This window comes from Neolamprologus brichardi, chromosome 6, assembly GCF_056152115.1.
Source record: "Neolamprologus brichardi isolate AB-2024 chromosome 6, ASM5615211v1, whole genome shotgun sequence".
Taxonomy (NCBI): domain Eukaryota; kingdom Metazoa; phylum Chordata; class Actinopteri; order Cichliformes; family Cichlidae; genus Neolamprologus; species Neolamprologus brichardi.
Window position 1 is genome coordinate 14,435,001 of NC_142109.1, and position 55,814 is coordinate 14,490,814.

Here is a 55,814-nt window from a genome sequence, read left to right on the forward strand (position 1 = left end):
CTGTGTGTGTGTGTGTGTGTGTGTGTGTGTGTGTGTGTGTGTGTGTGTGTGTATGTGTGTGTGTGTGTGTGTGTGTGTGCAAAAACCCTTGTGATTTTGCATATTTACCTGCAACCTCTTGTGCGGTCTGCTTTTCATTTTTTTTTTTTTTTCCGACTGAAACATTCAGCGTGGGGTTGGCTTCTTCACAGCCTTTCTGTGGACGAATACAGTCATCCAGAATCCGGAGTAAAACGCAGCTTCTGGAAGGCCCCAGCTCAGCCATCCTACCTGCTCATTAGCTCAGACCGAGGTCAGGGGGTCAGGCAGGGGAGAGCTGTGGCATGCTGGCACTGAGGTGCACAGGGGCCGACACACAGGCATACCTGCAGGCTCCGCTCCTGTGTTATTAGCTCACAGACTGCTGCCAAGTGCCTGCGCAGGTCGCACACTATGGTCTACTACAGGTCCTATGAGGATCCTGTGCACACACAAAAACACACACTCTAAACTATGAACAGTAGAATACAAAACAGAAATGGCTTAAGGAAAGTATTTCCCAGAAAGGGGGGGTGGACTTTCCCAAAACACACACACACACACACACACACACACACACACCCACACACACACACACACACACACACACACACACACACACACACACACATATTGTGAGACAACATAAAATGGAAAGGCTGAATGGTATTAAGATCCATATTGACAGAGTAGAATCCCATAAGCACCTCAGTTCTCTCTGTATGTCAAATATTCCTCTAGGTGCGGATAATTCAGTTTTACTACCTTTCCTTAAAATTCAATTGCACAAGGATTCAAGTCCTTTGATAGGATAAAACACACACACACACACACACACAAACTGGTGAGGTAAAATACTGTTTATGAGATATATTATTTTTTAGACCTATTAAATTTTTCACAAAATCTGTTCAGGGCGTTTTGATTGACAGATGTGTGTGTGTGTGTGTGTGGGGGGGGGGGGGGGGGGGGGGGGGGGAGATCACAGAACATAACATTTATATATATGTTTTCCAGCAGTAAGCACATGATTTTTATTTCACAGTGCTTCATGTCGCAGCAATAAGGGTCCTGGTTTGAACCTCCTGCTCTGCTGGAGGGTCCCTTCAGATGTTCTCCCTAAAGACGTGCACGTTAGGTTAACGGGTTAAGTCGTTTGTCCCGTGTTTCGCTGGTGACCTGTCCTGACTGTACCCTAGATTTTGCTCAGTGATAGCTTAGAAGGCCTCCAGCTTCTTGTCAAACTTGGATAAGTGGTTAGGAAGGGAATGGATGGACAAATTATCCTCTCCTCCCTTACACCATACAGGAAAAATTTACTTATGAATCTATGATACTTATCTACTAGATAGTCACGTAAAAAATAAAGATTTTATGTATAAAACATCCCCTGCTGGCATAATATGATCATTTTTTAGATATTACACTACTTCCAAACACCTAATATTAAAGCTTGTTGATTGCTTTTCCACTGCTGTCTCTTCGGCTTTTATATGGGAAACCTAGGCCAAGGACTTGAACACAGAACTGTCGGCAGGCTTTTCTTTTTTTCAGAAGTGTTCTGTTAACACGCACTACAGATTGATTCAGTATAAGGTGATTTATAAGTTGTATTACTATTCTTTTCAGTGCGACAAATGTTGCTTGGCTGAGGAGATGCTCGCACATCTTTTTTTGGTTTTACCCGACCTTATGTCAACATTGGATTGAAACCCTCTCCGGAGACATTAAATATAACCACTTGGCGATTTCATGAATGCTCTGTGAAAATCTTCAAACTTCCTGATGTCCAGATTGCTCTGCATTTAGGAATGGTGGTAGCCAAGAAACAGAATTTTTTTTCTTTTTTTAAATTTGGAAGTGTACCTCTCAACCTATCTTTGCACTCTGGACTAAGAAGAAAAAATGTGAAAAAAAACTGCCTTTTTTTTCTTTTTTACACATTTGGCATCAGTATTAATGACTCAAAACTGTGCTAGAATTTATCTTTCCAGTTTAATGTTTATATTTGTAAAAAATATCTGGGTTTGTGTTACTTGATGATCATAATGATTATTATTATTGTTATTACCACCCTTTTTTTTTTTTTAACATTGCAATCAAATCTAACATCACTGCAACATCAACTCCATACAGTCTCACCACCAAACCAAGTTCTGTGATCTTAAACATATAACTGAAGCTTTATCAGGCAATGGAATGTGTGGAGTTGTCATTGTCATCCAACAGAGACACCCTCTTGAACTATAGCGTGTGGCTTTAATGCCAAATCAGTATACATGACCTGTGCATTTTCTGTTGTGCATTTCTAAATTATTGATGCTGTGGTTGAAAAGTGGTGTGAAAAGACTTCTTTATAATATTTTTTTCTTTAAATAATCCAGTCTTTGTGCAACCTGAATAGAAGGCCCTCCATTTCCACAGTTGAAATGTTATGGTTCTTTAACTTATGTAATTTCATTTGATCTTGCACTGAGTGTTGCGGCACTCGTGATGCATTCCAGAAAAATAAAACCATTTCACAACCAGCGTAATACATAATTTATGCATCTCAGGCAACAAGGGAATAAATATGCCTTTTGAACACACATTACAGAGGCATGGCCTGACAAGAAGTAGTTTTATTTTTCCTTTTACATAGCGTGTAAGGAACATAATAAAACTCCCCCTCAAGACATTTAAATTGATAATCACCACATAGCTTTAATATCATACAGACAATAAATAATTAAGACAAATGTCCATTCGGCGTATTTCATTAACTCTCTTTTAAACCTCTCCTTATTTTCAATCTTTCTGACCTTGAAACACTTTAATCCACTGATGTTAAATGAGATAAAATCATAATTATGGCAGCTGAGTCTGTTATTTAAACCAGATCAAGGACAAGAAGGACTTTGGGGATCGTGGGATGTAGTACAGATAGCCATGTAGTTGGAGTAAGAGAGGGCTGTAAATGGGCCAAATCCTCCTAGACCCTTGTTACTTTGTTAAGGTGTATTTTAAACCCATAGACCATGAATGTCTTTATGAACTAATATAGAATCTTTTATACTCAGGACAGGAAGTGTGTGAAAATAAGTAGATTTATAGCAATCCACTCAAGTGAGATGAAACAGACAGCCAATGGTGTTGATGAAAACTCTCAAATCGTGGCTGTTCTTAGAGTCAAAAGGGTCCTTATGCAGACGATTCATAGTGTCAAACAATGAGGATGTTTGAATATACTGTATTATTATTATTATTATTATTATTATTATTATTATTATTATTATTATTATTATTATTATTATTATTATTATTATTATTAACACAATTTATGTGTCGTACCAATGGAGCTGAACGCAACCCAATGCAACACTATTTACCATCTGTGCTCTGGCACCGGTCATGCATTGGGGCATTTTATGCAACTCTTGCATCAGTGAACTGTGAATAAAAAAACAGTATTTGTCTTCTCGGTGACTTGATACAAGTGCAAGAAAGAAGTAAATACGGTTTTTGTTATGACTTGACAAAGTGCACCTGTCTGGTGCGGATGGTGTGCAGAGGTGTGTTCTCTGTGTGTGTTTGTGTGCGGTAATGGTGCTGGTGGTGGTGGATGGTGGCCTGGCCGGCATCACAGCCACACACTTCAGTGCTCCCCCCATAAGTAGCCACCTTAGCTTGGCTGCAGAAGTACAGGAAAACCACTGCAGGAATAACAAGTCCAAGATGTTGGATAAAATCAGGTCTCTATCCACAAAAGTCAAGAATCAACATGAAAAATGTCAATGTTTGCGCAAAGAGAAAAAAAAAAGACATCTTAAAATATACATTTATTCAGAGCCTGTGCAAGATCAAACAGCAAAATTGATCTGCTCTTCCTTCAACCCTTCCTCTGCTCCCTCCCTTCAATTCCACTCCTCACCTATCGACTTTCTACACAGGCCATCGCCATGACGACTCCAGCTTGGCCTGCTGTCACCTCTCCTTGGGCCAGAACCCTGACTATTATGGGATAGGGTTCATTTGACTGCCGTGGGCAATGAAGTGTCTGGCGAAGTGCACGGATCCCATTTCACACACACACACGCACACACACACACACACAGAGAAAGGTACACACAATCATAAACTTCTCACCTGGCCCCTCTTGGGTGAGATACTGTTTCCCTAGGGGTCTCTTGGACCACAGACTATGGCCTAATCAAGGCTGTAAATGCCTAATGCTTCAATTCTCCTGGATCTGCTCAAATTGATCCAACAGGAAATCAGATTACTCACTGTGCCCCTTTAAATTTAATTATCAGTCTGTGTCTTTAAATTGTTTCTTTGCACTAAAGACGTTTCAGGAAAAATAAAATGAACGAAATGAACATTTTTATGATTGACATGAACCCGAAGTCAACGTCCTGTCCTTAAACAATAGCTTACTTAAGTGCTTTCTGCTTGCTATTTTGCTTTTTGTTTTTTATTCCTTCTTTCCTGTTTTCACTGGCCATCAAGACCATTAGTCCTAACACTTGGCACTTCAGGGATGGAATTTTTGATGTTTAATATAATGAGGAACAATGGTTACAGAATTGTATCAGATATAATGTATCACATGATTGCTGCTTTAAGAATTGGAAAATAATAAATCTACACTTTAAAAGTGGCACTTCATTTTTTAGTAGGAGGTCATTTATATTGGCTTCAATTGTTTGAACAGTTTCAAAACATTATTGCAAAGGAAAACTTGCTACTGTTGATAAATACATGCCATGAAGACAAAACCACAGATTTGACATAGTTTGGAAGTGATAAAAGCAAACATATGTGATAATGAATCACGGAAAGCATGGATAATATATTTATTCAATTCAATATATTTTCACAATAAAAGCTAAAAATGTGTTATTTCTCTCAAGCCGATTTAACTGAAATTATTTTTTTAAGCATGTCAGTAATGTTAAAATGTATGTATAAAAAATCAAATCTCTCAAATCCCTCTGGGCTGCCATTCCTGTTCTCTGAAAAATTATTAAATAAAAAATTATTAAATTATTAAAAAATAGAAACACTTCCATGGTGTATTTTAGTGAATTCGACATCATCTGATGTAAATTTTTTTAGCAACACCCATGGGGCCTTCACAGAGGCTCATGTTACTTGTGCAATGTGCGTGAATACACTCAATACATTTTTCCAAAGTGGTGAATCTTTACTTTTGAAGGCCTATCTGATTTCCAACCATCCATCCGTCCATCCAGTGAGTGCTGGACCCAGTTCCAGCTGACTGGGCGAGAGGCAGGTTACACCCTGGACAGTACATCATAGTGCTTACAAAGAGACAAAGTGAACCATTCATGCTAACATTCACATCTATGGCCAGCTTAGAATCATCAAATAAGTTAGCATGCATGCATTTGCACCCTGTTACCTGCAGAAAGCCCTGAGACAGATTCAAACTCACAATCATCCTGCTTCAAGGCAAGTACCATGCGTCTCTCCTTTCCCGAGATGCTCTTTTTCCTTGAAGTCCTTAAAGCAAGACTTACCACACAGGAACCATGCTGAAAAACCTCTGGGTGATTCTGTAGGCAGCTATTTCAAACATTATTTAAATTAACTTTAGTTTCTTTGGTCACTTGGATTTAAACACTACATATATAGATTAGTAAAATCTTACAATAAATAATAAAAATAAAAATGCTAAAAAGGTTTTTCTGTAAAACAAACTCTCATGAGTTCTTTCACCCATATCTGTAGCTGCAAGTGATTAAACCTAATTTTCTTAAGCTTTCTGAAAGTTCAAATGTAATGCTGGCATTCAATCTAAATCATATTACAACAGGTGGACAAACAACAAAGGAATATTTAGACTCTTGATATGCTGTAGATAAATCAGTTGATTAATTAATTCTGTTTATATTTGCACTGTACACCATCTCCCACCTTTTTGAGCAACCTTCATTTTCATTGAATTTTGAAATGTAGTCTAGTTTAGAGAGTGGAAATCCAAAATTCACTTCATCTGATAAGCGCTGTTGTCACTGGACGAGCACTGGGTTTGGTCCAGTGGTGCAGATATGGATGCAACAGCTCCCGTGGAGGCAGATCTCAAATTGGTCAGAGAGGAGGATCGATACCACCAGAAAGAGATCGAGAGAATGATGGGCATCCCAGGATACTCAGGGAAGTAAATTACATTAGAAAGTTAGACATTGATTCATGATGAAAACAGTAGAGAGGAGGGATAAAAACAGCCAAAGGGAGCCTTTCCCCCCCAAGATGAGTCAAATCTTACATTTATGAACCCTCAAATTTGGAAACATGAAATTATTGTTTGGGTTTTTTGTTTTTTATATAAACGATGTGTAGTTTTTCAGTCAAGGAATTTTAAATGGTAAGGGTCCTTTGGTTGTGACAAGTTGTGACAATTATAATTTGACTCAAAAGTCGCTAAAACACAGCACATGATTAAATATGTAACAACAATATTTGATAACTTTTTCTTTGATATTATAGGAAGGTAGAAAAATTATGTGCATTATCCAAATTATTCACTTCAGTATTTGTTTTGTTGAGGTTTTGTTTGTTTGTTGAGGTTTTGTGTATAATTTTAATATCTGGAAAAACATTTATTGGGCTCTTCTTATGATTTCTTTACAAAATCTTGTTGTCTAAGGTTAAGGTTAAAAAAATAAAAAATAATAGTATGTCAGAACAGTATGTTGTAGTTATGTACATGTACTTCAATAAGTTAATAATTTAATATCATCAAGTCTGTCAAACCACCTTGAGGGCCACATTTTTCAACTCCAGAGTAAGTCTATCTGTGCTCCAGTTCCTTGACCCAAAGCTCCTCCTCTGGTCAGATCTCACTGATAATGCATTTCTTTTTTAGAACAGTCTGCTGATGATCTTGATCTGCCTCCCTGTAGTCCACCATGAATACTATTCGCTGCCCACTTATTGTGTAATGTGACAGTGTAGATGTAGGTGACCAGTGGGTGGGCCCCGTGAGATCCAGCCCAGAGGTCAGCCGGTCACTGTCCCTACGAGGCAGCCCTGCCGTGGGTCACCTGCTGCCCGCTTTCCCCTCATTATTTATCTCTCCCTGGCAGTTCATTCCTCTTCCTGTCAAAGCCCCTCCTCTTCCATCTCCCCATTTTCTTCTCTCCTCTGCTGAGTTTGGCACCAGTCCTCCAATCCTTTCGCCAATACCAGCTACCCAGGCCAAGGTCCACTGAATCACCAACCACTGTCTGGGTCATATGACATCGAGGTTCAGGGACCTTTCTTGTGATGATGGCCAGGCCACGGTCCTATATGTGAAAGTCCACTGTGCAAGTTGCTCTGTTTGGATGGCAGGGCTCCTCTCAGCGGCCCACGAGAGGGGTAATTACTTCCCCGCACTGGGCTTGGAACTGGACTCTTTGCCCCCTTGAGTCTCCGAGGACTGGCTGGGACGCGGCACCCCCTTTCATTAGGAGAACAGCTTATAGAGGGAAAGTCTCTGAAACAGACAAAGTGAAGGCCCTCCTTTGGCCGGTGATAAATTGGTTTGCCTCACAGGCGAGGTGTTGGGGGGGGGTTGGCGAATGACACTCAGAGGACATGAAAAGGATGAGGAAGTCACAAATACAGTGCAGGAGAGGAGGGACTGTGCAGATAAAAATATCTTAGTTTGAAGGTAGAGAAGGAAAGACATGCAAGAGCTGCTATTTTAGCAAAGCAGGTCTGCTCTGGGCAGCGCTCATCGAGCTGGGAAGCACACATCAAGGTCAGAACCCAAGTGGTGGGCATTAATATCAGTGTGGCGCATTAAAAAAAACTTCACAAGGAAAATAACTGTTGTCATCTTCTCTTGGGCACTTTTCTCAACTCCGGTTAGAGCATTTTATACCTTCCCCTACCTCCCAGTGATCATAGGCAGTATGAAGTGACATGGTGAGCTGAAAGAGGAGAGGAGTGAACGCGTAATTAGCAAGTGGTTTTATAAGAGTGCTCTTTGATTTATAATTCAGCATAGCAAGAACCCCTGCTACCCAGGGCTAGTGCTCCTCTGAATTAGCCCTGCGACTGGGAGACGCAGCAGCGAGGAGTGAGGAAGAACCTCACTAATTTGTGTTCTGTTGAGCTGGGTTTGAAAAAAGAAGAAGACGTGAGGTCCATACCTGGACATCGCATCGTAAGATACACCATAGAGGGGTTTAAGGATGAACTGCTATGTAGGCCTCTCACTCCCTGAGAGAGTGAGACTTGCAGAAAAGTTTAACATCCCGAGCACTGCTAAATTGTGATGTGAATCTTACCCCACTGATCTGTCAGTGGCAGCGTATTAATAAGGGCGATGCTACAGTTTTCAGGTAAAACTTGTGTATGAAGTTATTTTCTATGGGAATTGAGCAACATTATTCCCACTCTAACTGCGTCTTTGATAAGGGAGGCTTTTTTTGTCAGCAGTGGCCTCGTTTTTTCCTCAGCTTTGCATGCTACATACTGGATTCTCTTTAGTTCCCCATGGGTCCAATGATCCCCAGATCATCTATATTCTGATGCCCTTATAAAGCTAATGTGCTGATTTTACGTTTTCAACCTGCCATGATCCCCCCCCAATCCCCTCTGTTCCCTCCGTTTCCTCTTTCACACTCAAGCGAGGATCCGCTGCCGCTTTGATCACAGTCCCCCGTTAAAGGTTTAAAACGTCTCAATTCCTGACGATTGTTGGGGCCTCTGTGGTTTACTTTAAGCATTTCCCTATGCCCCCTGTCCAAATTCACTACTCCTAAATGAGGTACCCTTTCTCCCAAGCTTCCCATCCCTGCGCTGCTTTCAAGTTCCCCCGATTGGGTGCCGCAGCTGTAAGCCCTAGATTTTGTCTCCTCCATCTTTGTCAAGCCCATTTGCCAAATACAAAAAAGACCCAATAAGCTAGGTCTTCATTGCTGCTCTCCAAAGTAATCCCCAGATCTCCCACTCTCTCAAAAATCAATGCAAAGGTTGAGATGAGGTGAATCTCCCTTCTTTAACTCATCGTGCTGGGAAGACTCTTATGATCACTTTTTTTTTTGTAATCGTCGTGCCTCCATGATGAAACTAATTGTCCTATTTCGTGCACTCCTCAGATTTGCAGCCTTGCGAATGTCCTTTATCGCCACGCTTAAAAAAGCAGAGCAGCTGAAGACGCTGGCGTTAGTCGTAGATTAAGTCGGAGTCGAACTAAGTTTATTCGTTTGCGAGAAACTTTGAACAGCAAAGTGCTAACGACTGATGTGACAGAAAAGAATCGCTTAACTTAGCAAAGGAAAAACATTAAAGCGTTAGCTTCCCTGTTGAATGGCTGTCCTGTATTCACTCACGCTGTACCTGAAAACACACACAACTTTTCTTATATGGGATATATGTGAGAAACAGCAGGGTTGGATGTATCTCTGTAAATTAAATTAAGACATTTAAAAGTGGTTGAAAATTTTAATGTTGAATTTTTGTGGGATTGGATGAATGTAACAACAAAAATTTTATTTTAACTGAGACATTTGAATAACTAACATTCAGATCATGTTTAACCCCGGTTCTGACATATTATCACCTATATAAGTCACCGTGTTCTGAGTGTGCAGCCCTGCTTCTGAATCTCAGTGCAGATTTCACTCTTCTTTTACCTCCAACCTTGCCCATCCGTCATTTGGTGTTGACTGGCACCGTCAATGGGTTCATCAAAGCCCCTAACTGCCTGCTGCACGTGATGATGAGGACTGCAAAAGTGAACCAAACAAGTAAAGGCATATGGCTAATTTATGGTTGAGGGCACTGATAATCTGTCAAGCTGAGGGAAAATTCACAGTCATTCCCTTTGGATTGCTTAGTATAAATAATCATTTTAGCATTCTGTTTGATTTATTATTAACACAAATGATCTGTACAGTGTCACCTGCCAATATTTTTACTGTTACTAATTAAGCTGTTTACTACCAAATACATTTTGCCTTAAATAAAGTTCAAATCCAGCAGTTAATTAATTATATTAATTATATTGATAATACAGAGAGTATGTTAGAAACTTAATGCAACAAGTGTTAGTACATCTTTCCATACTGACATTAATATCTTTCTGTCGTTCATTGCTTTGTGTGTCAGCCTTTATTTTCCAATGAGGATTGTGCTGTTACACAAATTGTTGAGAGATGTTCTGCCGTTCTTTGGAGTCTGTTTTATAGCTGCTCTTTGCTGGAGGGGTTGTGTTGCTCCATCCTTATCTTTCAAATACTCCAAATGTGTTTTATTGGATTCAGGTCTTGTCCAGGTCATATTTATTTTTCTTTTATCATCTATAGAAAGTCCCTTGTTTTTGCCAGTATGATTTGGATAGCTACCAGGCTTGAATATTTCGCTTTTGCTGAGCTTCACCATTTGGGGGGGTTGTCTTTTCAGTCCCTATTTTTATTTATCCCCATAATTTATATTGCCAACTATAAATGCTATCTCCCGCCTCTGTGCTTAACTGCTGGAGTTATGCATTTATTGTATTAGACAGGTTCATGCAAAGCATTCTGGACCCATATGACCACAGGAAGAGTGTGTTTCTTTCACGCTCTTCTAGAATGGCTACTTGTACTTGTAATATTGTGGTAATAAAAAAACAATGTTTTATTTTCTATAGGAGGCTGTCATTAGATGTTTTCCTCTGATAACCCCTGAATTTAATGCCACAGTTGTGCAGTGACGTTAACATGTTCTCCCTGTGAATCTGTATATTGTACCTTCCTCTAACAGTCCACAGACATGCATGTTTGGCTGTTTGACTATTTGGTATTTTATAAAGTGCTTAAAGTGTTTTGGAAAAAAAGGCTTTAGGAATGCATGGCTAAATGTTAAACGTGGCTTATAGTTTAACATGCTTTGGCTGGTCAATAGGAATAGAAAGGCAGAAAGGAAAGTGTTGGTCCATTTGCATTTACACTGTAGGTCATTCTCATTTTATACTGCCTGGCTGGAGGGTCCATATGCACAACACATGGAGACAGAATGAAAGCCCAAAAATGGCTCTTTAATCTGAGTCAAATGCAGAAATGCTGGCAGTGAATGATGCAAGTGTGGGGCAGGCACCCCAGAAGGTCGTACACGAAAATTAAAAATGAGGAATAAAACAAACCACAAATTGGCAACACTAGAAAACAAGGTACACAAGAAAATGTGCAGAAAGCTGGACTAGTGCAAAAAGGGTAGTGAATTGAGAGTGAAGCAGGTTTGGACAACTTATTTCCCTTAATAAATGAAATAATCACTTAAAAACTGCATTATGTCTTTACTCTGGTTATCTTTGTTTATCTTTAAAATTTGTTTGATGACCTGAAGCATGTAAGTGTGTCAAATGCAAAAGGAGACTGAATGAGTGAATGAACACAGCTGTGGCACAAGAAGGGCGACAAACAGAATGAAGGCTAGAAGAAGACCGGAGTGACGTTCAAGATAATCAGGAGAAACAGGAAGTGACTAAACTCAACAAAATTATACTCATCACTGCTGAAGCCACGTTTCTAGGAAAGACAGACAATCAGACTTTTTTCTGTTCTTCTAGCAGTCTTATTTTCAACGTGGAGCCAACTGGTCCATAACTGGTCATTTTAGTCATGTTCCTGTAAAATCAGCTTACTGGAAATCACGGGCGCGATTAACCACAATTTTTTTAAAATCTTGTGTCGGTGACCACAGGTAAATTCACTTTTGCTTAAAGTTTCTACTTTGTGGCTGTATTTTCCAAAAACATACCTTCAAAGTATTTCTTGTCAAAACCATGCCTTTATTGAGCAATTTTCAATCAGTTAGGCGATCTTGCTCATCGGTGTGGCCGCTTCTGTTACAGAGCAACACTAACATGTAATACTCTGTTTGGATAACACCTCAGCTCAGACACAAGCAGTCGTGGTTACACCAATCCAAACTGCTGCCTCTGCATCCGTGCGGTTTGGTTGAAAAAGAGGGGCTAGTGCTGGGACAGCAGAAATTCTGCCAGCTAGTCTTGGCTAATGTCAGCCTGATGGAGGCTCCAAACCAGTGGGGTGGGATGTACCACTACAACCCTCTGCCCTATGGTCTACCATTATAATTAATATGTTGTTGTATCAAAGTTGAAGCATTTGCCTCCAAAATGTCCTGCGCCCAGCCCCCTTATTAAAGACCTGACCTCCAAGCATCTGAAGGTTGCTCTGCAAACTTGGCACACCCCCGAGCGAAAACATCTGCTTTCCTCACAGGCAGGACTGCCATGGACCCCACGTCTCAGCTGGTTCCCACAGCCCAGCGAGAGAGCCCTTCCCCTGTCCTCGCGCACTGACCCCCACATTTATAACCACACCCCCACCGCCACTGAGACCTCCTTAAGCCTTGGGCGCAGGCCTGGACCTCTCCATCACCTCACCCCTCCCCTGTCCACATGTAGCACTGTGCCAGTGTGGTCACTTTACTGCTGAGAGGACTGCTCCTGTCTTGTTATCCCCGCATCAGAGCCTGTCGAGAGGAAGGGAGGGATGGAGGGATGAGAAGGAGGGCAGTCGTGGAGGGAGGGGGGAAGAAGGCATCTGCGCTGCTCCCACAAAGCGGCGACTGTTGGAACGCTGACAGAAGCATCTGTCATCCCCTGCCTTCACACATCCACCTGCTGTCCTAGTCCCTCACTCTTTCCATCTTCCTCCTTTGTTTCCTCCCACTTCCTCTCCACCTTCCTGCCTTTTTGAATGTTTTGGTGATTGTGTGGAGCTCTTGGGCGTCTCCTTTAGAAGTCCCATACTCTGAACACCCACTCATTCTCACTTTTAATGAATTAGAGCTCCAAGTGCGGGTCCACACTGCATTAAATATGGCACCTGTGCTGGGAACTTTTCTTTCGTCTGGTGACTGCTTTCCACTGTACTTCTTCATCTCTAATCATCATAGGCTTTCTTTGCCAAGTCAGTGCCAAATTAAGCCATATTTATTAACAAATATTGCCACGGTGTTAATGAATGTACTGACCTGTCTTGTGACTACTTTATCATTCTCCAGTGGCACCCCGGCCGTTCCCCTAACATGCTGAAGGGTTGCCAGCAGTAAGGGGAAAGATGCCAATCCATGTGTATGACACACATACATACACATAGACACACACGCACACACACATAAAAAGAAAGCACAAGCTCAAGGACACCATCATTCATTCAAGTCAGGAGAAGGTGCCCTTCAGATGATGCCACAGAGGAGTGTGCAAAAACCCAAATCGATGATTTCATCAAAGTTTGACGGGGAAAAAACCTTTGTACATTTTCAACATTACTCGTACTTACACTGAGAGACAGAAGATAGTCTTGCTTGGCATTAAATTCTGCTCATTTTACTCCACACTATGGATTTGGGGGGTATTTGTTTTTGTTACAAAGGCTTTAAGAAGTGTGTGTGTGTGTGTGTGTGTGGGGGGGGGGGGGGGGGGGATGCATCTTGTACAGATTTGGCAATCTGGAGCTACAAACCTGACAGATGTGGACTCTAATTTTTGTCTTAGCAGCTTATCTGTATATTAGGCATAGGTTTAGTCAAACAACCAATGTGCACTCGCCTTCAGATACAAGCACAAAAAGCTTGATTGCACATGAAATATGCACAAGCTTAAACAACTTGCACAGAACAGAAGTTTTATTGTGTAGATTTAAACTTTTTTAATTAATGTAATTTTAAATCTAAATGCAAACTATTCCGATGTTTTATGATACTCTACTGGAACACGTTGTTTGCTTAAAGCTATTTTTTTAAAACCACCATAAGAGGATTTTGTGGCTCTGCTCCCACTTTTGTCCTCTGATTTCAGCTACACAGCCACTGAATAATTATTCAGATCTTTCAATTGAGTAAAAGTGGAAACACCACAGTATGAAATCACTTCATTAGAAGTAAAAGTCCTCCTCGGAAAATGGAACTCAAGTAAAAGCTGATTTTTTTTTTTTCGCAAAATGTGCTCAGATAAATAAGAGATATAGTGCAGTTACAGAGCATGCACACACCTATGAGAGACAGCACTAAGACGATAAAAGCTGGACTGGTTAAGTAGTGGTGTGGCTAATGGGGTGAAGAGAACAGGTGTATTGGCAAGTGTGACTGAAAGTAGTGGAAAAGTCTGAGGCCATCTAGTGGCTGGCTAAAAAAACAGGTCTAGAAAGTGTTGGAGGGGTGCATGAACGGGGGGGGGGGGGGGGGGGGGGGGGGGGGGCAGAGCAGTTGGAGGCAGGGACAGGGACAGGAATCCTGTCTGAGCTACGTCAGCTGTTTCATACGGTGCTGGCTTCATGTTTTTCAAATGACATTTTAAGTATAAAATATTAAAACATTTTTTTCAAATACAAAACCTTATTGCCAGCATACATTTTTATGGCATGTGTGATTGTATTATTTTTTGCCTTCCATGGATTTTGCATTATGTTTTTTCCAACACAGTTGGAAACACAGTTAACTCATAATTGAACAAAGTGTTCTTTTTTCCATGGTTGTGATTGCACTGCTTAATATAAGGTAAGGCTTCATGGACTTTGTTTTTCCTTGCAGGGAACCTTTCTGAACACCTGCTTCCTTTATTTGGAAAACTAACATAAAGTGCCCTAAAAATGTACTCATGCGTTTTACTTGAGTCAATATTTTAAGTTTCTTTAGGTTTTTTGAGTTTTATGATGCTATTAAAACAGTACACTCTTATTTATAGTTTTTATTCAGCTCATAAGCTATCAGATTAACATCAGAGCTCACCTGAGAGTCGGACTTTCACCTTTTTGGTGTCTGTGTGTGCTAGTTAAGCAGCTCCATTTGTCTGTGGCAGCTCTGTGGCTCTAAATGCTGCACAGCTTCCATGAAGTCCAGCTGTCTCCTTTCTAGGCTGTCTCATTGTCATGGCGGTCCAGAGGACGGCACTAATGTAGGGAGGTGATTTTGAATGGCAGTGGTCATATATAAAGTAGCTTCCCTCAGCATGAGCGAGGACGCCGCGAAGAAGAGAGGCAGGTTAACAAATGAGTGAGGAAGGATTGCAGGACTTTGTGGCCCTCAGAGACAAAGTGGGTTGGGATGTTCTGCCAACTCCTCGTCTGGCAGGGTGAAGGATACACATTCACGTCCATGCACATGCACACATACTGTCATCTCTCTATACCTTCATCCCCGGGCCTCTGCCATAGCCGTGTGTCTAAGCAGGAACCCCACTAAGCTGGCTGGGATCCAACTCTAAGGTCTCTCACCTCACAGGCTGGGCAGGGGGCCTGGTAGCTCCTGTGAGTTATTCCTGGGCATGGACCTGGGTTCCACCTCGTTCTCTTCTCCTTTTGTCTCATCCACCCTCCTCTGGCCCACACTGGCCTCCTCTTCTCACTTATCCCCCTCTCTGGGACTAAGTGGCTGGTGCATCTGTCCTTCAACTATCAGCATCGTCTATTGTCTTGATAATACACACAAGCACACACACACACTTAGATTTATGTACACTTGTGTATCTGTATGGCCACAAGTGCTAAGGTCACCTTCATTTACCTACAACATTTGAGGTCTTATAGTAGTATAAAGTGCTTCAGAGCCTTGTGGATGACTTATGGAAAGATATTTTTATTAGTTTGATAACTTTTCCTACAGTACATTTCAGCCTGTATATAAAAAAATGGAGGAACAAAGAAGAGAATATTTAAATTTGTGAGAAAAGCTGATGCAATAATACATTTATATAGTCATATGAGTGTGTTTTATATATGTCTGTGTCTGTGAATATTGCCTGTAGCCAATTTTAGAAATAGGTAAATACGCTACTCTCCAGTCTTTTATCACTCTTAATTAAACTGCCTTTGTATAATAGTGAGGTCCAAAAACTAATTTCAGAAGCTTTTGGTCAGACAGAGCACATCTGAAGACTTGCATTAAGATCCACGAAATTAATAAGGAGATTTAAGCAGCTAACTGATCAATTAAGAAAACAATCTGGGCATCAACTGATAAGAAAATAGCAGTTTTAACTCTAAGATTAGTCAGTAAAACAGATAAGCTTGAAACTCTAAAAAAGAGATTCCAGTGTCCATTGGTAGTTTGCAATATGCACTGTAGTATTGAACTCCTCATAGTACCAGGAACCGAAATTTTTTTTCATGGGAATGTAATAAAATGAAGACCACACATAAGTATTTTACTGTAATAATTACAAACTCAGGACTGCTTTCAGTCAATATGTTATACCTAGATTTGTCCACTAGATGTCACTAAATGCAAACCAAATTGAGTCGGGACGTCAGCCATCATATTCCAAGTGATTACCACATCAAGCACATGCTTTTGCACCTCGTGATGCTGGTTTACAATAAAATGAGAAAATTAAAGGCCTTTTTTGTCTCTCAGGTAATATTGCCTTAAAATAAGATTAAAATATACCATCCCTGTATGAAAGATAGATGGCATCCGCAGCATCAGGACCAGCTGCCGACCTCCCACTCTGACTCTCACGACCCAGGAATATGTACTGAGCGATCTGTTGGATCAGAATTAACGCTGAATGTAAATGTTTAGAATTCTTGTATCTTTCCTTAATCCGACCCTTATAAGTTTCCATAGTTACAACTTTGAGCGTCAACGCTTATCGGTTTAAGCTTTTATATAAAAGCGCATGCGCAGACGTTAACGCCCACTAAAGCTGCATCCATCCCAACTGGGTACTAGCGTTATTACCCCTCAAATACATGTCGCACAAGACTCCAGGTAATCATCACAAGCATTTGGCATTTATTTAATTATCGTAATGGGTTGAGCTCGATTTGATACACAGAGAAAAAACCAGGTAGTGGCTTTTAATTAAAATCGACTCCCCCCGATCTGCACTGTATTGGTACAGTCTATTGACGTCCTGCGCGGGAGCGGAAAACGTGCATCCGAGTGTGCGGAAAAGGAAAGGAGCAGTGTGTTTTCTTATTAACAATTCTGATATACTATCGATTTTTCGAACCGCAGCAAATAGCCTGCTTCCCCGTGGAAGTCTCTAAACGCTAGAGGTCAGTGGAAGAAGCTGTTTTGTTTGCAATTAATGGCTAAACGCTAGCTAGCGTGTGTGTTTGTTGACGAAGCGTTTCGCTTTGCTTGCATCGCTCGCGCGTGTTAATACACCCTGCTTTCACTTGTTTTTAGCCAGCGATGAGATTAGCATGAACACATTAAACAAATCCATATAATGTATGGCTGTTTTATCACAGCAAACGTGACTGTCATATTTGAATGAACTCCGGACTCCAGAGGATGTTGGTTGTGGTTAGGGGAGGGGCATTGAATGAGGGTTTCCCATTGGTGAGAAGACGCATCACAATGTGGTACATTATATTGAAGTTTAAATTTACTGATTTTTCCAGCTTGGTGATACGTCCAACATGACTCGAGATTGGAAACCTGGCGATCTGATTTTTGCCAAGATGAAGGGTTATCCACACTGGCCTGCAAGAGTAAGTGCGATGCTTGTATTGTGGACAGACATACAAGCACCCAAGCAAATAAGCCACTACCATTTACAACTGTAAGCAAACATCTGCTTTTTCTTATGTCTTTGCCAGATCGATGAAGTACCCGATGGTGCAGTGAAGCCATCCAACGTCAAGTTTCCAATTTTCTTCTTTGGCACCCATGAAACGTTAGTAACAGGCAGCTTGACACCTCCTTCAGTTTGATGTACTTACGGTGTTCTGCATGTTTCATTTGGTCTGAGTGATCTGAAGAGATTCGACTGGGTAAACTTGTTGAAGATCTTTACAGAGGTGTCACATGACGCAGACTCAAAACTGTAGAAGGATACATGTGACCTTTTCATTGTATTTATGAGTCATTGGAATGACCGGGAAGTGACTTCAGTGGTTATGAAAGTACATTTTGTTATTGTTTTAAAAATTTTAGAGCCCTGTCAGTCCTAGCAGTGCATGTACTCACCGGACTTTATACTACACAGCAAAAAAAAGTATTAAATATACAAACATATTTTTCTGCAGTGCATTTCTTGGCCCCAAAGACATTTTTCCATACCTCCCTAACAAAGAGAAGTATGCCAAGCCTAACAAGAGAAAAGGATTCAATGAAGGATTGTGGGAGATTGAGAACAACCCAAAAGTAGAGCTTACTGCACCCAAGGTATATCCTCCTCTTTTCTTTTCTTTTCTTTTTTGTCTTCTCCAAAACCTGTCCCAGTATTTGTCCTGCAGACATCAGGGCATTGGGATTGAATATACATCATAAAACGTGTTGCCCGGCTTTCTGTTTTGCTGACAAACATAAGTGGGCACCAGTTTGCATTCAGAGCATTTAGCCTTTAGCTACCTAAAAACTCAAGTATGGTTTGTTTACAGGAATAGTTTGGGTCATATTTGTTTAACTTCAAAGAAATTCCCTGTTTCCTGCTGCCCTGTTCGGATCATCTGACATTACTGAATGTGCACAGCTACTTCTGAGCCCTGTTCTTGTGTTTTTTTGCCCAGTTTAATTTAACCAAATTCCTTTTTGTTTGTATTTGAAGCCGGTTCCCCCTCAGTCTTTTGGTGAGAAGGATTCAGACAGCAGTCCAGAAGGAGAAGAGGATGCAGATGACAAGGTGATCAAAGCCAAAGTAAGTTTTTCTCTTCAGATCCCCTTCTGCAGACTGTATTTCACTTCACTGCACTCACCTTCTGCTCGTTTGTCCATGTGTCACCAGCTTCTATCCTTTTGTTTATTTATTTGGTTTTTTGCTAGCCCTCAAGTCTTCCTCTTGCCTTCTTTATGATGAAAACCATATGACTGCAGCCAAAGCTTCACAGATTATTTGCTATTCTTTTATAACTGCTTCAGAGGCTTTTATGCCAACAGTTGTGTGTGTGTGCAGCAGAAGAATACTCGCTAACTTTTCTCCCTTTCAAGACTCGTTCACCCCACCACGCTGCGTCCTATGCTGTGTCTTGGGTGCATTCAGGTTCCAGGAAGTGAGGCTGAGCAGGAGAATGAGAATGAGGAGGAGGAGGAGGAGGAGGAAGGGTCTCTGATCTCTGAGCAGGGTCATCAGGACCAGGATGTACGTACTTTGCATGTTGTAACGCCCTAAAGCGGTGCAGGTTATTCTGTTCTCCTTGGGAAAAGCATGTGACACCTGGTGCTTTTATTTAATTGGTCGAGTTTTTGGTTTGTTTGTTTTCCTGTTTGACTCAAAATTCTTGTCGTTGGCCACAAAACGTCCCCGGTGCTGGACGTTTCGTTTGGAGAGCCTGGTGTGGGTTTTGCTGTTTTTAATGCTTTTGAGGTGATCGCTGATTTAGAAACTGATAGGTTTCTAAGAAAGCAGTCTGTTTGTTTTCACTAGATGAAATAATAATAATAAGCTCAGGTAAGGTCAAAGCTACCAGTGGAAATGGCTGTAGATCTAATCTGTCTTCATTCAAGACCCAGTTAGAGACCCGGCTATAAAGAAAACACAAAAAGTGTAATTTCTTCTTCTCTTTCCACCTCTTTGGGATTAATCTGACGTCCTGCTGCAGCGCTTTGCATTTCCTGCTTTTTCCTATCCATATAATGCACAAGTACTGTTTTCAATCAGTTAATAGTATTTTATTTTGCATGGCTTTCTGTGTACCTTGGAGAAAGGTAAGTCGGGACTCATAATTCAATTAAATTAAAATACATTATTTTACTATGACATTCTTCTTGCTGTGACTGCAGTAATTTAATGACTCACATGTCGTGTCCTATTTCTTTAATAAATACTGATTCATACTCAAGCTTTAATACCCCAAAATCTTTGTACTCATACTTATAAAGTCTATTTGTGTGTATGTGTGTATATAGCTGCAAACAAACTAACTAACAGGCCAAAAAAAACCAAACTTGTAGTGAATAAAGGATTGATATATTTAATGATTCACAGAGTGTAGTATTTCAGGTATACACTAGATGGTGCCACTGACACCCCCTCCCCCACTACCATCAGCACCACCACCAAAGTCAAAGACAGATTGATGCTTTTTTTTTTTTAAATCGGGGAGGACATTTACCTGCTCATTCTCTTACTGCTACAGCTTTCCTTCTTATATATAAAATTGAATTGAATTGAATTGAAATTATATTAATGAGATAACAAAGAAAGCTAAAATTTGATGTGCGTTCTGATTAAAATAACTGGATGTGTCAATAATTTTAGGACTCTGCTCAGAAAGAATCACCAGATGTACCTAAACCCAAGCGAGGAAGAAAGAAAAAGGTTGGCACCGGCTATTAATTTGTTTAGTTTAAAAGAAAAAGTGTAATAATAATAGATTATAGTTTTGGGTTTTTTTTGTTTATTAATTGGTCTTCAGTACTTTGTTTTTAAATTCTTTTATTTCTTCCTAAATTTCAGAACAATGCTGACCAGGAGAATGACAAAGATGATGTACCAGCAAGTCCTGTTAGTCCCACCGGTAGGCTGTTTGTTTTGTGGTGCTGGTATGATAATCATGTAGGAGCAATGAGAAGTTAATAAATCAGAAGCTCATATTCATGACAATACATCTAATACACAGGAACGAGGTGGGAATATACCCATTACAGCTTGTAGCCTGTATGATATATACATTAAACTTACTGGCAACTGTTAACAATGCATTATTATAGGACTGGACAGCTGTCCTTCATAACTTCTGCATATGATCAAAATGAATCGTGTGTCTGTGTGTCTCCATTCATGTGATTAGGTGGAGAAGGCCCTAAACGAAGAGGCAGGAAGCCCAAGAGCGAGAAGTTGCTTTTGCTTCAGCAGCAGGAACAGCAAGGCTCCGGCAGTGAAATGTAACTACATGATTATTAACAGACACCGTACAAAATTCATGCAGACACAGAAGCTCCATGCTTTCTTTGCACAGTTTCTGCAGTGGCCAGATCCTGAAACCCCAATTTCACTGGAATGTTAAAAGCTAAATCAGCCCAGCAGTATAAAAACAGATGCATTTTTCTCTTTCTTTTTTATTTAGGGAGATTGGAGAGTCAGACAAGAAGCGAAAGAGGACAACAGAGGACAAGACCCAAAGTGGAGAGGAAGAGAAGAGGAGGAAGAAGGAAGGAAAGGACACAGAAGTAAAGGAGCCCGAAGCTAAGAAGAAGAAGTCCAAGGATGATAGTTCCTCTGGTTCTGACGATGAAGAGGCAAGTATCTATGCAATTCGTCTCTCCCATTGCCATCATTGTTTCTGAAAGAGGTGTCATAAAAAACATGCTTTTACCTTAATCTCTCTTAATCTCAGAAAAATAAAGGCAGAAAGAAACAGCAAAATGCAGATGTGGACAAAGATGTGCGGCGGCGGAAAGCTGATGAATTGAGAGAGTACGTTTATACACAGCAAATGATAAAATGTAATCATGTGTGTCTTAATCCTGGATAGAGTTATGACATGTTGTATTTATTGCTATCTCGTAGACCAGGTAGAGATGAAGAGAAGAAAAATGAAGAGAGGACAGGAGCCAAGAAAAAAGGTAATTTTGCCGGTCAAAACAAAAAACCTATATATTCATATTTTTGTGGCAAGCTAAAAGTCAATTGTAGGTACAAAAAGATTTTAGTGACCAATCAAAATATCTATTTTTTATTTATACTTCAGTAAAGTTTTTTAAAAGTAGTTATTTAAGAATAATCATGTTTTCTTCCCTTTTCTTTCTTCACTTAGAAATGTCAACTGACTTGAAACTGCAGAGACTGCACAGTGAAATCAAAATTTCACTGAAAATTGACAACCCTGTAAGTTCACATTTCTCTTCTGGCAACTTTATGAATCAGTGTTCTCCTGCACTGAGCTGATGAAGACAAAACCTGTCAATGCTTCATCTAAAAGATCCATCAAAGACTAAAATAGTATTTACCCATAGACGCATACTTTTCTCATTGTGGTTTTATTGCACTGTTTAAATTATGCCAGAATGCTTGGACTCTTATGTGGGTATCTTAAGGTTAAGAATAAGCCTGCTACTCCATCCTTGTTAATGCGCTCCTTGCATTATTCAGTCTGTCGGGGCTCAGATCTGCGCATGAGCTTCTACTTTAGTTCACTCAGTTTTAACTGGGCTGTGGGAAAACATAACTGGCATTTTTCCTCTTATTTTTACCCCTCAACCATATAATGCTGATGTGGTATTGGCATCACCTCAAATTGATACCATAGGTGTATCTTCTAAAAATCTGTATTTTGGACTGTTTTTTTCCATGCCATCTGTATTATTCCCTGTCTCTTGTCACTAGGATGTGAAGAAGTGTCTGGATGCATTAGATGAGATTGGTGCCCTTCAGGTCACAACCCAGCATCTGCAGAAACACAGCGAACTCATCGCCACGCTCAAAAAGGTAACAGCGTGAAGGAGTCTTATTTTGGATGCATTCTGCATCAGCGTTATTTCATGAGTGGTAATGCCTTCCTTATTTGTTCATGTCCTAGATTCGCAGATTCAAAGCAAGCCAGGATATCATGGACAAGGCCACCATGTTGTACAATAAGTTTAAGAGCATGTTTCTGGTTGGAGAGGGTGACTGTGTGCTCAGCCAGGTGCTGAACAAATCTTTAGCTGAGCAACGGCAGCACGAAGAAGCAAAGAAAGGAGCGCTGAAGAGGGTTGAACAAGCCAAAGAAAATAATTCGGGTACAGATCATCACATTCTTTCTTTCTTTCTAGCCTACCTTTACATTAGCCGTTTAGCATGCATGGGCCTATATATTTTTGGACACTTGCAAAATGTATTTTGCAAAAATATTGCATCAAAGCAGAGACAATCTTATTATGTTGTGATTGCAGCCATTCCTGGACTTTGTGAATGGTACCATGGTTGTGTGTGTTTCATTTTTGTATTTTAGCCTTGTTGTGCTGGGTGGGAGATAAGCACAGCTTTTTAAGATAGACCACAAACATTATCAATACATGATCTAACATTCCACTAACTCTGTCATTCTTCCCTTGGAGCATATTTCTCTTACTTTTGTGCTCTGTTTAAGAACTACCATTTTATCTAAGAGCTTTCATAAGGGGTATGTGTTTTGAGAATAACTTTGATCTTTATCAGATTATAATCTTAATCTTGAGGGATTCTGTTAAAATATAAATCTAAGAACCTTGACACCAACAGCTCCTTGTACTTGGAAGCTTTATATATGGTCCTTGGAGCTTGTGTATTTTTCCTGTATTATGCCACTGACATTGTATTAGAAAATCTGCCTGAGGTGTCACTTATTTAGGGTTCTGTCTTTGTAGTTCAGGGGAGCCGATCAAAGGTTTATGAGTGAGTCAAAGAGTCAACGACTCACTGTGGTTTAACAGCTCCTCACCACATTAACTGTCAATGCAGACATTGGTATTAAAGCTGGTATAATTGCAGCATGTGAGCTCAGTGAGAGAGGTTTTCCACTTGACTGGTGCCAATAAAAGTTTACCTTAATTGGAGGTCTTATCCATGCACGCCTCGACTTGGTTTTTCGGGGCGTTTTCCATTAGGTGATAGTACCTGCTACCTGGCACTTTTTTAGTACCTACTCAGCCAGGGTTCTCAGTGATCTAAAAATGTGATGTCAACAGACTGCACACCACTGATTGGCTAGTCAACTCAATAAATCACAAGAGTTTCTTCCACATGAAAATCAAAACAAGGGGAAATGGTGTCATAAAAAACGCCACTGTGGTCCTCGAGTCTGACAAAAAGCCATAAACTGAGCGCCGGTATACCATCGCCTTGATGTCCCGCTTTGTTTTGGCGTTCGTGTCGCTTGCAAATGACATCACGGGACTGTCAGCTGCTATAACAACCCCACGGATATTAGGTGGTGCTCGGTTGTCACCGACCAAAACCAAGTCAAGTCGAGCCAAATAGGTACTAGTGGAAAAGGGCTATTGGTGTTGAATTCAGCCCGATATGATGGCTGCTCTCCATCCAGTGATTTGCAGGATTGTAATGATTCTTTAGGACTGATGATGCAGGTTTGTGTCCCTGCTGTGGAGCACTACACACAGCTCCTGGATGGAACATTTCACAATAAATCAAGACCATCACTGATTCCTAAATAGAGGTGCAGTGCATACAATGATAAAGTTACAGAGTGATATGAAGATATTTTGACCTGTTTTAATTTACCAAAATATGCCAGACTGGCAAACAGGCACGGATGCTAAAAAGCATGTTTCTACAGAAAGTAATGCACATTTATTATGGGTTGATACAGATGGTATGTAAAAGGTCTGCATAACCTCTAGGTCTAAAAAGTGAAGTCTCTGTGCAGGTGCCTTAAACCTGCATTTGCTGCCCACCAGGAGCCGACTCCTCTGGCTTCAAGGAAAACAACCCTCGCCTCCCATTCTCAATGACTAATGACTGCCCTGATGAGATGATTTTAGTCCCTGGTTTGGAATCTTTTTTATTACAATGTGACAGTCATTTAGGAAATTATGGTCCCCCACTGGACTTTAGAACAAGGATGAAACAAGATTGCTAGTTGGAGAGTGTGCTGTGTCCCTCAGATACTTGTGACATATGCTTTTAAAACACTAAGATGGCAAAGGCTAAAATGCTCAGATCAGGGTTTCCCAAGAGAATGTCACTAACCAGTAGGTGTAGTCATGGTAGCTGCATCCATCCTTTATATATATATGTTGTCTGATGGATTTTATTCTTATAATGGTGAGTAGGAGAAAGTTTTTATCAAATAGTGTGGAAATGGCAGAAATAACAGAAAATGTCAGTTAAGGTAACACAGATCTCTTTCCATTACGTTAAACAGAAGGTTTGCGCTTACTATGTATTCAGCCTTTAAGGGCGTGACTGAGCCCCGGGCACAAGCTAGTGATGATGGTAACTGGTATATGGAAATAAGATAACTATAAGCTATTTTGATGACTGCAAGGGAAAACAGTAACAGAAATGGGATAAAGCTGCATCTAGGACGTTCTGCTCATTATTTTAAATTCATTATGAACTTCTAACACACTTAAAAATACCAGTAAACAGAAACAGTGTTCCTCTGCTATCAGCTTCTTCTCCCCTTCCCAGGGGGACGTCACAGGATCAGTGCGGTTTGCATCCTTTCCAGAAAAACTAACCTTAATTACCTTATCCTTGCTTGAAAATACAGTACTACTATCAAAATGTGTGCTTTTTATGAAAGGTATTTTTTTTAAGTGCATAGCATGTCAAATGGATAGAAAATCGTATTTATTTTTGTAAGATCCGGACCGGTCATATGCCATCACATGCTCCTGTCATGGCTCAGGTTGTGCAGCGATGACTCTGTTTGACTCAGCCTGTGCGTCTCTGCCGAACAGACAAAGTGACAAATGGTGATGTCGGCCCCGACGAGAAGAAGCAGGAGATGGAGAGAGAGAGGCTTCCCGAAGATGCTTCAGCAGGAGAGAATCAAAGGTAGCTTTGAGAACACAAGCTTGATTGTGATCCTCCTGCATGCTTGATGGCCTAAACGGAAACTCAGTGTAAATCAGTTGAACCCATTAGTGCTGGTTATATAACTCCAATTCATAATGTATGCATAGTTTTCAGGGCAGTGCCACACATGTGGGTTGTTAACTTTTTCCCCTCTTGGTCTATTATACAAAAGGTCATCCTGGAAGGTGCTGTGTGATACCTGCCCACTTCCACCTCGGCTTTGAGGTTCATACAAGTCACAAAGTCAATGAAGGAAATAAAGCCTTTAGAGCTTATTTTGTTATGTGCTGATTTGATCAAGTTTTCTTACTTCCATTAACAGAATCAAGGCCCTTGCCTCCTGCTCATGACTTAAAGTAGGCATTTGAAAATGCATTCAAATATATGGTTTCATTTTTTTATAAAAGAAGTCTTTGTTGGGGAATATTTAAGATATTTGATGTTAAAGGGGATGAGAACTTCTGTTCCTATGTTTCTGTTTTGTTTTTGTTTTTTTAAATAAAGAGCATTGAACATTGAAATTCAGTTTCTCAAATACACTGTAGCTCTTGATCATCACAGTCTAACACAGTCAGTTAAACTGCAGGGATTTCAGTCTGTCCAGTTAGGAAGGATCAAGCACTGTGAATGCATTTCATCTGCTTTGGTGCAAATTAAATTCAGGTGCACTGGAGAAACAACAACAAAGAGCATGCTCAGGCACGTGTATGCTTGTGATTAACATTTTTGGTATGATTTTGAATCTAGCCTTCACAAGGGTTGATGATTTTAGTTTCCATTGATTGTGCACAAGTGCTACATGTGCCATACATGTTAGAAGGATAACGTTTGGTCTTCCAAGGATTTTTACTAAAAATAAATGAGTAAATATAAAATATCAAGACTTTATCCTCATTATTTTTTAATGAACTGTTTTAACCTTTATCCCTTTATTATTTATTTTGGACTGTAGTGCCCCAAAAGCTCAGGAGGAGTCCACTTGAGTGTCTTGCAGGCCTGAAGAAAGGAGATTTGCTGCTGTAAAACTGGGCTGATCACATGAGATCTCACGCCCAGTTTGTGACTGATGACATCCGCTGGTTTCCAGTTTAATTGATTTTTTTTTGTTGTTGTTTTTTCTGCATTGCTGCTGCTGAAAGCTTTCATCAGCCCAACCCCAGGATCGCGACTGATTGCATATATTTTAATTTCATGCTGTCTGTAATCTTTAACTTCTAGACACCTTATGCTTAGATGCATCTGTTTGAGTAGCGACACGACTTGTAAATCTGCAACCTTGAGTTTGTCAAACTTTAACGAGGATGGGAGAGTGTTAGTGCGGGAACCCGGGGGGGGGACGGTGATTGTTGGAGCATTTACTGATTCGACAGATGGATCTTAGCCTCAATTATGGGAAGTACAGACGATTATCTGTAGGTAGAAGCACCTTGAAAATGTCTAATAGCAGTAGATGTGTTAAGTCTGTAAAGCGTGTTTCATACATGTCCACTTCAGATGCACGAAAACATAACTGTGGAGATTGCCAAAGTTTCTAGCCAAGAAAATGCTTTAATTTCTAGTCAGCGCCTGTTTTAGGTTTTTCTTTATTTGTTTTTTTACATAGATGTAAATAAGAGTATTTTTGTGCCTGTCTGATGACCTGTTTCAGCATCCAATAACAAAGTGGTAGCTGTAGTACAACTTTAGTTTTTAAAGCTGATAGCACAGATATTGTGTGATAATATTAAACAAAGATTAGTCCACTTTCTGTCATCTAGAATTTTCTTAGGTTATTTTTTTTTTTTGCCTGTTTAACCATAGCGGTTATTGTTGTTCTGTTGCTGCCATTAAAAAAAGAAAAATCAAATAAACATGTTGAACTTGGATTGTGCCTTTTTTTTCTGGGTAAACCAATGGATGTATTAGCTGATTGTGTTTGACTGTGTTTGTGTTTGTAAGAGTCACTCAAAGCCAAAAGGCTTCATCAAAAGCTTAGAAGTACTGTGCAAAAATTGATTGATTGATTGAACATTGATTCAACTTTCAACTTCAACTTTATTTATTTGTATAGCACATTTAAAAGACATCAAGTGCCGGCCAAAGTGCTGAACAGAGGAATAAAATAATAAAAGAATTAAAATAGAAAGAAAACTTTGTAAGACATGTAATATCAGCGAGATCCAAAAGCCTTGGAAAATAAGTGGGTCTTGAGATTTGATTTAAAGATTTCCAGGGATGGAGAGAATTTTATGAAGGGGGGGAGACTATTCCAGAGTCTCGGGGCGGCAATGGAGAAAGCCCTGTCACCTCTAGATTTGAGCTGGGAGCGTGGAACTGATAAAACCATCTGACTGGAGGAGCGCAGAGATCGAGTGGGCAAGTGCAGGCTAAGAAGATCTAAAATGACAATACCTAAATAGAGAGAGTTACAGTAGTCAAGACGTGATTCTGTTCATCTGGGCTTTAATCAATGGTCATGAGAATTTGTATATTAAGGATCAAGGAACTGACCTCCCATCCCATTGTTGACTTATTTGAGCAGTGTGTTTGGGATCATTGTCATACTGAAAGACTTACCTCCGTACATGATACATACATGACACAATTTGAACCAAAACTTTAACCACTCCATAAATCCTGTTGACACTGAATTTCAGTCCAGTTATTGTGCAGTTTAGCATACCTCTACCTTTTTCTCTTAAGGATGCCTTCTTGACAGCTGCTTTTCCACTGAGGCCATTTCTGATGGTTTCAGTGAACAATAGATTAGCCTTAATCCAGATGCATCACTCGGGTTCTGTATCAGGTATGTGGTGGAGTTTTTGTCTGTTTTCTAAGGACTTACGACAGGGTTCATACACCTTTTTCAGCACCTTTTTTAGCATCAAATGTTTGAGCACTTTCAATGTCCATTTTCAAGCTTTTCCAGCACATTAGCAAAAAAAAAGAATGCATGTTTCACTTTGCATCACCTCAGTAACGTCATGTGAAAATTAAAACAAATCATCCTAGGTTGATTTAAATACCTTTGTTCCTCTTTTTTGCTAAAACATAGAAAAATGCAGCACACAAAAATAATGCAAAAGGAAGTTACCTTATTTGCATATAGTGTATAAACTCAAAAAAAACCCATTTCACTTAAAAATTTAAAAATTAAGATGTGGAAATGTGAACAAATTAACTTGTTAGAGATGTCATATTCAGTGAAATTCAAGACTTTAAGAATGCACAAGCATCTACCTAAAATCTATTTAATCAATCTATCATCTATGATATTATTATATACAATTATGATGTATTGTTCCTCTCCCTTAAATAAACAGGCAGCCTTAAAGTATGAAATACTCATATACATAAATGTGTCTATTGTCTCAGTGGCTGATAGTGCCCCACAGGCCCCAGTGTGAGCTTTTAGCCATTTATAATGTTTAAGTTGTTTAATGTGTAGGTGCCCATGATAAACAGATTTTGAATGAAAGCCGGGGAACTTTGGTAGCACAAAAAAAGTGTCTATTCTTTGTGCCCATATGGATCAGTCCCTCATATTACCATTATTCCCCCTAAGGTGTTGCCAAACACACCAAGTTAATACTTGAAAAGCTGCAGCAAAACACAAAAATATGAACAGTATTCTAATTACTTGGTGACAACTTTGCTTTTAGCCTTTAATTGGCTAGTTATGTAGTTCACAGCATATTCCATAAATTACCATGCCATAACTAACTGCTATAGTAGCGCTGCCGTATTGCATCACACTCAGTGCATTTCAATAATAGTTTGCAAGCTAGCAAAAAAATAATAACTTTAAAAATTAGCATGTGTAACGTACACATACTCAAAAATGATTTACTAGGACTAGGAAAGCCCCCCCATTGTGAAAAGGCGCAAATCCTTCATGCAGACTACTCAGGTGGGGGGGTGGGTCTAGTCTGTACAAAGACTAGCCCAGAGAACACTGAATCACTTTCAGAAAGCCTGGACGAAGCTTTGCTCAAGACCACTTGAAAAATAAAAAAAAGTGGAAACAAAATACAAAATAGAAATGAGAAAGAAAAGAGGGGCGGCTCAAGACTTTTGCACAGTACAGTATAAAGGTGACAAATAAGACAGCCTTTTAAAATTGTCATCTCACTAAGGTCGAGTTTCTGTTCTGTGTCACCCTCATTGATTTGAAATACATCAAAATGAGTTAAACAAGCTGTATAAATGTCCACCAATCAAACATAATAACTCGGTTACTTTTAATGAATTCAATCAATCAAAATCAATCAAAAAGCTGTTTTGTGCATTTAAAAATCAATAACTTTACACAAAAAAAACCCCCACACACAAGTATGCTAAACATTAAACTGACCGTGCTGCTGTCAACTGAACTGTTTATCAGTAAATGTTACTGTTTAGCTCAAAGAGGAAACTCAAAACCTAAAAAAACAGTTTTGATGACGTTGCAAGTATCAGAACATTTCTTTCTGAAATATAAACCATGTAACTGTATTATACAGCAATAGGTCATGAGAACCATTAATTAAAGGCACCCCGGTCCACATAGGGATAGGCCAAGAATTCTCCCAGTTTATTGCCTTGAGCGTCGTAGTGCATCACACGAAAGCATTTGTCACAGAAGAGACATGGGTCACTCGGAGCAAACTGGTCGTTGGTGGTATACCATCTAGAAAGACCAAATACATGATCAGCCTTTAAAAAAATAAAAATAATAACACAAAGCTTCCGTTGTTTATGCAGCGCCTGATGTCTCCTCACCTTCCAATGAAAACATGGCAGACAGCACACTTCTGGGTGAGGACTCTGTGCTTGTGCGTTAGCAGTGGGTACAGATTCTTGTCTAGACAGTCGTTCTTGTGGGCCAGTCTGTAATGGGTAAAGAGCAGGGAAGAAGACGACATTCTCAGAGGCACTGAGCGGTAGGAACACAGATTTGTCTCACATTCATGATATCAGGAGCTGCTTTCATGTGCGGTCGGCCTGCTTACGCCAACGCTACATAAGCTCGAAGATAACTACGCATCTGTTAGTCTTGTGAGACATGTTAAATCCGTCTGACAATGCGTCTCATTGTCAGACGGGATTGCTGCAGCTGACAAATCCACCTCCTGTACTACAGTAGTAATCAGTTTATTACTTTATGGTTTATTGATGTAAAATCAAACCAGATAGGCATGAGTATTTCTTATTCATACCAAGCATCTTATTCATGAGGAGCTGAGATAAGCTAAAATGACCCCGTTTGGCTGCATGCTTATTTGGTTGTGTGATTATCTGGATGTACTTTACTGTGAACTCCACCAAAAAAGAGCTGGAAACTATTAATACATTACCGGACTAACAGAATATAAACATTTTGATGATTTTAGCTCGAACTTTTCAACTTTGACTTGGCCGTATTATCGACAGCTGAAATGTTCAGGTTTTAAGTTGCTCACTGGACACAAATAGAAAACTCGAGTTTATTGCAAGTGTGTTTCATGTTTGCACAACAGCAATAAAAAGAAATTAAAATGACTTTGTTGTAATGAAAAAGCATCCATTAAAGCAAGTAAAGAATAGTTCCTGGTTGAACCTGGAATCTTGGTGTGCACTAAGGCGTGTATTGTTAGGTGAACTGTTTATTCTAAATTGGCTAAAGGTGTCAACAGTTATCTGCCTCTCTGCGTCTGCCTGTGATTGCCATTCACACTTTCACTTTAATGCATGGGGTTCAACAAAAATCTTGCACTAAGTGTTTAGGAGCTGTAGCCTTTTTTTATATATAGGGTCTCCTGTTGGTTGAAATTTTTGCTGATAGCCAATAAATATTACTAATTCCTGTTATCCCTTGTTACAGAGCGAGACGTTAGAAAAGAACCAGGTAAATGTTAATAATCAAACTCTTTCACCTTGAGCTATTCAGCTGATATCTATCCATTTAATGTTCACAGGACACAGTCAGCTAAATCCTTCTTGATTTTATGTAGTGGTTCAGTAAGCTTCCTAAGCCTCCTTCCTGGTAGAGCCAACAGTACTGCTGGAAGCATGAAATTAAACCAGTTAATCAGTTATTTAAACTTCAGGGGGGCTAGTTTCATTATTACTGTACCAATTCATCTTAAAGACAGCTGTTATTCAACTGTTGCTGAACAGAGGTGCAGGTGTATAACGCAGTCTCTCTGTAATTTGTTTTAATTGACAGCAACACACAGAATATGACATAAATGTTATTTGAGGTTGTAATAGTTATAGCAATAGTAATATATAGTAATAGCAAGAGTTGGAGTGGGCTCTGTAAAGAAGTTGAAGTTGACTAGACAATGAGTAGCACTAACCTAACATCTGTGATGATGACCAGATGTTCGCAGTCGCCCTGGTGACAGTAGAGATACGGGAATCCCACTTTGACTTTCAGATCCTCCAAAAGTGTGTCCTCCATCTTGGCCTGGCTGTAGGATGGGAAGTTATGGGACTTAGCCCATTCAATTGTAGTCCTGCATCATAAAGCAAGAGGAGATAAGATGAGAAAAGATGTCTGTTATTCACCCAGAAGTTGGCAAATCCCCTTTTTATAATAGTTAAAGATTAAGTTAAACACAGCAAATGTTTAACAAACAGTATCTATGCAAAGAATAGTTTGTAGCTTAAAAAAAGAAAACGCAACAAAACAATTGTATTAGGGTAGAAACAAAGCTGAAATCAGAGTAAATATAATAAAGTAAAATATGTGAAATAGAAAATAATGATAATAATAAAAATAATTATAATAATAGAAATATTTTAAAAAGTGAGCTGAGTTGAAAATTAAAAGATAAAATAATATTTGGCGTATATTTTTTACATGAGTTTCATGGTTAATTCACAGAATGATACATAATTTTGCACAAGAGCGCTTATGTCAGTGATGGATTTATTAAAAGCACAGCAAATATCAGATGACGAGTCCTTTCAGTTCATTAAAAGACTCGCTACCTCACCACAACAGATGAGGTAAAATACCAGGGGAAAGACACTTCTTAATATAAATTATGCAAAACTTTGTGGATTTTTAATGGATTTCTAACAGAAAACAAAAAACATTTGGAAAATCTCAGTCCAATTCTACTCTAACTGTAAAACTGTGCTTTTTACAGGCCCCTAAATCTGCTGTCAGCAAGCCAACATTCAAATATCTTCAAGCATCCTTTATTCGATGTTAACTTGAACTACACTAAATATTCACAGAGCCATAGCAACAAACAAAACTGAAGGACCAAGCTTAAAAAGATTTCTAGAAAATGGAATTTAAAAATTATACCAGAAAAAATGTTCCCGATTGGATCTTGGCCACAAATCAAGAAGGACCTATTAAGTAGAACTTTCCTCTGTCAGATCTGAGATGATCAGCTGGGAAGTTGTTGTTGGGCAATGCGATAAAGTGCTTAGTGTGTGCTGAGGTGTAGATCACAACGCTTTGTGACCTTAAACTAAAGTAGATCTACAGTTAGCTTCTGCTCTTTAACAAGCTTCATGAGAATGCTACACAACAGACCAACATACACTTTAAAGGGCTGAGCATTTCTGGAGATTACGTCCTCATCGATTACTTCAACTGGATTTTTGTTTCTAGGAAACAGATAACTGCATCAATACGACTGTAGGTTGCAATCCAATGAATAAAGACACAAAAAATATCAAATCCGCTAAAGCTGTTGTCTTTATTTACTGTGACCGGTCTACGTTTTATAAATGTGAACAGTTTGCAACGGTCAGACTAAGTACACTCTTCAAGCTTCTATCTTTATCTGCTTTCATAAGCTGCAGATATCACAGTGATTATTTGAGCGTTTCAAGTTATTTAACAAATCATTAAATAGAACTCTTGAATAGACCCGGTATTCATAGAAATCCTGCCCAAAGCCAACATTTAGATATTTTATTCCATTTCATTTTACTAACCTTTCCACGGCTCTCAGCTCCAAGCCCAGGTCACTCCTTAGACACAGTTTGCAAACTGCTGAGCACTGTAGAGTTATTAAACCTTACTTAAACAGATCTAATAATTTTATTGTTTGGAATTCTTTCCAGACATGTAGGTCCATATGTTTTTGGGCAGTAACCTAATTTTTGATATTTTTGCCTCTGCACCAATGCACAATGCAGATGTGAACGAAGTGCAGACTTTCAGCTTTAACTCAAGGAGCTGAATAAATATATTCTATTAACTATTTAGAAATTACAGTAATTTTTATACAAAGTCTCCCATTTTCAAAGGCTCAAGAGTAATTTTGAATTTTGGACCTAAAACTGTACTTTAAGACTTTTTAACCATTTTTACAATTTACTCAAATAAAAACTGAGAACAAATTTAAGGTGGCACAGAAGACGTTAGCATTGATTCCCGCCGTGTGTGGCGGTTTTACTTCTGCCTGTGCAGGTTCTTTGGCTTCCTCCCGCAGTCCAAATAGAGGCATGTTAGGTTAAAATGGCTATTCTGGTTAAGTGTCAGTGGTCGTTTGTGTCTCTGTCTTAGTGACAGACTGTCAACCCTGTCCTCTCACCCTATGACAGCTGGGACAGGCTGCCAACCTCCCGCAACCTCGATTTGGACAAGAAAATGGATGACTGGACATACAGACGAATGAATAATTGGAAAAAACAATCCAATCTAACGATTGCTTGCATATATGCCTGCAAGTGTTTTGAAATGAAAGCCTTGTTAAGAAGTTAAGGGTTTTCAGCCACTGTGGAGTCAGGACTGTTAATATGAAATGACTGCGCTAAATTTGTTCAAGTTAAGCACCTTGAGGGGGCCATGTCAGGAAAGCTTGCATGTTAAACTACGATACATTTTTTCCTAGGTCAGCTTTATTACGTTTGCAATTCATTCACTCATGTCATTTTCAGAGGAGACACATGAGTGCAGTTGATAACCGTTTTGATTGGCAGCCCTGTGCAGGTGAAATAAAAAGATGTTCTACTCTCTAAATAAGAGCAGATTGCAATAAATAATAAACTGAATGATCTCTCTTTAAACTGCCTAGTAAGTGAGTTATTGCTTGCTTTGTTACAATCAACCCAAGACAAAAGTCAAAGCAACATGAACAAATGAAAATGTCAGTGCATCCACCCATTCACACACACATTCACACACTGGTGATGGCAAGCTACATCGTAGCCACAGCCACCCTGGGGCGCACTGGCAGAGGCGAGGCTGCCGGACACAGGTGCCACCGGGCCCTCTGACCACCACCAGTAGGCAACGGGTGAAGTGTCTCGCCCAAGGACACAACGACCGAGACTGTCCGAGCCGGGGCTCAAACCGGCAATCTTCCGATTACCAGGCGACCTCCCAACTCTTGAGCCACGATTGCCCGAATAAATAAAATAAGAGGCCCGTTTTTAATAGCAACCTTCTACAGATTTAGGCCTGCTGCCTTCAACTGTTGTAAAGGTCCTGGTTAAGAAATGCATAATCTTTAAAGCTTCCTAAAGCAGGAGGTACTTACGAGCTGATGTCCTGGCACTCGGGAAACCGCATGTCATTGTAGAAAACTCCTTCAAAGAAGAAGAAAGCTGACTTGTAATGATCCTGAAAAAGAGCACATAAAATATTTTTCTCTAGCTTACAACAGATGCATTTTTAAATACATACATACACGTATGAGAGTCCAGTCACACTAAATGTACAGAAACAGTTACATTTAGATAAGGAGCACAGCAATATTATCCTGTTCGGGTCCTGTATTTACCTTGCTGATGAATTCTGGAGCTACGTCAGGCGTGTTGCTGAACTCTCCACACACTTGCAAGTCACTGACACAGCAAACAGCATCCCTGAGCTCTGCCAAGCTGTGGGAACCCGTCATCAGGAGAGTCATGTGGGGTCTGATGTAGTTAAACTGCAGGAAATGCACCATTAAATATAGTATTCAACTACAACACACAACACTGTGGCTTTTTTTTTTTTTTTTTTTTTTTTTAAAACAGTTTTATGACAAAACAAACAAACAAACAAAAAATGTAACCCTTACTTTGTCAAACACAGCTGGGTAGTAGACATTGATGGTTAGAATGATCTCTCCTTCAGGAACCATGTCAGTCACCGTTTCTGGTTTCCTGCCAATGGTTAGGCGCTCCTGAAAAATAAGAGAGAGAACCAAGCCTCACGTTTAGATACAAGATGAAAGAGAAAACTAAAAATGTCTGGGAACCTGTCAAGAAGCCCCAGGGGATAATAATAAACACCTACTTTAGAGCGAACAGTAAATGCAAAGGTTAATTATGTAATCTCAGTCCCTAACTAAATTCACCCACCAGTTCATCTGCATAGAGGTCATGTCTGTTCTTTTTAATCTTTTTAAGAGAAGCTCTGTGGTCTTGCCTCTTCTTTCTTTGCCTGTATTAAAAAGAAAAGAAAAAGCAAATCACATTTAAAATTGCATTACGATACTGATCAATCGCATTTTTCATTTGTATGAACTGAAGTAAGATCATACACTAGTGTTCTTAATGTGGGATCTGGAGGTACAACTTCTGTGTCAGGCTGCTGATCTTCAGGGTGACATCGAAGCGAATCAACACTTCAAAAGAAAGAATAAAAACAAAGTCATTTGACTATCTTTGGTAACAAGAACAGATCATCTTCACGGAGTTATCAGGTGAGAGTCATGCGACATCGACAGGACTTTTTTTCTTTGACATTTTGTTTCATAACGGCCATCGTTTTACTTGCAGCTCAATTCTTGTTCTGGAGTTTGCACTAATTCAGGGGTCCCCAATCCCAGTCCACAAGGGCCTGTGTCCCTGCAGGTTTTAGATGTGTCCTTGATCCATCACAGCTGATTTAAATGGATAAATTACCTCCTTAACATGTCTTGAAGTTCTCCAGAGGCATGGTAATAAACTAATCATGTGATTCAGGTGTGCTGACCCAGGGTGAAATCTAAAACCTGCAGGGACACTGGCCCTCGTGGACTGGGATTGGGGACCCCTGCACTAATTGATGAGCCTACTGTGAAACTCCTGGACTGAAATCAACGTTTGAAATAATCATTTATTTTAAAAGCAACCTTCCAGTGACCACAAACTTGATGAGACACAAAAAATAAACATCCCCCACTGTCATTAATGAATGTCATTTTAGTCAGCAAAAAAAGGATAGCAGCTGATAAATCGGCCCATCTCTGTTTAGTTTACAGACTGTGGAAGGAGTTTATATTTTTACACTGTTAAAGCTGGCATTCATTTCTTTAAAGAAAAATTAATAACGTTTTGTTATCTGGATAAAAACCAAAAAATAAAACATCATTTAGTTTTTATGGAAAATATAATAAAGATTTTACAAACTATACAACTAATCAGGGAAACATTGATCTATTTATAATTACAACTGACTTAACCCCATAACCTAAAAAGCTTTAGTTTTAATTGACATTTTTACACGACTTACTTGAACGCAACATGTACGTCGTTTTATATTTCAGTGTCTTTACGCCAACCTCTGCAGTTGTTTTCCCTCTATGTTTGACCACGTGGTGGATTTTGTTGTATTTTACGGTACTTTATGTTTCTGCCGCACATTGGGACACTCTGTAACTCTTAATTCATAGTTATATAAGTAAATGTTACACACCTCTTCCACGTTTGGTGTGTTTACTATCACCTGTTTTGGGACAAACTAGATTCAGCTATCAGCTATTACACCTCATTATGTAATTTAACTAGTATTCTTAATATCAGTTTACCATTACAATTACTGCAACTGAACTTAATTACCATTAACATATTATTATGGTGCACATTGATCTCGACTACCTGCACACAGTCTTAAGATCAGCCATGGTTTCCGCACCGACTCCCATCTCTTCAGCAAAGTTAGCAAGAAATGCGTCCTCATCCGCCTCCTCATACGAGTAGTCGCTTGGTTTCAGTCTGTTCAGCCACTCCTTTTTAAAAGAGCCGATATGAAATGGTTTTGTATTAACATCGGGATATTCGTACTCCGGGACGTTCACGTTTGCATCTGTCGTCTGCTCGGACGCCGCCATGTTTCCCAGAACCCAAAAGTGCGCCGAGAATCTTGGGATATGTAGTTTTAGCGCTACAGTGCCGTTTAGACCTTGTAGGATTAGGCAAACGGGAAAATATTGGACAAAAGAAAACCAACAAACGGCTTTCAGTTTTTGTCTCATATACTGTATTTCCATGTGTTTGTGCATGTTTCAGCAAATTGCTGCACCTCTGTCCTACATCACAATATAAAGCCCCAAGGTGTAGCTCAAGACAAATAAAATTTGAATTTGATTTGAAGACTTCTGCACCCTTCTGTATCTACATCTATTGTACTTGCTTTTTTCCCCTCTGTTTTTTGTTTTTTTTTTACATGGTATTACAGTCCTGTTGTGGACAAGAATGTCAGTACAACAAAAAATTGAGGAAAGGCTAAAGCTAAATTTGTATTAAAACAGACTATTTATGTTAAATGACAATAGTGAATGAGGCTATTTAGGCCTCTTTTCTTTCTTTCTTACTAAATCATCCATGAACTGCTCTTCTAGTATGCTGTAATACCTCATTAGATTGATTCGCTGAAGCTTGAATGAATGTGTGTGAAGTAGTCTGGCTTAAGAGTCAAGGAAGGTGGTTGGTACGCAGACTCAGCAAACATTTTAAGTTCCCAAAGATAAGCAGTTTATTTACAGTTACCTCCATAACGTGAAACTTAAACCAAACCATCCCAAGCTAACTCACAATAACTAAAAACCAAAAATGACATGAACTGTGCAACAGAGCTCACCTTTCCTCCCTCATCTGAACCAACCTGAGACTGACTATATATAGAACTGTCAATGCACCTTCAGTTTGTCTAGCCCATGCAGGGGTGGGCAATTTCAGACCTCGATGGCTGGTGTCCTGCAGGTTTTAGATCTCACCACACCTGAATTGCATGATTAGTTTGTTACCAGGCCTCTGGAGAACTTCAGGACATGTTGAGGAGCTAATTTAGCCATTTAAATCAGCTGTGTTGGTTCGAGGACACATCTAAAACCTGCAGGGACACCGAGGCCTGGAGTTGCCCACTGTACCACTAGCTTAAGCTGCTGAATCTAAAACACAACACAAATAGCAGAGAATCACAAAAGGCTCACTGCTCTCCTGATTAACCCATTTAAACAGTGAAATGGGTGTGACACGTGACATCATCAGCACTTTAAAAGTCAGGACTGCTGGGCAGACCCTTTTCCCACACCTTTCCTATAATGTAAGACTTTCTGGTAACGCAGAACAAAGAAAGAATGGTAAGTATGAACAAATGGGTTAAATTTGCTACATAATAAAATATAAAGCAACATATTATTGAATATTTGTTTTAATCTGCTGACTGTTTGATTCTGACTGCAACGTAATGCTGGGGGGGGGGAACAAACACAGTATAGTAAGTAAAGCAATGTTACTTTGGCCATAGCAAATGTACATGTAGAGAATAATGTGCTTTGGTATAAAATGTTGACACTTATTAGAAAAGTGGTGAGTAGAAAAGTCTCCTGACAGCTCACTCACTTTGTCACAGTGGGGTGTAGCGCAGCATGAGAAATTAGGAGAAAAAAAAGGAAGTGATTTAGTCATGCAGGGACGTCACATGCATGCAGATAATCAGAAACTGTAACCTGTTCCAAGTAAAACACCCTGCGTACTGCCACAGCGCATTTACGCCACATCAGCTGCATGGGGAACAGCTGGAGGGATGTACCCCTCGATGACATAATAGTCTTTTGTATGGGAAAAAGTTTTCCTCGGGTTCTCCATTCCCATGCACTTGGTACAGTTTTGAGATAAGTTGTACTTGATTATCTCCTTTTCATCTTTTCTTTCGGTTACCTTTTTCGCTCAGATTCATTTATCTATTGTTGCATCTTCAAAAAATAAAAATGAAATAACTGACACTTACAATGGAGTATCGTTGCACTGGTTTACTGAACCTTTCTTTCAGGGCATGTACAGAACATCAGCATCCATTTTCTACTGCCTCCTACAGGACATACACTTCTTCCACTTCCTTACAACATTAATGTAACATAGAACCACTACTGCCTCTCCTGGCATTACCATTGTAACAACACACTCATTCTGTTTCTTTCAGATGAATAACAGGAACTTAGGATGTGGGTATCTATGAATAATAACTATTATGCATACTCATATATTTATATAACTACTAATTTCTTGCGATACCACATCTATTATTGCTCATCTGTTGTTATATAACAAAGTCAAACTGGGGCTGATTGTCAGGGCAAAAGTTGACATTAATTCGCTGAATGTCCAGGAAAATGTAGCGGTACATTTAATGTAAAATGTCTAATGTCACGCCTTTCAGTGTAGGAAGAGGCGTGCATTTAAGGAGAAAAATTAAAGATCTCGGCATTGCAATGCTTTGAGGCAAATTTGTGGGCTGATCCTAAAAATCCAGGCCACACCCAACTTCTTACCTTATAAATGGCAAACTACCGTTAGTCTGCCGTTAGTCACTGTCAAGACTTGTTGACTTGTTGCTACAGGGAAAAATATCAGACCTTTTATTTTTCAGTGACTTGGTTTAACTGCTTTTTATTTAACTCAAGCATCAAATGGAGGGTGAAGACAATTCACTACAACAGGTAGGTTCCCTCAGTTTCTCTAAAGTAATGTAATGAAAGAGGCGAGTTTTTAAAGGTGAGTGAATTTTAATGGTTGTTTCTGGCTTAAGTGCTTTTATTATAACTTTTATTTTGCATGTTACTTTGAAATATTAAAGTTACATGAATTCAAAATAATAACACCCAGTAAACCCAGTACCAAAAAGCCTTGGAGAAAACTGCATAGTTTCATTTGTTTAGGATGCTGTGGCAAAGGGCTTTACTGTGCAGTTTAATCAACACACTGAACATCAGCTCAGTGTGAACTGAACTGAAATGAATAAAAAAGCTAACTTACACATTTTGGCAGCTTTGATTTTAAGTGTCTCTGCTTGTTTTCAGGTGGGTTTGAAGCAGCCCAATGAGGATGCAATGTAAGTGACATCATGCGATGAATATGCTTATTGTAAGAGTTCTAATGCATTTATCCTTCATATTTCAGAGTTATGCAACAAAATTCTTTAGACTGGGTCCATCATTTGATTTGAATATCAATATGATATGATTTTGAATATTCATTTTTGAGTCTTTGAAAAAAAATGTATTCTTATTATTATTCAGATTGCCTGAAGAACTGCCTAAAATGGGTTTGGAGACAGCATTGAAAGAATGCTTCACTGCCCTCAATCTCTTCCTGAACAACAGGTTTGCCGATGCACTGGCTCTTTTAAAACCCTGGTAAGTCACTGTTGCTCTAACAACCTGACTATGTCCCCTTTAATTTGTTCATGTATTGGAGCTTTATGACGGTATTTGGATACAGGTTGTATTTTTACTGGGGATTTGCAAAAAAATCCCCAAATTTTGCTGCCTTCCTATCCTCTAGGAAGAGTGAAAGTATGTATCATGCGGTGGGCTACAGTAGCATTCTGGTGATGCAGGCCGCCATGACTTTTGATGCAAAGGACATTGATGCTGCCATGACATCACTGAGAGAAGCCTTGCAGGTCTGCCAGAGGTATCCCAATAATTAGAATGACCATTTGATAAGGTGTAAAGTTTTAGGATCTCTTTGGGTTGTTAAAAATCAGTTTCTTAACTTCTTTAGATTTCGGAAGAAAACGGGACTAATGGAAAGCTTGGCTAACCTTTGGTACAGACAACCAGCTGACAATTTGACAGAAGGCGAGTGAATTACTCTATCTGCTGACTTTACAGCTTTGGGAATTAATGAATTTGATCAACATGGTGAAACATGACATTTTAATGGCTGTGTCACCTTATCTGCCATTTATTAAACACCCAAACAAAACAAGACATTTGTAATTTTTTTTTTTTTTCCACACATAACATGATGTTGCATTTTTCATTATCAGAAGAGATGCATGCAGAGCTGTGCTATGCTGAAGTCCTGCTGCAGAAAGCTGCCCTCACGTTCTTGGATGAAAGCATAATAGGCTTCATCAAAGGAGGGATGAAAATTCGACACAGTTATCAGCTTTACAAGTAAGAGGTTTGGAGGCGGTGTTTATAATAGAAATGGCCACCAAAAACATATTTTATTATTTGAATTAATGTAAATATGTTTTTCCAAACCAGGGATTGCCTGGCCATGGAAAAAGTCACAAAGGATGAGGAAAAACAGAGAAGCACACACATTCATTTTAGGGGTGGGGTCAGCATGGGAATTGGATCATTCAATCTGGTGAAAAAATAAAAGATTTGTTCCAAAATATTACAAATAGTTTTATTTAATATATTTAGTAACAATGTTATATTATTTTTGGTTTATATTTTGTTACCAGATGCTGTCTTTGCTTCCGTCCAGAGTCCTTAGACTGATGGAGTTTTTGGGCTTCTCTGGAGACAGGGTAGGTGAGACCACATACATACCAACAGAACTCAATAGGTGTGGACAGCAAGTGGAAGTGGGTCTGGAGAAGTAGAGTTATGCCATAGAGAAAAGAGGAATGAAAGATGGTAGAGACAGAATACATGTGTGAATGAGAGGGAGGCAGGCGGAAAGGTGAAGCTGTAGTGAAGGTAGACGAGTTTAATGGATGTAGTGAAGGAGGACATGCAGAGGGTTGGTGTGACAGAAGAAGCTGGGGATGGGGTGAGACGGAGGCCAGTGATCTGTGTTGACGAGTCTAAATGGGAGCGCCCCAAAGAAGTTGTCCTGTCCTTAATATTTTGTCAGTTAAAAGAACTGAACTGTCTCACAGGAAGTGGGTTTGTCAGAGTTGAGAGAGGGAGCAACTACCAACAACCTGCGCTCCATCCTCAGCACCCTCACTCTGCTGATGTTTCAGCTCTACATCACAGTGATACTTGGTGAGCACGCTGTAGGCTGGGGCTGTGCTTCTCCTAAATTCAAAAATCGTGTCTAATCTTGAATAATACCAAAGTTATCATTCATTTGACTTTAATTAATGTGAAACTGATTCTTTAAGGGACTGCTGATGTAAACCTAAGTGAATGTGAGGCTCTGCTGAAACCCTACTGTGAAAAGTTTCCTAATGTAAGTTGTGGGTGTACCTTACTTCTCGTGCAGATATTAATATTTTAATGCCTTTTTAGTGTAAAAACTCTGACATTTTTCCTTTATAGGGGGCTTTAATGCATTTCTTCAGAGCAAGGATTGCTGTGCTCAAAGGAAACTTCACATTTGTAAGTACTTATGAGGTCTAATGTATGTATTTATAGAACTTTCTCTCATGTAGTTATTGCTCTGTGTAGGCCCAAGAGAAGTTCTTGGCATGTATTGCATCGCAGGAAGAGTGGCGTCAGATTCACCACCTGTGCTACTGGGAGCTGATGTGGGTCTACTCCTTTGAACAAAACTGGTTTGAGGCCTATCGATACGCCAACCTGCTCAGCAAGGAGAACAAGTGGTCCCAGGTATCTAATGTGACAAAATCTCTTTAACCCTGTAATCACATTACTGATTCTTTTCTCTATTGAAACCTTTCTGTTGCTTTCTTTTCCCCACTTCTAGGCCATCTATGTATTTCAGAAAGCTGCCATCTTGAGCATGATGCCAGAGGAAGAAGTGAACAAGCTCAATGAAAATGTGGTGGAATTATTCAGGTGTGCTATATACACTATATATACACTAAAGCTCCTTCATGCATCTAGGATGCAGCAGTCTGTCACTGAAGGAGCTCTGCAGCTCAGCATGGGGTGGGAGACTCTGTCTATCAGAGAAGTTATTTTGGCCAGAGTCCTTCTGTCTCCCACCACCTGCACTAGGTCCAGAGTGCATCCCAGAACAGAGCTGGCCTTTCTGATGTATACTAACAGTACGATTTAGTTTGTATCAATAAATAAAGTCACTGTGAAATGTGGCTTGAAGGCAGGTGGAGGGCCTCAGGCTGAAATTTGCTGGGAAGTCGATTCCAACGGAGAAGTTTGCAGCGAAGAAGGCCCAGAGATACTCCTCCTCCACCCCCGTGAAACTTGTCGTTCCTGCTTTGGTGAGGACACGTTCTCTCAGTGAACTGATGTGTCTTTTATTTTTGCATTTGTAAGCAACAATCATCTGTTACCGCAGGAAATGATGTATGTGTGGAATGGCTTCACAATAGTAGGCAAAAGACCCGAGCTGACTGAAGGAATCCTGTCAACTTTAGAGAAAGCAGAAGAGCAGCTCAGAAATGATCCAAGTGAGGAACAATTTCTAATCAGTGGGTGTTTTTTAATACTGACACAAGGCTTACAGTTTACTGTGTGATGTGCAGACCCATCAGAGTACCACACGGGCGATGAGTGCCTTGTCCAGCTGCTGAAGGGTCTGTGCTTAAGAAGTCTGGGACGGCTGGTCCAGGCTGAGATCTGCTTCAATCATGTCATCTCCAGGTGAGCTTGTCTTGATGTCACTGCAATACACCAGAAGCATTCAAGTGGGAGTCTAAGTCCTCAGCAGAAACTTTTACTTCAACAATCCCTTCAATAGACTACTTTTCCAAGAGCTGATCTGTTTAATGTCCCACTTAGGGTCTTCTGCAACCAATCAGCACTGGGGACGAATCAGAGAGGAGAGAGCAGATTAATAAGGATGACAGAAAATCAATGGCAGAATGGTAGATGTGCTGACGGGTCAATGCATAAATAACAGGCATATTATTTACATTTTTTTTAACTCCTCATTGACCCTTTAACAACATTTAAATGTTTCCAGTCTGACTCTTAAAAAGGACGAACACAACTGGCATTACATGTGTTGCGCAATATATTTTAATTACATGTTTTAATAATTGATGATAAAGCAGATTTCTCTGCTTGATTACTGATTATTGATGCATAAATATCTTATCTGGACAATTTTACCTCCCTGTGGTGTTAAAAATAAATCTTGTTGCTGCTGTTGCTTTTTATAATGCTTCTTAACAGACAGACTGAAATGACTTTTGGGGTTTTTTTGTTTTGTTTTTTCAGTGATGGTGGCATCAATCATGATAGCTATCTGGTGCCCTTTACCATGTATGAGCTTGGCCTATTGCACAAGCAGAAAGGTGAAATCAACAAGGCCATTGCTGTAATGGAAAATGTCATGTAAGTCTTTTCAAACTGTCTCTTAATTTGAATATAAATAAACTTTGAAGTTGCCTTAAAAACAATGGACAGCATTTCAAAAGGATGTTTTTAAGTTTGACGTGTTATCTAAAGCACTTTGAGTGGCCAGTTAGACTGGAAGTCTGCTATATTAACTCACCAGTTGCTTAAATTTCGGTCAACCAAACAAACCCACACATGCAACACAATGGCTACCTGTTTGTTCTAGTAACATCTAGAACCTGCTGCCATGTTACATATTACTGACTCTTTTTATTTTTTTGCAGGACGAACTACAAGGACTACAACATGGAGTCAAGGCTGCATTTCCGCATCCATGCAGCACTCAACACCATGGGCTCCTTTGCAGCTAAACTTCCACCATCACGCACGGCAGCTTAAGAGATCCCATTACATGAAACTTGACAGAAAAAGGGCTTTAAACCTGACATTGTTTACGGTGTTTCATCATTGTCTGTTGCCTTCAACTCTGAAGGTCCTTGGTCTTCTGCTCCAGGGAAGTTCTAGACTGGCCATCTTGCCGTAGACTGTATGCTACCAATTAAATGCCTCAAACTGCAGGCAAAGTACACAAGCAACCAAGACTTGAAAATTAACGGTTATCTAACCTGTGTCTAAATTTCCTGTCCCCTTGGGTGTTTTTTCCAAAGCATGCTGTGGTTTACTTTGCAAATAAATTAAGGGTTCACTCCCTGCCTGTGCTTCACTTCACCTGGTCGTAATGCTAAATCTGCAAATTATTTATTTTTTTGTTGTTTGTCATTATATTTATGAAACTATAACCTATTTAGTCTGTAATTAAATGAGAAACAAGCAAGCAAAGGCTCCTAGTCTGCCCTTATGATTGCAGCTTACCTGGTATTTTAAACAACATGCTTGTATCACAGATTGCAGCTTAGCCATGCTCTAAGGTCCTTCTGTACATAGCTGAGTGCTAGATGAAACAAAGTACTGGGATTGGCATTTTCAGAATAAATATTACTAATATTGTTCACAATCCTGTCTGCTGCTTGTGTTTGTGTGACTGTTTCTTCTCTTCTTAAAAAGAGAATTTAATCTCAGTAAGATCGAGTCAAGTGAAGATTTCTGTGAAAAATAGCACTGGTGTTTGTGCATTTGATTACTGAAGGTGAAATAGCCTTTGATCAAATACACGATTCCCACATGCATCACCTATACAAAAGTACAGGTGAGGTTGATGAAGTAAGGCAAGGCTGAGATTGTTTGGACAGATATGCTGGGCAAAGGGTGTTGATGATAGAGGTGCCAGGCTGGAGGAAAAGAGTAAGACCACAGAGAATATTCTTAGATCTAGTGAAGGACAGCCAGGGGGTGGGCGTGACCGAAGAGGATGTTGGGGAAAATGATTTGCTGTGGCGACCCCTAAAGGGACAAGAGGGAAAGGGAAAGAGATGCATATAGATACATATATATTAACGTGACCCGAGCATGCTTCTTTTAAAATGTATGTGTTTACATGTGTAATGATTAAAATAATAATAATAAAAAATGAGGACTGAAAGTTTAAAGTCTTCTCACATTTACCGGGAAAAACGTTAGCACCCCCTCTGCTTTTTCGGCACTAATTTAAATGTCATTAACACAGCTGGTTACAGCTTTCACATTCACCAGATTTAAATCCCTTTAGATTTAGATGGTGACTGTGGGAGCCATTTGATTAAGGTGAATTCAATGTCATATTCAAAAATGCAGTTTGAGACTATTTGAACTCACATGGCTTGTTATCCTGCTGGAAGCAGCCAACAGAAGACGCGTATACTGTGGTCATAAAGGGATGAACATGATCAGCTGTGTGCTGGCAGGCTGCGGCTTTTACATTATACTCAGGTGGTACTAAGCTGCCTAAAGCATAACAAAAAATATAGCTAATACCTTCACACCACCAGCCGCAGCCTGAAAACTTGATACAGGGCAGCATAGATACTTGTTTTCATGTTGTCAAATTGTTTGTTGTCAAAAAGTTTTGATGTTGTTTTAATTAACCTTAATGTGGTTAATTGTGTACATATAATATTGATATCCAAAAATATTCATGTTATGCTAATAAAAACTACTCTGTGATATTCTGTGAGGTTTACGCCTCAGTAACCCTCTGACTGACGCTGCTGTCAGTGCCGTTGACCACGTGGTATGAGGTGCTCAGCTGACTGCCGGGGGAGGAAGAGGAAAGAAGATGGAAGGGAACAGAGACGAAGCAGAAAAATGTATAAATATAGCAACAAAAGCTCTCGAAGCCGGTGATAAGGAGAAAGCGTTAAAGTTTCTCAACAAAGCAGAGAAGCTGTATCCAACTATCAAAGCCAAAGGTAAGGCTGTTTGTGGCTGAGTTGTACGTTTAGCTAACCAAGCGAAGGAGCAACCTGCTCCTCATCCGCTGATATTGTGTAAGTGTTAGCATGTAGCTAACATCTGGTTACATCGGTTCGTCGCAGGCCATCTGTTGAATAGTATGTAACAGTGTCAAACGTTTGTCAGATTACTTAACGTTTATCAAAACTGCGCTATGTTTTATACACAGCAACATTAGAAACACACGTTTAAATTAGCCAAGATGTGGCCTGACAGCTAACCTAGCTTGCGCTTTCCTTTGGGCTTATCAGTAAAAAAAATGGAGTTTACAGTTGTATGGTCACATTAAGTTAATAACTAACTATTATCCCGTTGTGTTTTTTAAATAACGCATTCTAACTGATGAAAGGTCTTAGCTAAATAACGAAACGTCAATTCACTAACAAGCCATTCATTCAATTTGACCCAGGCTAGTTATCGCTACTAGTGACGTTTTATCTCAGTAGTAAGCTGGTTTTCGTTTGTTTGTTAAGCTGTTATTTCACTTTCACTTCATTTCGGCACACATTTTTAAAGTATCTGGGGATTTAGGAGCAAGAGCGAAGCTGAAAATGTAGGACGATGTGTCCATGCTGTCCAGGCCACACAGCCACCCGGTCAATCCTTTAATTGAGTGATTGACCAGGGAAAGGCTTGAAGTGAAGGCTAATCTAGGACACACGACCGTCTGTGGGATGACAGTAAACCAGTAATAAGGATGAGATTGAGACCGCTTTGGATTATAGTTTAGAAAAAGTCTTAATTATATAGCATTGTGAGTGATTACATAACAACATAAAAGAACTTGCTCATTGATAATTAGTAACTCCTCCGCTTTTAAACTGTAACTCGTTGGTTGAAATGTGTCTAGCTGTCTGCATATTTATGTTCCTACACTGTCAGCATTAGCACTGTGTGTGTGTGTGTGTGTGTGTGTGTGTGTGTGTGTGTGTGTGTGTGTGTGTGTTAACCACTGCAGTTTTCAAGATGCCCACAAGAAGCTTGGATAACTTGCTGCCTTTTATTTGTTAGCTATGTAGTCTAACATTAAAAAGGCCCCACTCATGGCACAATTCCACAAGGAGACATCCAGCATAAAAATAAAGGCTAAAAATATAAGGGAGCAGCTGAAAGTTTCTTTATCTTTGGATGTTTAAAACAATCTCTGAAAACAGATGACATCAGCTTTTAGGAATAAAAAAAAATCTAATTTTGTGACTTTATTGACAAAGCAACACGTTAGAGAAATAAATATAAGTTACAATAAATTACACCTTTAAAACGGTAATGAAAGTAATTGGTTGGTGCACAAGATGTGCACTAAAATGCGAAGATCATCACAAAGATGTGTGGCTAACGCTTAATACACATTATAAAATTGCATAATGAAGAAAAATATGAATTAGAAGTTCTAAACTGTGCAGCTAAAGAATAAAAGCCATACTGTTTAGGAAAATGTGGATTTTGTGTTTGAGAGTGAGTCGACAGTTTAGAACTCAAGTCCCTGGCTGTTATCTTGCTCACGCACTGATGTAATTACTGATAAAGATTAAAAATTGCTGGCTGAAGTAATCCTGAGTATGCGAGGAATTTCTATTAAAAAGGCAGACTTATTATTATTATTATTATTTGTGGGTTATTTGTGCTGGTGAAATGTTTTTGCATTCACAATGAAGGCCTGACGGAGCTGCATGGAGAGGGTTTACAGTCTCATGAGCACCGCAAATGTAGTTTGTAGATGGGTTTAACCTTAATGTGGTAAAGCAATGTGTCAGGTCCCCTGATATTGCTACTGCAGCTTTGCTTGTGGCTGTTTAGCATGAACTAATCTCATGTGGGTTATGGCTACAACTCTGTCTGTAGTGCATATATTCACATTAGAGAGAATATTGCTTTTAAAAATGCATATAAATGCAGTATTATTAATATTCAGCCACGACCACTGTAGGCAGATTAAATTTTGGCAGCTGTAAAATTATATTTGTGAATTTCCAGAGCTGCATAATATAAGCACATTACTAAAGTACAAATTGGCTCAACAAAAGATTACACTAAAGAATCCACTGTTTTCATCATATTTGGTAGAGGAGAGGGCTGTGGGAATTTGGCGAATATGGGGAATGTTGCACCATTTAGAGGACAGTTGCACTTACATTTCCTGAGTGATGTTAATGAATAATGCATTGATAAACAATTGAAAACTTTTATGCTGCTGCCGGGGCAGAGATAATTGATGTGCTATATTGCTGCGTTACTTTGTTTGCACGTCTTTGCACTTCACTCACCAGGTCTGGCGGTCGTTGTGTCCTTGGGCAAGACACTTCACCTGTTGCCTACTGGTGGTGGTCAGAGGGCCCGGTAGCGCCAGTGTCCGGCAGCCTCGCCTCTGTCAGTGCGCCCCAGGGTGGCTGTGGCTACAATGTAGCTTGCCATTTCCAGTGTGTGAATAGGTGGATGACTGGTTGTGTAAAGTGCTTTGGGGTCCTTAGGGACTAGTAAAGTGCTATACAAATACAGGCCATTTGCCATTTAATAGCGCTGAGAATCAGCATTAAAAGTCTTTAATTCATATTTTATCTCTGCATTATTTCAGCTATAGGAAGTCTGTTAAAAGTGTGGAAATGTAATACGCCAGACAGCATTACTGTCTTTTAACGTGTCTTTGTTCCCTCTTCTTGCAGCTTTGTTGGATGTTTTAATGAAGAATGGGAGCTCAGCAGGTAATGGCACATATCGCAGGAGAGCAGCGGAAAACTCAGAAACCAATGGTACTCAGTCAGAACGAGAGAACCCAGGATCTGGAGTAGGTGACCCGCCTAAAAGCTTCACCAAAGAGCAGGTTGAAGGCGTGCAAAGGTGAGACTCACTGTGCTTCGTTTTCCACTAAAATCTGTCCCACTTCAGTCAGCTATTTTTGTGCTCTTCAGCTTTGCTGCAGTTGGCTTTGTGACAGCACCAGTGTTTCTTGATTAAACGGAGGAGGACAGATAGGACGCTCTAGTCTCAGCAGTGTTGTGCACACATGGCTATTGCTATGGGAACTTCTACATCTTGATAGGTTTCCCATTGGAATAGGCAGGTATTTAGCAGTGTGGACTAGATACTGGGTAACTTTACATGTGGGAATTTTAGAACATTAGAACTAAACAAAGAGAAAGGCAAGCATAGCACATTTACCCATATCCTCAAAATATGTTTATGGCAACTTGAGTTTATTTCCAGGATAAACATGCTGCTTGTATTCCAGTTAAACTTAGCCACTCTTTCCCTTGTGTTTTTCTGTTAAATCCATTGGGAGACTTCTGTGAGTTAAATATTGCATCATAGTTTCTAGGAAAAAGAAACGAGGGTTGTACACTTAGTGTATATTAAAGGTGTCTTATTTGTGTAGTTCATCCGTAGTTCCACTCCACTGTTTTGTGAGCTTGGTAATTCAATTCAATAAAACTGTATTGATCCTGAAGGTTGACCCCTGAATTATAACATGGTGTGAGAATTTCATCATATACTTGATTAAAATCCAGTTAATTTATTTACTTTTACTCTTTTCTTTTTGTTCTTACGTAGTGCTTTTCTACTCTAAGCAGTCATCCAAGCATGAATTGCTTGGATGACTGGATGAAATTCTCACTCATTCATATTCTGATGAATGCATTGGAGACTTGCCCAGTATTTGGCAAGCAGACTGGAGCAGACCAGGATCGAACCACCAACCTTCTCATAGTTGACCTGCTCTACCACTGAGCCACAGCCACCATCAATATTCTAAAGTAGCAAAGTGCAACAGTATATTTATACATTTTAAATAAAGGAACTTTCCAAATAATTGTGCATAAAATTGAATTTAGTTGTCAAGCACTATTTTTGTGTTATTATGTAAATTGTGAATAAAATCATTTATATGTTCTCATTTTGCCTGTTAGCACATCTGCAAAAACAAGAGCAAGACCGATATATCATTTGCCTGATATTATCAGCTTATATTAGATATTTGCTATTGTATTGGCATTTAAAAACAGCAAATACATAAAAATAAAAATGAGCAGGCCTTTTGGTCATATTCTGATTGATCACATTGCATAGTTTGTCACCCAGAGGACACTCTGCAACTTCCCTGCTGGCAACACATGTTTGTTTTCACAAACAGAACAGCCAGCTAATGTTTTAGTCTGAGGTGTTGGGCAGACTGTAAATGAATAAGGAACACATAAAAAATGTTAGGGAAATCAGTTCATGTTTCTTGCGTTTGGAAAAAAAAAAACCTGTATTGTCTGATATATCACAATTTTCACTTTTTAAATGGCTAAATATCAGCACTGGTATTGGTCAAACATTCTACATCGGTTGGGCCCATTTTTCTCCTTGACTGTCTTTTATAAGTTTTAGTTCACTTAACATTTGTTTGTGTAGTTTATTCACCTGAATTTGAAAAGTTAATTGAATCAAGTCCTGATCCAAATAATTAGAAAGAAAATGTTTTTCTTCCACTTTACAAAATTGTGTTTTGCCACAATTGAACAGTCCTGGTAATACCACCCCACTCCTTCCAGTTTAGGCATTCTGGAAATTTTAATTTCTGCGTAACAATAATTCAGTTGCTCATACAATTTTAGATGAATTTTATCATCACACCTGCAGTTAAAAAGTCACACAAAACATTTAGCCACAAACCTACATTTGAATGACTTGGTTTACCTGATGTGTGGCAGCAAGGCTGCTGACATACATAACAGACTCAGAAAATAAGAGATGAACTCAAAGTTGTGCATTTCTCTGCCTGTGTGCGAAGCACAGTGCTGCAACATGTTAAAGAGCACCACCTCTGCTCCTGCCACAGATGGAGATAAATGCGATTTCTGAATATGAAACACAAAAATGCATCTTTTCAAAACTGAGAACAGTTTAGCTTGTCAATAAGGTCGTCTTTGATTATGTAGCCAGGTTTTGGTACCCACAATTACACATGCAAAGTATAAAAGATGGATTCCTCATCTTGCACTGACTGCTTATGAAAAGCTTTGAGTGCTGAGATATTTACAGTGTAAATGATGAATTCTCACCAGGCCCTTATCAATGATGTGTGTAGAATCTACAAAGGATGGAAACATAACTGCTGTGGCATCAAAAGGTTATTCGTGCTCTCAGGTGTTCAGTTGTGGTTAAATATCACACATCTGATCGATTGGGGCCAGGACCATTAATATTTTAGTGACAAAATGTTCTTGCTTCATCCAGAAGGTGACAGGAAAAGAGTGTGAATCTGAAAGCTTTTTATTCCATTCACACATTCTGTTTCTGTCTTTCAGAATAAAGCGGTGTAAAGACTACTACGAAGTGCTTGGTGTCAACAAAGAAGCCGGTGATGATGAGCTTAAAAAAGCCTACAGGAAACTAGCGCTCAAATTTCATCCAGACAAAAACCATGCACCTGGAGCAACAGAGGCCTTTAAAAGTAACTTTGTTATATTTTGCTTTGAATTGTGACTTTGAATGTGTGATGGGGACTGTTTGTTGTGTAGAGCTGACCGCTGGTTCACAGGAATGACTTGCTTGCTTTGAGTTTTGTAGCCTCCCTGCTCTTGCCCACTGGACACAAGTGGCAGAGGATAGCTGGATTTCCTGCAGATTTCCTAAAAGGACTACAAAACCATAGTTCAACTAGTGCGCATAAGCAGGGAGATTAAAATGTTGAGGTGATATTTAAAAATGATGTAAATTCAGTGTCAAAGTGGGTAGCCTAAGAGATTTTCTAACTCCATTCTACTAACTCTGCTCTCTTTTGTAGAGATTGGCAATGCATATGCAGTACTCAGCAACGCAGACAAACGACGGCAGTATGACTTGACAGGAGGAGAGGAGCCGAGCAGCCCAAGTCACTCACATGGCGCAGGCTTCGACTTCCACAGGGGCTTCGAGGCTGACATCACTCCTGAGGACCTCTTTAACATGTTCTTTGGAGGCGGCTTCCCATCCTGTAAGTGTGCGCATCAGCACATAAGGACACAAATACAGAAAGAATTACTTGTTCTAAAAAAAATGTTGTAGTTCTTTTAAATAATTTTTTTTTTAAATTGGTATGGATTTCTGTTAATGGAGACATAAGAAATGTAATTTTGTAAAAATTGCATAAAATGTTCAAAATATTAAAAATCAGACTGGTTGTTTGGGTACCTGGTGACAAAGGTCATACCCTTGTGTCTGACCTCAGCTGTGATATTTTAATATTCTGCAGCCAATGCCCACACTTTCACCAACGGCAGGACAAGTTACAGCCATCAAACGGATTACAGGCAAGAGAGGACAGAAGAACGAGGAGATGTACGTAGACTGCTCACAATTTCTGTCTTAAATTTTTAGAATTATTTTTTTAACACTTTTCTATTATCACAATTTTTGTTGATACTTGATGGCTTTATAAGCTCTGTACTAATTTTAACATACTCTTTTTGCCTCTAGGGTGGTTTTTCAATGTTTATTCAGCTGATGCCCATCGTGGTCCTGATTTTGGTGTCATTGCTGAGCCAGATGATGGTGTCTCCTCCACCCTACAGTCTCTATTCTAGACCGTACGTGTACACACTCTGTCATTACTGACACCTTTATACATGATAAGGTGTAATTTCATGCATTACTTGACACATTTAGCACAAAAAGTAGTCTTGTAAGACATGTTCTGTGCTCATCTGAGCTTTTTGAAGGCTTTCTTGAAAATTTAGTTCAACTGTGCAATTTGCACAGCTGGCTCCTTATTGGGAGCCGTGGGGTTGTTGGTTTTTTTTCCTTCTCTCACCCTCTCTTTCGCACTTTTTTCCGCTTCACTCCGCAAGCGAGCCTTGTGCTTTGCACTGGGAAGAGGGGGGAGGGGAGGGTCGGTAGAGACACTCGCAGTAGCGCAGGAAAAGAGCAGGAGGGAAAGAGAGCCAGGGAAAACAACGTCACATTAGAAAGGTATAGTAATCATGCACAACTATTTTCAGTTGCGGATGATAAAGGATTCAGAAAGTTTATTCATGCAGGCCCATATGACAGAGAATGTGCATCTTCTTTTTGTTTTCATATTTTTTCATATTTACATTTAATTGTGTTGTGGTCTTCTTAGAGTTTTGAAACAAAATGTGTCACCATATGTGGAAATTGCTGCTGCTGTTAAGAATTTTTTACCTAAGCTTGTGCCTCCCATCTCCTCCAGGTCAACAGGTCAGACCATAAAGAGGCAAACAGAAAACCTGCATGTTGACTACTACGTCACCAGAGATTTCAAGTCAGAGTTTAAGGGCTCAGCACTGCAGCAAATTGAGAAAAATGTAGAGGAGGACTATGTATCAAATGTCAGAAATAATTGTTGGAAGGAGAGACAGACGAGTAAGTAACCACAGTTATAAATTCATACTCAGAATAGTTTGTGCTCTTGAAAAAATGTGACACAGTTTCTTCCCCCGTCTCATCCAGAAACAGACCTGCTTTACGCCGCTAAGGTATACCGGGATGAGCGAATGCGCAAGAAGGCAGAACTCATGACCATGGATAACTGCAGGGAGTTGGACAGACTAAATAACCTCTTCAGAGGTGGATGAAATGGATGCTTTTAGGTCTTGTAAATCTGTATGAATAGATATGTATGTTCATTTTTTTTATGAAGATTCTTCAAACTTTAGGGCACTTGAAGATATAATTTAGCTCTATTGTTGTGCTTTTCTCCCCCTCCTACTCTCATCCTCCTCCTAACCTTTCTTTTTCCTCATTCCACATTCCACTTTGGCCCTTGGAATCGCCTTATGTTGTAATTGACCAATCTACACACAATATAGAACGTCTCAGATGTTTTTCTTTAAAAAAAAAAAAAAAAAAAAACAAAGAAAAAAACAACTCTTATTTAAGTGTGTTTTCCTTACAATGGGAAAGAAAAGGACACTTGATTGTAAAAGGCATGTGCGCTTTGAGTAGTGACAACCTGAGAGGCATTCTGCACAAGCAAATTAATGTTGTTAGACCAACAAGCTGCTTCTGGCATCATCTGCTTGTCATAAACATCAAATGGGGAAACAATAAGTTCACCTGGAAGTGTTGTCCCCACACACAAATCCGTTTCTTCAAGAATCACATTTAAGAAAAAAAAGAGGGAGAGCGAATGCTTGTCTTGGCTCCTTACTCACCTCCACCTGTGGATGAAGATCCCTGGATCATGAAGAGTCATCACTGACTTTGCTACTAGAGAACATTTTATATCGTCCAGTCTAATATGTGACTTTGGTTGGAACTAAAGATGAACGGACAGTGAAACTGTTACTCATAACTGGTTGTACATTTTCATTTTTGAATGTTTAAAGTTTATGCAGTTATTTAAGTAACTATAGAAGGAAAAGGATTTTTCTTCAATGCTCGCCTGATCATTTAAATAAAATCAAATTATTAACATATCCTGAAGGAAACTGTCTTTGTATTATGAGTAAAAGTAAGTTGGTTTAAATTACACAAAAACCTCCTCTCATATATCAAGTGGTGTGTACTTTTAATGGATCTATTTTTTTCCTCACATAATTTAATGGTTAATGTTAATTTTGTACATATGTATTTCACAACTGACAGTAAGCTTAACCAGTCAGGCGTTTGACCGGTACCTCAGATTTGCACTGGGCCTAGTTCTGTGAAAGATGTAGACTAGCTACAATCTGGTTGCTCCCAATATTTTCACACAGTCTGCAACAGGTAATCGAGTAGGCTGTGGTAGTTGGCACTAAGGGAGTGCAAAGAAAATATAGTAATAATATATGCTTTTGTTTACACTAAATTCTTGACCCTACCATCCAAATGCTGCTGCTGCAGAAATTTGGATTCATCAGACCAGGCAATGTTTTTGTCATTTTGGTGACTCTGTGAAAATTATTGGCACAGTTTCCTGTGCTTATGTGACA

At 39.5% G+C, this 55,814-nt stretch overlaps 4 protein-coding genes across 6 annotated transcripts; 3 read left to right on the forward strand and 1 right to left on the reverse strand.

Annotated features, from left to right (window-relative positions):
* Positions 1-16,645: 16,645 nt before the first annotated feature.
* psip1a (PC4 and SFRS1 interacting protein 1a) lies at positions 16,646-27,276 on the forward strand. 3 transcript variants are annotated; one of them, XM_006787081.2, is made up of 17 exons: positions 16,646-16,734; positions 17,376-17,465; positions 17,574-17,650; positions 18,003-18,141; positions 18,524-18,613; positions 18,956-19,054; positions 20,174-20,233; positions 20,372-20,432; positions 20,706-20,799; positions 20,982-21,153; positions 21,252-21,331; positions 21,425-21,480; positions 21,672-21,742; positions 22,241-22,342; positions 22,434-22,635; positions 25,300-25,396; positions 26,370-27,276. In XM_006787081.2, the coding sequence occupies exons 2-17, from the start codon at positions 17,394-17,396 to the stop codon at positions 26,398-26,400; spliced, it is 1,503 nt and encodes a 500-aa protein (XP_006787144.2). In that variant the 5' UTR covers positions 16,646-16,734; positions 17,376-17,393; the 3' UTR covers positions 26,401-27,276. The 3 variants fall into 3 exon arrangements, with proteins under 3 accessions (XP_006787144.2, XP_006787143.2, XP_006787145.1); XM_006787080.2 differs by lacking the exon at positions 16,646-16,734 and adding an exon at positions 16,885-17,024; XM_006787082.2 differs by lacking the exons at positions 16,646-16,734; positions 18,956-19,054 and adding an exon at positions 16,885-17,024.
* Positions 27,277-29,613: 2,337 nt separating this feature from the next.
* snapc3 (small nuclear RNA activating complex, polypeptide 3) lies at positions 29,614-37,412 on the reverse strand. Its single transcript, XM_006787083.3, has 9 exons — positions 37,178-37,412; positions 35,860-35,943; positions 35,678-35,759; positions 35,395-35,499; positions 35,113-35,262; positions 34,870-34,952; positions 31,717-31,875; positions 30,158-30,265; positions 29,614-30,065 (listed from the first exon to the last, which is right to left on the reverse strand). Exons 1-9 carry the CDS (start codon positions 37,408-37,410, stop codon positions 29,918-29,920), a joined length of 1,152 nt encoding a protein of 383 aa, XP_006787146.2. The 5' UTR covers positions 37,411-37,412; the 3' UTR covers positions 29,614-29,917.
* Positions 37,413-39,990: 2,578 nt separating this feature from the next.
* Positions 39,991-45,276, forward strand: LOC102791501 (tetratricopeptide repeat protein 39B-like). Its single transcript, XM_006787085.3, has 18 exons — positions 39,991-40,020; positions 40,381-40,412; positions 40,600-40,716; positions 40,865-40,996; positions 41,087-41,163; positions 41,355-41,484; positions 41,578-41,683; positions 41,784-41,849; positions 42,204-42,312; positions 42,432-42,499; positions 42,589-42,648; positions 42,718-42,879; positions 42,977-43,068; positions 43,334-43,454; positions 43,532-43,643; positions 43,719-43,836; positions 44,416-44,532; positions 44,820-45,276. Exons 1-18 carry the CDS (start codon positions 39,991-39,993, stop codon positions 44,932-44,934), a joined length of 1,764 nt encoding a protein of 587 aa, XP_006787148.2. The 3' UTR covers positions 44,935-45,276.
* Positions 45,277-46,697: 1,421 nt separating this feature from the next.
* On the forward strand, positions 46,698-55,317 carry dnajb14 (DnaJ heat shock protein family (Hsp40) member B14). The gene is made up of 8 exons (XM_087841727.1): positions 46,698-46,880; positions 49,584-49,758; positions 52,209-52,354; positions 52,688-52,876; positions 53,135-53,220; positions 53,359-53,468; positions 54,092-54,264; positions 54,352-55,317. Exons 1-8 carry the CDS (start codon positions 46,748-46,750, stop codon positions 54,474-54,476), a joined length of 1,137 nt encoding a protein of 378 aa, XP_087697853.1. The 5' UTR covers positions 46,698-46,747; the 3' UTR covers positions 54,477-55,317.
* The last annotated feature ends 497 nt before the right edge of the window (positions 55,318-55,814 follow it).

Bases quoted from the DNA above. Each gene is read 5' to 3' on its own strand.
- psip1a (XM_006787081.2), top strand. From the start codon at position 17,394: ATGACTCGAGATTGGAAACCTGGCGATCTGATTTTTGCCAAGATGAAG. The intron at 18,614-18,955 runs GTAAGTTTTTCT...GGGTGCATTCAG, and splicing joins ACAAGGTGATCAAAGCCAAA to GTTCCAGGAAGTGAGGCTGA. The intron at 22,343-22,433 runs GTAACAGCGTGA...TTCATGTCCTAG, and splicing joins TCATCGCCACGCTCAAAAAG to ATTCGCAGATTCAAAGCAAG.
- LOC102791501 (XM_006787085.3), top strand. From the start codon at position 39,991: ATGGAGGGTGAAGACAATTCACTACAACAG. The intron at 42,649-42,717 runs GTAAGTACTTAT...TGCTCTGTGTAG, and splicing joins TCAAAGGAAACTTCACATTT to GCCCAAGAGAAGTTCTTGGC. The intron at 44,533-44,819 runs GTAAGTCTTTTC...ATTTTTTTGCAG, and splicing joins GCTGTAATGGAAAATGTCAT to GACGAACTACAAGGACTACA.
- snapc3 (XM_006787083.3), bottom strand. From the start codon at position 37,410: ATGGCGGCGTCCGAGCAGACGACAGATGCAAACGTGAACGTCCCGGAG. The intron at 35,500-35,677 runs GTGGGTGAATTT...CTTATTTTTCAG, and splicing joins ACCTCTATGCAGATGAACTG to GAGCGCCTAACCATTGGCAG. The intron at 30,066-30,157 runs GTGAGGAGACAT...TGGTCTTTCTAG, and splicing joins TGCCATGTTTTCATTGGAAG to ATGGTATACCACCAACGACC.
- dnajb14 (XM_087841727.1), top strand. From the start codon at position 46,748: ATGGAAGGGAACAGAGACGAAGCAGAAAAATGTATAAATATAGCAACA. The intron at 46,881-49,583 runs GTAAGGCTGTTT...CTCTTCTTGCAG, and splicing joins TCCAACTATCAAAGCCAAAG to CTTTGTTGGATGTTTTAATG. The intron at 53,469-54,091 runs GTACGTGTACAC...CATCTCCTCCAG, and splicing joins TACAGTCTCTATTCTAGACC to GTCAACAGGTCAGACCATAA.